The sequence below is a fragment of the Bombina bombina genome, chromosome 10 (genome assembly GCF_027579735.1).
Source record: "Bombina bombina isolate aBomBom1 chromosome 10, aBomBom1.pri, whole genome shotgun sequence".
NCBI lineage: Eukaryota > Metazoa > Chordata > Amphibia > Anura > Bombinatoridae > Bombina > Bombina bombina.
The window spans coordinates 201,701,514-201,773,602 of NC_069508.1; the positions used below are offsets into that span (position 1 = coordinate 201,701,514).

General features: G+C 37.3%; 2 protein-coding genes across 2 annotated transcripts in view; one reads left to right on the forward strand and one right to left on the reverse strand.

The window, feature by feature from the left end:
• Positions 1-4,304: 4,304 nt before the first annotated feature.
• Positions 4,305-32,070, reverse strand: LOC128641454 (E3 ubiquitin-protein ligase RNF170). Its single transcript, XM_053694095.1, has 6 exons — positions 31,349-32,070; positions 27,392-27,458; positions 20,226-20,331; positions 15,569-15,642; positions 14,842-14,940; positions 4,305-5,342 (listed from the first exon to the last, which is right to left on the reverse strand). Exons 1-6 carry the CDS (start codon positions 31,384-31,386, stop codon positions 5,037-5,039), a joined length of 690 nt encoding a protein of 229 aa, XP_053550070.1. The 5' UTR covers positions 31,387-32,070; the 3' UTR covers positions 4,305-5,036.
• Positions 32,071-62,819: 30,749 nt separating this feature from the next.
• Positions 62,820-72,089, forward strand: part of HOOK1 (hook microtubule tethering protein 1) — a 174,055-nt gene continuing 164,785 nt past the window's right edge. The window contains exon 1 of the mRNA XM_053693629.1: positions 62,820-62,964. Coding sequence (XP_053549604.1) covers positions 62,920-62,964 — 45 coding nt within the window. The 5' untranslated portion in view covers positions 62,820-62,919. The remainder of the gene's footprint in view (positions 62,965-72,089) is intronic.

The following is a 72,089-nucleotide window of genomic DNA, read 5'->3' on the forward strand; positions in this document are numbered from 1 at the left end:
AACTACTCCGGCTAAAATCATAGAAAAACTCAGGTAGATTCTTCTTCAAATTCTACCAGAGAAGGAATAACACACTCCGGTGCTATTATAAAATAACAAACTTTTGATTGAAGGTATGAAACTAAGTATAATCACCACAGTCCTCTCACACATCCTATCTATTCGTTGGGTGCAAGAGAATGACTGGTAATGGCAGTTAGGGGAGGAGCTATATAGCAGCTCTGCTGGGTGAATCCTCTTGCACTTCCTGTTGGGGAGGAGTTAATATCCCATAAGTAATGGATGATCCGTGGACTGGATACACTTAACAAGAGAAAGGCTTTTTTTTTATTAAAAAAAAATTCTTACATATTCTGCTGTGTAGGATCCCCCCTTAGCCCCCAACCACCCTGTTCCCCCCAAACAGCTCTCTAACCCTCCCCCTCAACCTTTTTGTCCGCATCATGGGTACTGGCAGCTGTCTACCAGTACCCAGTTTGCATAGAAATGTTATTTTATTTTTTTATTATTTATTTGTCGTGTAGCCTCCCCCCTCAATAACCACCCCAACCCAGATCCCTTCGTTTGAAAATGCCCCCCCTCCTCTCTTTTCCTGTTTCATAGTGTAGAGCTCCCGCACGCTCCCGCCCCGCGCGCTCACGCCTCCGCCACCGTGCGCGTGCCCACACCCGTGCGAGCGTGATCCTGGCCCCGCTGACGTCATTGATCCCAGTGATGGCCACCCACCCGCCTCCCTGCAGCAGCTCCCACCCACCAACGTTCGCACTATTGCTGGCCGATGCAGAGAGGGCCACAGAGTGGCTCTCTCTGCATCGGTATTTGAAAAAAGGTATTGCAGTGATCTCTCAATATCGAGGCATCACAGCAATACCTTTAAAGTGGCTGGAAGCAATCAGGATCGCTTCCAGCCACTTTAAACCCCTAACGACGTACAGGGTACGTCGCTGGTCTTTAAAGACCAGTTTGTGTAGGACGTACCCTGTACGACGTGAGTCGTTAAGGGGTTAATGTAAAAGAGCTGTTTATCTTGGGGCAATGCCCTGCAAAAAGCCCTTTTAAGGGCTACTGGTAGTTTATTCTTAGAGTAGGGGGTGTTTTTATTTTTGGGGGGGCTTTTTTATTTTCGTAAACCTTGGTAATTTGTTTTTTTTTTTAACTTTAGTATTTTTTAGTTTAGTTAATTTGTGTTAATTTAGGGGGTGTTAGGTTAGGGGGCTTAGTAATTTAATTAGTTATTTGTGTTGTGGGTTTTGGCTGTTTAAGGGGTTAATAGGTTAATTAGGTTTATTGCAATGTGGGGTTTTTGAGATTTAGGGGTTAATAGGGTAAATAGGTTTATTGCGATGTGTGGGTTTTGTGGTTTAGGGGTTAATAGGTTAATGATGTTTATTGCGATGTGGGGGTTTTGCGGTTTAGGGGTTAATAGGGTAATTAGGTTTATTGCGATGTAGGGTTTTTGTTGTTTAGGGATTAATAGGGTAATTAGGTTTATTGTGATGTGGGTGGTTGACGATTAAGGGGTTAATTACTTTATTATTTTGCAATGTGTGGATTTGTGGTGTATGTGTTAATACTACGTGTGGGAGGTTCGTTTTTTTTTTTTTTTTTCCTTCATTTTTTTGTTTTTTTTGTAATGCTCCGTTTGCCTTCGCTGCATCCCGGTGTACCTGCATTCTGTTGGCTGCCTCGCGTTGCCAACATTCCATTGAGGATGCGTGCGCAACTGCCAACGGCGATGGACATTTCAAACGCAATTATAGTATAGATGAATAATAAAATTCCTATCTCAGCTCTTTATATATAATGAATGATAATATTCCTTTCTCTAAGCTGTTATTGTGAATAAATCAGTAAAACTAATAAAAATTAGTATCAAAACCGCTTAATTATTATCGGGTTCTATAGGCTTAAGCACATAGTTAAAATCATACATACATTTCTAGCCAGAAAATAACTAAAATAAAGTCAATCATTAAGAGCTATCAGTCCAGAATTATGCCCGGGACTTTTGCGTTCTCGAACTGTGAAGGTAAATCAACACTAAACAATGTGCCCAAAGGATTTTTCAGGCAGTTACCGCTAAAAGACGCTTTTTCAAACCTTTCTCAGCTACAGCTGCTGTGTCCTTAATGGCACCTCCTTGAGCTTGGATCTTATATTTCCCTTTGTCTGGTGTATCCTGGGCGTTTTAACAACCGTGCTGTTTCAGCGTGGCTTGCCCTGACCTCCTGACCTTTTTGGGGGTGTGGTCGGATAGATCTTGCCCAGCTCCTGTGCCCTCAGCGATCAAACTTTCAGCTCCTAACAGGAAGGTAGTTTTCTTCCATCAGTATTTTGCTGCTACCGTTTCGGCTGAACACACAGCCTTTTTCAAGCATTATCATTAATATTTCATGCGGATCATGTCCGCTCGCACTCTGATAAATCGGCGCCCAAACCGCAGAACATCTGCATACTAAAGAAACATCCTTAAAGGGACACAAAACTCATATGCTTAAATCATTTGAAAGTGATGCAGCATAACTGTAAAATCTGCCTAGAAAATATTACATGAACCTTTCTAAGTAAAAAAGGAAGATATTTTATTTCAAAATGTCTTTAGCTTAACAGAGTAAGTGCTGTGATCCAGAGCTAATCTTTTTCTGCTTGGTCAAAAACAACAACCAACCAATCAGCTTTAATAGTTCACACCTTCCCTTACTGTTATGCTGTGGGATTTCACTGAGATCTTGTGAGATTTTATGGTAAATGTCCTTATACTAAGGAGGGAAAACAAGTGACTGCCTACACATGCTAGATGCATGCTTCCTTGCAAGTCCTGGGACAGGCATCCTGATTGGATGCTTAAAGTTCCTTTACATAGGGATGTGGCTACTGAGTAAAGTTTAAGGTAAAATATCTTCCTTATTTACATTTAGATGCTTGTGATATTTTTTTGTCATTTTATTAAAGATGTGCTACTTCAAATTCAAGATTTAGGCATCATGAACCATTAACAGTAATAGCATCAGCACAATTTGTAGGGCTTTGCAGCTTCAGAGCAGCTTTGGAAAGACCCCTTGAAACACCCGATGAATGTCATGTTACTGGTCTCCATTGTTGTGACCAATCAGAATCTGCTGTAAGGTACAAAATGTGACTCTTGGTACCATTGCCCTACATACTTACAATGTTAGGGTAATTGCACAGGGCACTTCAAGTCTCCGGACCTTCTGGGGCACAGGGAATGGCATGATTTCCAGAGGGAAATTACACGGACAGCAGGCAGTAAAAATAAGTGTACATTGCAAAGTTTTGAGGGATTTTTTTCTGACTCTAATTTGATTCTATAAATTGTGGTGAAATAGACAATCATTGAACCAATCCTCCTATCTTAAGGAGCAAGGCCAAGATGATGTAGGTTGCATGACGCAGTGGAAAGGGTTAAATCATTAGTCAGTTTATCACTTCACATGACAATGTATCATTCACTTGACAGCTACCAGAAAATAAACTGAATGCACCAAAGTCCTGTTAAAGGAGATGGTACAGGTTTTTGCTTAGGTTTCTTAGGTGTGTTTTAGCTGGTCAGCAAGATGCATCTGTACAGTCTACAAAACTCATTTCTTTTATACAAGAAAATAAAAATAGGATTCATATAGACAAAAGTGCTGTGCATGTATCCTGACATCTAGGTTTACATATTAGTGTTTATTTATTGTACTGTCTTGTACTTTCTTATTTAGTTTACCTGTTGCCATTTATTTCATTGTACAACCTTCCATAGATGCTTATGCCAATGCTCTCTTCACTTATCCTACAATTCATACAGTCAAATACTTTCCTAAGGACCATTCTTCATTGTGTTAGGTGCGTGTGACTCTGTATTACTATTGTGTTAGCATTTCCCCTGAATTAGCCCATGAGGATATCTGGTCTCCCAAAATGTACATTTACTGGTGATTGTAGTTCAAGAACATGCCCTCCTCTCCTCTTAGTTTGGTAAAATATTTCCGGTTACTGTTTCCTGTGTGTAGTGTACCCATGGAATGGGCTGTGTTAAATACTGGCAGTTTATTATTATTATTATTAAAATTAATAATATTATTATTAATAATAAAAATAGGCCAAATTAGAGTTGTGATGTTTATGGCGAAAGCAGTTTTGTTGGTAGCTGCCATTTGAGCCCACATAACAACTCAAATAAAATTATGCTGTGCGGCTTAGAAAATAATTTAGAATTTTATAATTAGATTTAACCCAATAATAATAATAATGTGGAGGGCTTTAAGAAGCTTGATTTAAAGTGAGAAATTAAATAAATGTTAAATGTAGCAGGTTTTTATTTTAAAACTTACATCAAGAACAAAAACAACGTATAAATGCAGAGGTTGAAATAAATACATATTATTTACAGTTTTTACAAAACACACAGATACTATGTAACACTTTAAATTCAAGTACAGTGAGGTACTCAAAGCCGGAAGCACTATCTGGTTTATATCGTAGATCAGAACCTTAACGATATGAACTAGAAAAGTTATTTATATCCAATACCTCTTGTACAAATGACATTTTCAGTAAGAAAATAAATTGGTTTTGTACGTCCAATTCATTAGTTGTATCCGCCTTATTCTGTGTTGATCCATTATTTGCCCTCCATCGGAAGTCCAAATTTTAAGCTCAAATTTCAGCTTTTAAAATACATAGTATCCCTCCAGGATCGTCCCTTTCTGCCCAAAAATACGTTGAGAGCAAAATCCATAAAACAGCATATAAGTTTTGAGCCCTTTTTCTTTTTACTAGTCTCACAAATTAAAAGTCTGTCTTCAGTTGTTAAATCAACCAATACTAGTCTTGTAAACCAGTCACCTGACGGTTAAAGTGTCTTTATATAGATGCTGACTATGTTGCTCTAAGAGAAATGGTCAGAGATATGGCAGCTACATGGTCTCACAAAGAGTGCGGGAAATTACCTGGATGTGAAGCCAATAAATGTATCTAGATGTAAAATAAAAGATTATGTTGCTCTGAGACACAGGTAATCATGGAGGTTATCAAGATTCTGACAGGTTGCTTTGGATGGTTGAGTGGCCCATGTGTATTCCTTCAGATCTAAGTTGCTGGCAAATGTTTATCATGCAGATTAAAAGAAGGAACACAACAACCAGATCATCGATTGCACTGAGAATTCCACAAAGGGAGTCAGGAATCACATCAAAGGTGGACGACAAACACATTACTGCTCCAAATGAGCATAAGACCACTCTGAGACAAAAGATCCACACCAGACCTCCTATGGTAAAGATTCTTCTCAAAGCTAGGTGTAGTAGCGAGGGCAGGTCATAAAGGTAGTCTATGCACTATAAGGAAAGAAAAGGTTAAAATATAAAACGCTCTGTTATGAAGGGTGCAAAAAATATGGACAGATCAATTACAACAATGTTTTTAAACAATTTAGAGGGACACTTTTCTCCTCGCTATCATATCTCCATTGCCCCCCACCCCACACACAGTTTTTCATATAATTTACCATCTCATATAATGTTGCATTGTCTCAGAAAGAGTATTCTCAGAGGTTTTCCCCCCTGCACCTGTTTAGTTACAATGACAGGTGCTCTGCTTAGGCTTCCTATAAAAAAAACTTCACTATCATCACAAATTAGTTATCTCTGCAGAGAAAGGAGGTTGTGATTAACAAACAAAAAACAGAATTTATGTTTACCTGATAAATTACTTTCTCCAACGGTGTGTCCGGTCCACGGCGTCATCCTTACTTGTGGGATATTCTCTTCCCCAACAGGAAATGGCAAAGAGCCCAGCAAAGCTGGTCACATGATCCCTCCTAGGCTCCGCCTACCCCAGTCATTCGACCGACGTTAAGGAGGAATATTTGCATAGGAGAAACCATATGTTACCGTGGTGACTGTAGTTAAAGAAAATAAATTATCAGACCTGATTAAAAAAACCAGGGCGGGCCGTGGACCGGACACACCGTTGGAGAAAGTAATTTATCAGGTAAACATAAATTCTGTTTTCTCCAACATAGGTGTGTCCGGTCCACGGCGTCATCCTTACTTGTGGGAACCAATACCAAAGCTTTAGGACACGGATGAAGGGAGGGAGCAAATCAGGTCACCTAAATGGAAGGCACCACGGCTTGCAAAACCTTTCTCCCAAAAATAGCCTCAGAAGAAGCAAAAGTATCAAATTTGTAAAATTTAGAAAAAGTGTGCAGTGAAGACCAAGTCGCTGCCTTACATATCTGATCAACAGAAGCCTCGTTCTTGAAGGCCCATGTGGAAGCCACAGCCCTAGTGGAGTGAGCTGTGATTCTTTCAGGAGGCTGCCGTCCGGCAGTCTCATAAGCCAATCGGATAATGCTTTTAATCCAGAAGGAGAGAGAGGTAGAAGTTGCTTTTTTGACCTCTCCGTTTACCAGAATAAACAACAAACAAAGACGAAGTTTGTCTGAAATCCTTAGTAGCTGCTAAGTAAAATTTGAGAGCACGAACTACATCCAAGTTGTGCAACAAACGTTCCTTCTTTGAAACTGGATTAGGACACAAAGAAGGCACAACTATCTCCTGGTTAATGTTTTTGTTAGAAACAACTTTTGGAAGAAAACCAGGTTTAGTACGCAAAACCACCTTATCTGCATGGAACACCAGATAAGGAGAAGAACACTGCAGAGCAGATAATTCTGAAACTCTTCTAGCAGAAGAAATTGCAACCAAAAACAAAACTTTCCAAGATAATAACTTAATATCAACGGAATGTAAGGGTTCAAACGGAACCCCCTGAAGAACTGAAAGAACTAGGTTGAGACTCCAAGGAGGAGTCAAAATTTTGTAAACAGGCTTGATTCTAACCAGAGCCTGAACAAAGGCTAGAACATCTGGCACAGCTGCCAGCTTTTTGTGAAGTAACACAGACAAGGCAGAAATCTGTCCCATCAAGGAACTTGCAGATAATCCTTTTTCCAATCCTTCTCGAAGGAAGGATAGACTCTTAGGAATCTTAACCTTGTCCCAAGGGAATCCTGCAGATTCACACCAACAGATATACCAAATTATGTGGTAATTTTTCTGGTTACAGGCTTTCAGGCCTGAACAAGAGTATTAATAACAGAATCTGAGAACCCTCGCTTTGATAAGATCAAGCGTTCAATCTCCAAGCAGTCAGCTGGAGTGGGTCGAACGGACCTAGAACAAGAAGGTCTCGTCTCAAAGGTAGCTTCCATGGTGGAGCCGATGACATATTCACCAGATCTGCATACCAAGTCCTGCGTGGCCACGCAGGAGCTATCAAAATCACCGACGCCCTCTCCTGATTGATCCTGGCTACCAGCCTGGGGATGAGAGGAAACGGCGGGAACACATAAGCTAGTTTGAAGGTCCAAGGTGCTACTAGTGCATCCACTAGAGCCGCCTTGGGATCCCTGGATCTGTACCCGTAGTAAGGAACTCTGAAGTTCTGACGAGAGGCCATCAGATCCATGTCTGGAATGCCCCACGGTTGAGTGACTTGGGCAAAGATTTCCGGATGGAGTTCCCACTCCCCCGGATGCAATGTCTGACGACTCAGAAAATCCGCTTCCCAATTTTCCACTCCTGGGATGTGGATAGCAGACAGGTGGCAGGAGTGAGACTCCGCCCATAGAATGATTTTGGTCACTTCTTCCATCGCTAGGGAACTCCTTGTTCCCCCCTGATGGTTGATGTATGAACTTGGCCCTCGCTAGCTGAGGCCAAGCTTTGAGAGCATTGAATATCGCTCTCAGTTCCAGAATATTTATCGGTAGAAGAGATTCTACCCGAGACCAAAGACCCTGAGCTTTCAGGGATCCCCAGACCGCGCCCCAGCCCATCAGACTGGCGTCGGTCGTGACAATGACCCACTCTGGTCTGCGGAAGGTCATCCCTTGTGACAGGTTGTCCAGGGACAGCCACCAACGGAATGAGTCTCTGGTCCTCTGATTTACTTGTATCTTCGGAGACAAGTCTGAATAGTCCCCATTCCACTGACTGAGCATGAACAGTTGTAATGGTCTTATATGAATGCGCACAAAAGGAACTATGTCCATTGCCGCTACCATCAAACCTATCACTTCCATGCACTGCGCTATGGAAGGAAGAGGAACGGAATGAAGTATCCGACAAGAGTCTAGAAGTTTTGTTTTTCTGGCTTCTGTCAGAAAAATCCTCATTTCTAAGGAGTCTATTATAGTTCCCAAGAAGGGAACCCTCGTTGACGGAGATAGAGAACTCTTTTCCACGTTCACTTTCCATCCGTGAGATCTGAGAAAGGCCAGGACAATGTTCGTGTGAGCCTTTACTTGAGGAAGGGACGACGCTCGAATCAGAATGTCGTCCAAGTAAGGTACTACAGCAATGCCCCTTGGTCTTAGCACCGCCAGAAGGGACCCTAGTACCTATGAGAAAATCCTAGGAGCAGTGGCTAATCCGAAAGAAAACGCCACGAACTGGAAATGCTTGTCCAGGAATGCAAACCTTAGGAACCGATGATGTTCCTTGTGGATAGGAATATGTAGATACGCATCCTTGAAATCCACCTTGGTCATGAATTGACCTTCCTGGATGGAAGGAAGAAGTGTTCGAATGGTTTCCATCTTGAACGATGGAACCTTGAGAAACTTGTTCAAGATCTTGAGATCTAAGATTGGTCTGAACGTTCCCTCTTTTTTGGGAACTATGAACAGATTGGAGTAGAACCCCATCCCTTGTTCTCCTAATGGAACAGGATGAATCACTCCCATTTTTAGCAGGTCTTCTACCCAATGTAAGAATGCCTGTCTTCTTATGTGGTCTGAAGACAACTGAGACCTGTGGAACCTCCCCCTTGGAGGAAGCCCCTTGAACTCCAGAGAATAACCTTGGGAGACTATTTCTAGCGCCCAAGGATCCAGAACATCTCTTGCCCAAGCCTGAGCGAAGAGAGAGAGTCTGCCCCCCACCAGATCCGGTCCCGGATCGGGGGCCCGCATTTCATGCTGTCTTGGTAGCAGTGGCAGGTTTCCTGGCCTGCTTTCCTTTGTTCCAGCCTTGCATAGGTCTCCAGGCTGGATTGGTTTGAGAAGTATTACCTTCCTGCTTAGAGGACGTAGCCCTTGGGGCTGATCCGTTTCTGTGAAAGGGACGAAACTTAGGTTTATTTTTGGTCTTGAAAAGACCTATCCTGAGGAAGGGCGTGGCCCTTGCCCCCAGTGATATCAGAGATAATCTCTTTCAAGTCAGGGCCAAAGAGTGTTTTCCCCTTGAAAGGAATGTCAAGCAATTTGTTCTTGGAAGACGCATCCACTGCCCAAGATTTTAACCAAAGCGCTCTGCGCCACAATAGCAAACCCAGAATTTTTTCGCCGCTAACCTAGCCAATTGCAAGGTGGCGTCTAGGGTGAAAGAATTAGCCAATTTAAGAGCACGAATTCTGTCCATAATCTCCTCATAAGAAGAAGAATTACTAATAATCGCCTTTCCTAGCTCATCAAACTAGAAACACGCGGCTGCAGTGACAGGGACAATGCATGCAATTGGTTGTAGAAGGGAACCTTGCTGAACAAACATCTTTTTTAGCAGACCTTCTAATTTTTTATCCATAGGATCTTGGAAAGCACAACTATCTTCTATGGGTATAGTGGCGCGCTTGTGTAGAGTAGAAACCGCCCCCTCGACCTTGGGGACTGTCTGCCATCAGTCCATTCTGGGGTCGACTATAGGAAAACAATTTTTTAAATATGGGGGGAGGTACTAAAGGTATACCGGGCCTGTCCCATTCTTTACTAACAATGTACGCCACCCGCTTGGATATAGGAAAAGCTTCGGGGGGCCCCGGGGCCTCTAAGAACTTTTCCATTTTACATAGTGGTTCTGGAATGACCAGATAATCACAATCATCCAAATTGGATAACACCTCCTTAAGCAGAGCGCGGAGATGTTCCAACTTAAATTTAAAAGTAATCACATCAGGTTCAGCTTGTTGAGAAATGTTTCCTGAATCTGAAATTTCTCCCTCAGACAAAACCTCCCTGGCCCCCTCAGACTGGTGTAGGGGCCCTTCAGAAACCATATCATCAGCGTTCTCATGCTCTACAGAATTTTCTAAAACAGAGCAGTCGCACTTTCGCTGATAAGTGGGCATATTGGCTAAAATGTTTTAGATAGAATTATCCATTACAGCCGTTAAATGTTGCATAGTAAGGAGTATTGGCGCACTAGATGTACTAGGGGCCTCCTGTATGGGCAAGACTGGTGTAGACGAAGGAGGGGATGATGCAGTACCATGCTTACTCCCCTCACTTGAGGAATCATCTTGGGCATCATTTTTACTAAATTTTTTTATGACATAAAATACATATAGTTAAATGAGAAGGAACCTTGGTTTCCCCACAGTCAGAACACAATCTATCTGGTAGTTCAGACATGTTAAACAGGCATAAACTTGATAACAAAGCACAAAAAACGTTTTAAAATAAAACCGTTACTGTCACTTTAAATTTTAAACTAAACACACTTTATTACTGCAATTGCGAAAAAGTATGAAGGAATTGTTCAAAATTCACCAAAATTTCACCACAGTGTCTTAAAGCCTTAAAAGTATTGCACACCAAATTTGGAAGCTTTAACCCTTAAAATAACGGAACCGGAGCCGTTTTTATATTTAACCCCTTTACAGTCCCTGGAATCTGCTTTGCTGAGACCCAACCAAGCCCAAAGGGGAATACGATACCAAATGATGCCTTCAGAAAGACTTTTCTATGTATCAGAGCTCCACACACATGCAGCTGCATGCCATGCTGTCCTCAAAAACAAGTGCGCCATACCGGCGCGAAAATGAGGCTCTGACTATGATTAGGGAAAGCCCCTAAAGAATAAGGTGTCTAAAACAGTGCCTGCCGATATAATCATATCAAAATACCCAGAATAAATGATTCCTCAAGGCTAAATATGTGTTAATAATGAATCGATTTAGCCCAGAAAAAGTCTACAGTCTTAATAAGCCCTTGTGAAGCCCTTATTTACTATCTTAATAAACATGGCTTACCGGATCCCATAGGGAAAATGACAGCTTCCAGCATTACATCGTCTTGTTAGAATGTGTCATACCTCAAGCAGTAAGAGACTGCACACTGTTCCCCCAACTGAAGTTAATTGCTCTCAACAGTCCTGTGTGGAACAGCCATGGATTTTAGTTACGGTGCTAAAATCATTTTCCTCATATAAACAGAAATCTTCATCTCTTTTCTGTTTCTGAGTAAATAGTACATACCAGCACTATTTTAAAATAACAAACTCTTGATTGAATAATAAAAACTACAGTTAAACACTAAAAAACTCTAAGCCATCTCCGTGGAGATGTTGCCTGTACAACGGCAAAGAGAATGACTGGGGTAGGCGGAGCCTAGGAGGGATCATGTGACCAGCTTTGCTGGGCTCTTTGCCATTTCCTGTTGGGGAAGAGAATATCCCACAAGTAAGGATGACGCCGTGGACCGGACACACCTATGTTGGAGAAAAATATGCTGTTTTTTCTTAACTAGCCTCCTGTCTGACATATATAGCTAATGCTAAAGGGTTAAAAAGGAACAGTAAGATAAAATGTACTTGATTTAAATAGAGTATGCCAAATATCTTAAAGGACCAGTAAACACAACAGATTTGCATAATCAACAAATGCAAGATAACAAGACAATACAATAGCATTTAGTCTGAATTTCAAATGAGTAGTATATTCTTTTCTAACACATTTCAAAGTTATGTATATTTCCACTCCCCCTGTACCATGTGATAACAATCAGCCAATCACAAATGCATGTACGTATAGTCTGAGTTCTTGCACATGCTCAGTAGGAGCTGGTGACTCAAAAAAAAGTGTAAATATAAAAGACTGTGCACATTTTTTTTAATGGAAGTAAATTGGAAAGTTGTTTAAAATGACATGCAGTATCTGAATCATGAAAATGTAATAAAACCTGAGTGTCCCTTTAAATAAGCCTTGTGATCTAAGTAATGCAAGTTAACATTAATCAATGCTTTTCCCAAAACCTATTTAATGGACACACCACCCAACTGATTTTACTGACCACCCAGCTAAAATTGAAACCAATATTAAAGGGGCAGTCTACTTCAGAATTTGCATTGTTTAAAAAGATAGTCCCTTTATTACCTATTTACCAGTTTTGCATAACCAACACAGTTATATTAATATACTTTTTACCTTTGTGATTACCTTGTATCTAAGCCTCTGCAGACTGCCCCCTTATTTCAGTGTTTTTGACAGACTTGTATTTTAGCCAATCAGTGTCTCATAATTAACCACCACAGGAGTGAGCACAATGTTAACTATATGGAACACATGAACTAATGCTGTCTAGCTGTGAAAAACTGTCAAAATGCATTGAGATAAGAGGCAGCCTTCAAGGGCTTAGAAAGTAGCATATGAGCCTACCTAGGATTAGCGTTCAAAAAAGAATACCAAGAAAACAAAGCAAATTAGATTATAAAAGTAAATTGGAAAGTTGTTTAAAATTGTATGCCCTATGTCCCTTTAAAGGGACATTAAACACTAAACAAATGTTAGATAGAATTATGCAGTCAAATAAAAGATAAGTCTGAGAATAACATGTAGATGTATTTTATAAAGTTTCATTAAAGGGACAGTCAAGTATAAATTAAACTTTCATTATTCAGATAGGACTTTTAATTTTATTCAACTTTCCAATTTACTTTTATTATCAAATTTGCTTTTTTTCTCTTGGTATTCTTAGTTTAAACTAAACCTAGGTAGGCTCATATGCTGATTTCTAAGCCTTTGAGGGCCGCCTCTTATCACAGGCTTTTTAAATCTTTTTTCAACACAAAGAGACAGAAAGTACACGTGGGCCATATAGATAACACTGTGTTCAGGCACAGGGGGTTATTTAAGATCTAGCACAATACAATGCTAAATTTAAGACAATAGATAATAAACAGTCACAGTCATGTGATCAGGGGGCTGGAAGAAGGTTCCTAGATACAAGGTAATCACAGAGGTAAAAAGTGTATTAATATAACTGTGTTGGTTATGCAAAACTGGGGAATGGGTAATAAAGGGATTATCTATCTTTTAAAACAATAACAATTCTATGGTAGACTGTCCCTTTAAGACAATAGATAATAAACAGTCACAGTCATGTGATCAGGGGGCTGGAAGAAGGTTCCTAGATACAAGGTAATCACAGAGGTAAAAAGTACATTAATATAACTGTGTTGGTTGTGCAAAACTGGGGAATGAGTAATAAAGGGATTATCTATCTTTTAAAACAATAACAATTCTATGGTAGACTGTCCCTTTAACTGTTCAAATATTGACATAATATTGACAAAATAAGTGTAAATTTTTAATCTCTATAAAACAATGGGAGCTGCCATGTTGTAACTTAGGTTACCGTCTCTGCTGTGGCCAATTAGAGACATAGGTCACTAGAGTGTGCAGCCAATGGCTGTGAGGAATATAACAGTGTTCTGCACTTCCATTTCTAACAGGAACTGAAAAGAACACAATTTCACAATGGAATTACAGGAAAAGGGGAGAAAATAAATAATGAAAGTATATTGCAGAGGTTTTTTTTTTTATATATGATTTATCATTTTATATAACCACCTCAAAGTGTTTAATGTCCCTTTAAGCTAACATTATATAATATTAACTTTCTCAATGTTTGTTGCACAACATATATAATTAAATCAATCTCACAAGAGCTGCTGGTGCAATGCAGAATACGGAGAGCGTTTTGCTCTCCGCATTCAACGATGTCTTGCGGACCTGATCCGCACTGTCGGATCAGGTCCGTAAGACATTTGTTAAATTGGCCTCTAAATATAATACCCTAGGTAACAATTATTATTATAATAGTGCTAGCAGGATTAAATAACTGTTGAATGTTGCAGGTTTGAGTACTAACATAATTGACTGTAATTGATTCATTTGTAATTTCACAACCGCAATTCAATAAACCAGAAATAATCTAGTTTGAATCTGACATCATTGGACTATTCGATGCCACATTCACTAACATTATGTTGACAAGAAGGTAATCAGGTTTCTTTCCTTATCTGTAGTCGTTAGATGTCTATATTTTATAATGCTTTTTTTCTTTTTACTTTTCTTTTAGCTTTTATGAATTGTGCCCGGGACTGAACGAAGGCGGCATTAATATTAATGAATAATTTGCTTTTATTTACTGTATTTAAATATTAACATCAAGTAAATACAGCGTTTATAGTATAGTATGGGTTATAGAACTAGTTAGGCCTATTTTTAATAGTAACTCTCAAGCAACCAGAGACTACACTTATCCGGAATCTACCAATCTCCATGGGTACCGGTTAACTGGGAGTTTACTGTATACTGAAAATGTTACCATCTAATCTTCTGCTACAAGGGAATATTTGCATTTTTTTGTTTCTTACTGCTAATAAAGAATGGTATCATTTAATTGAGTTTACTGCCAATGCTACTAAAGTTCACAAACCAATTATGGTAAAAAATAAATCAATAAAAAGTAAATAAACTTTTATTCCAAAGGCAAAACTAATATAAAGTTAAAGCATTTTCTACCTTAGAATCAAAATGCAATTTAGGGGTATGCTATTTCTAGTCGACAGGGCATCTTATGTCCCCATATAAGTCTAGCCATCTGTCACATATGAAATCACACAGGGTACAGGTCACATAAGACTGTACGATAAACACTGCACTATTCAGTTTACAGGTGGTGTAAAATTATTTTCCTCCATAACAACAACGCTTCTTTTTACATAATAAATATTGTCACAAAATGTGCACAGAAGCAGATTTACTTACAGGTCGTGGCTTTCCAGAGAAGCATTTATTGTAGTGATTGATGTCTCTGCTTATCTCATCCTGTTGATGTTCGCAGAAATCATTGTAGAGGAGAATGACCTAAAAAAGGCAAAATGTATCATTTTATTAATAATATGTTTGTACTGAAAGCATAAATTTGCCATAGCAGACCTTTCTAGTGACAAATTGACGTGAAACAGTAATGATAAACGGTGCTACTTGGACAAAGTATAATTAAAGTAAGGTTTTTATGATGTACTTTTTATCCCTTAAATGTGAGCGTAAAACTATGTTCCTTGAAAAGTGATAAAAGGCCTAATTGTCTGTATATAAATGTGACTATGAGGCTTATTCTAAGTAATGGAATTGGTTCATTGAAAGGTAATTTAAACAGAATTCACAATTCTGGCTTCCTTTAAAGTTGGGTTTGGATTCTCCTACTTGCAAGCTTGTTTGCTAAATTATTTTATAGGTTGTGAATTAAACTCTGATGCTTTAAAGAAATAACCCAGCTTTACTCCTCGAGTTGTCAAGTAACCCAGAGTAAACCAGAACCTCAGAAAAATAGGAATAAGTTTTGGCCAACATAAAAAATATTTTTATTTTTTAAACATCACTTTCTTTCCTGAACTTTCCCTGCTTAGCAATTATAGTGCAATGTTATGAATTTTCACAGAAAGACAGCAAGAATATCCATTTAGTTCCCATCCTGTCCACTAGTAGTTACCTTTTGCCTGCATAGTGGGCAACTAACAGGTCCTAGCCAAGGATCGTGTTTCCAGTACGCCATAAGACAGGGGCCTAAAAGAAACAGACACGTTAAAAATGAAGCAAAAAAGGAACATTGTAAAGTTAGTTTAAATACCGGATTTCTCAAGTCAGGATACCGGTATCTACCAGTTGTTTATTAGACATTTTCAAACCCATTAGGATTCCCTTAGCATACAAGTGTATATTAAAACTACATTTATACAAAACAAAGCATTGTTATAGCAAAACATTCGTTTTCTACATTTTCTATTCAACGTAACTTCTTTTAAAGGGACATGAAACCCAAAATGTTTCTTTCATGACTCATAAATCTATATTAAACATTTTTTAAACAACTTTCCAATTTACTTCTGTTATCAATTTTGCTTCATTCTCTTGGTATCTTTTATTAAAGAAGCAGCCATGCACTCCTAGCTGAACACATTTGTAAGTCAATAAAATTGGGCATACAAGTTCAACCACCAATTAGCAGCTATCTCCAAGCTCATGAGCCTATCTAGATATGCTTTTACAAAAAGAATCAAGCACATTAGATAATAGAAGTACATTTTTAAAGTTGTTTAAAATTGTGTACTCTATCTGAAGGATTTCATGTCCCTTTGACGTATATTAAATAATAAAATACTTTCTAGGCTTTCAGGCACTAAAGAAGTTCTATAATGTTACTTTATTAGCACTGTAACCTATCTCTTTAGGGCATAGCTTTTACAATTTCAAAACTTTATTTCCACAGTGTAAAATAAGTGATCTGCTCAAAACAATCTAAAATGGGATATAACTCATTAGTATGTATCAAGTACTCATACAATATAACTTAGTAATCCTCATGTGATTTGAAAACTGAATTCAAGTCAGAGTTGGTTGTTGCCATAGTGATGAATAAACGGTAAGAATGTCCCAACAGTCTTTATGTTTTATAAAACTAATGAAGCAACCGGTTCTCAGAGGGGCTTTATCAGAGAATTACAGATAATAATAAAATAATACTTTTATATCAATTAGTGATGCTGATGGTATTATATATAAAGAGTGTATCAACTGCACTAAAACTAAAATAAATCATTATTCACGTGTCCATCACCCTCCATGCACAGATCAATGTTCTGGTTTATTGTAACAGAAAATCCTTGGAGGCATTTCCTGAGGGTAGGTGTGCGCTTGCCTCAGAAGAGAGCATTTCCTGAGGGTAGGTGTGCGCTTGCCTCAGAAGAGAGCATTTCCTGAGGGTAGGTGTGCGCTTGCCTCAGAAGAGAGCATTTCCTGAGGGTAGGTGTGCGCTTGCCTCAGAAGAGAGCATTTCCTGAGGGTAGGTGTGCGCTTGCCTCAGAAGAGAGCATTTCTTGAGGGTAGGTGTGCGCTTGCCTCAGAAGAGAGCATTTCCTGAGGGTAGGTGTACGCTTGCCTCAGAAGAGAGCATTTCCTGAGGGTAGGTGTGCGCTTGCCTCAGAAGAGAGCATTTCCTGAGGGTAGGTGTGCGCTTGCCTCAGAAGAGAGCATTTCCTGAGGGTAGGTGTGCGCTTGCCTCAGAAGAGAGCATTTCCTGAGGGTAGGTGTGCGCTTGCCTCAGAAGAGAGCATTTCCTGAGGGTAGGTGTGCGCTTGCCTCAGAAGAGAGCATTTCCTGAGGGTAGGTGTGCGCTTGCCTCAGAAGAGAGCATTTCCTGAGGGTAGGTGTGCGCTTGCCTCAGAAGAGAGCATTTCCTGAGGGTAGGTGTGCGCTTGCCTCAGAAGAGAGCATTTCCTGAGGGTAGGTGTGCGCTTGCCTCAGAAGAGAGCATTTCCTTTGGCAGTTTTCTTTTCTTTTTATTGTAGTATTTTACTTTAGCAGTTTTGCTACATGGTACTTTTACATAATGCTAGGTGCATGTTACTAACTATATGGAGACACAATTAGTGCTACCGCAGATATTTTTTTAGCTTTTAATTTTGGGTCATTCCTCTTTAATAAAGGGACCCTCAAGTCAAAATTAAACTTTCATGATTCAGATAGAGCAGCAATTTTATACAACTTTCCAATTTACTTCCATTAACAAAATGTGCAGTCTTTTTATATTTACACTTTTTGAGTCACCGGCTCCTACTGAGCATGTGCAAGAATTCACAGACTATACATATAGGCATTTGTGATTGACTGATGGCTGTCACATGATACAGGGGGAATGGAGGAAATAGACATAACTTTTAAAATTATCAGAAAAAAAATCTACTACTCATTTGAAGTTCTAAGTGCTACAGGAGGGCACTGTGACCAGCATCTAAATGACCTATAATGACACTCTAGGATTAGAGGACTGCAACTGTTTCTGTCACTTTCTCATCACATACTGATTTATCAATTTAAAAACAACACAACCTTGTGCATTTTAACAGAAAATATATGTATTATATATAGGTAATATTCCTGTTTGTTTTAATATCAGCTTAAAGCAACTACTAATGCAATTAAATCTTTAGGCGTCTTGTCTATGTGTTTAACCCCTTTGTGTAAGTTAAAATTATAGTTAGCAAGGAAAAAGTTTAGTAATTAAATGTTCTGATGATTTACAGTTTTCTTATTTTCTCATCAAAATGTCCATTTCACCCATACTGATTGAAACGGTTTATTTAAATATATTTTTTTTAAATTTCTGTCATTTACGTAGTAATGTTGTCTATATTAAAGGAGCAGTAAATACATTAGATTTGCATAATAAACAAATGCAAGATAACAAGACAATGCAATAGCACTTAGTCTGAACTTCAAATGGGTAGATTTGTTTCTGACAGATTTCAGCTATGTCTATTTCCACTCTCCCTGTATCATGTGACAGCAATCAGCCAATCACAAATGCACATATGTATATTATGTGAATTCTTGCACATGCTCAGAAGCCGGGGACTCAGAATGTAAATTTAAAAAGACTGTGCACATTTTGTTAATGGAAGTAAATTAGAAAGTAGTTTAAAATTGCTGCTCTATCTGGATCATGAAATATTTATTTTGACCTGAGTGTCCCTTTAATAGGAAACATTTACTGGCCCACTGTCTGAATACTAAAACTAGTCAGGTATTTGTTTTGACTGGTTTAAATAGCAAGGTGTATTTTGTGACATAGGTGTGTGCTGCATGCCATTAAATGAATAACGCATAGGGGTGTGTAGGCTGGGTTACTGCTCTGATTGGCTGGTTCTGAATCTTGCACAATACAGGTCAGAAATGAGGAATTAGTTCTGAAAGATTTTTTTTGTCAGTGACTCAATAAAGCCTATACGCTGAGCTGTAATTATACAACAGGGTGCAGGGGAACAGAATGCAATACGTTTTAAGTGTATATGAGAGTAATTGGTCAAATAAATATTTGGGTAAATCAATATTTTGAAAAAATAATTATTTCATTTAACAGCTTTGCATGGAATACAAATTTATCACAAAAAGGTTTATTAATTCTATTAAAAATGTTGTACCTCTTGGGGAAAAAGGGAGAAATAATCAGAAATGTTATTTAATCTATTTTCATCAAGTATTTTGTTTATATGTAATGAAATTAAAAATTGTGCAATATATTTTTAATATCATTATGACATTTCCTTTTCTAGTCTATAATTCATCATCTTCTTGAACATAGGGTCAAAATGAAAACTGATCTTTAACCCACCGTTAACTTTTTTAATTGTATTTTATTTTTATTGAAACCAGTGTCTAACAGAAACATCACAGTTGACAAAGTAAATTATCTGGTTACATTTTTAGAAATAACTAAACAAAACCTTCTATGACCATGTGTAATCTGTCCAGTGCGTCATTCTTCACACAGTCCATTGTGCGTGAACACATTCTATACAACCCTATACAACCCATACTACTTACTTGCGCCTCAATTAAATTCTCAACTTTTACTTTACAAAGTGATTGAAAGTAGCAATATACATGACGTTTCACAGTAACCGTTTAGAACATTGCATATCAAATGTCTTTGCAATATATTTCTCCCAGGTAACCTTCATTTGTATGTAAACAGCAATTCATCTAACCTTTATGTAATACTCCTCCAGTTGAATAGAATGATTATATTCTTGCAACCATTGAGCTATTCTTGGATTAGAACTTCTCTTACAATTACTTGCCATAAGTATTTTTAGGCTATAACTCCCTATATCAAATAACTTTTTTTTACATTGTGGAGAATTTATTTGGTACTTTATTAAACAGCCAAAGACAACGGCCCAGGGGAATGGGGATCCCAAGCAATGTATCTGCCTCATTTGAGACTTCTAACCAAATCTGCCTTATGTTTGGACACTGTCACCAGATATGTGTTCTACTGGTCCAACACTTGCAATGTTTTTCATCTATTTGACTTCAGTTTGGAGTTTGAAATCTAAGGTATTTAAATTAAAAAAATGCATCTCCCCATTCCAAAAGGGGTCTGGTGAGGGCATAAATTTTGACAAAAACTTACAATCAGGGACTATAGTCCGCTCTCATTTACCTCACGTAGACAAGGTTTCTACTTTTGTTCAAGTCAAATTCAAAATAATACTAAGTTATTCTGTGTTATCAGACTCCTACAACAACACCAGGAGATGACCTCTCCTTTAATTAAACATAATCTGATATAATTTTATTTCACTCACCACAGAATAAATGGCCACAGTTCGTTTCGACTGGTAAGATGGCTGTCTGAAGGCAAACTGGACAGTTCAAATCACTATGAAAACGAGGCTGACGACATTTGATGTCCTGAAATCAGAGGAATAACAATTATAAATAAAATGAGAATAATTAGCTTTTAAATCATTATTGAGCAAGTTTCTAAATAAAACATTATTCTTCCACTAGAAAACTGGCTGAACAGTCACAATTACCGGTAACCATACAATATTAACTATTTGAGTTTACATTCTTCAAAACATTTAATTATGGGAAGAATAAAATTATTTTCTAGAGTGGTCCAGAAAAACAAAGTAGTTCAATTAATGTACAAAATTATGTGGCTTAAGTAAAGCAGAGTCGTGTACATAATCTACATCCAACAAATCATCTTTATGAATTAATGTACAATTATGTGGCTTAAGTAAAGCAGAGTCGTGTACATAATCTACATCCAACAATCATCATCTTATGAATTAATGTACAATTATGTGGTTTAAGTAAAGCAGAGTCGTGTACATAATCTACATCCAACAAATCATCTTATGAATTAATGTACAATTATGTGGTTTAAATAAAGCAGAGTCGTGTACATAATCTACATCCAACAAATCATCTTTATGAATTAATGTACAATTATGTGGTTTAAATAAAGCAGAGTCGTGTACATAATCTACATCCAACAAATCATCTTTATGAATTAATGTACAATTATGTGGGTTAAGTAAAGCAGAGTCGTGTACATAATCTACATCCAACAAATCATCTTATGAATTAATGTACAATTATGTGGTTTAAGTAAAGCAGAGTCGTGTACATAATCTACATCCAACAAATCATCTTATGAATTAATGTACAATTATGTGGTTTAAATAAAGCAGAGTCGTGTACATAATCTACATCCAACAAATCATCTTTATGAATTAATGTACAATTATGTGGTTTAAATAAAGCAGAGTCGTGTACATAATCTACATCCAACAAATCATCTTTATTAATTAATGTACAATTATGTGGCTTAAGTAAAGCAGAGTCGTGTACATAATCTACATCCAACAAATCATCTTATGAATTAATGTACAATTATGTGGTTTAAGTAAAGCAGAGTCGTGTACATAATCTACATCCAACAAATCATCTTATGAATTAATGTACAATTATGTGGTTTAAATAAAGCAGAGTCGTGTACATAATCTACATCCAACAAATCATCTTATGAATTAATGTACAATTATGTGGTTTAAATAAAGCAGAGTCGTGTACATAATCTACATCCAACAAATCATCTTTATGAATTAATGTACAATTATGTGGCTTAAATAAAGCAGAGTCGTGTACATAATCTACATCCAACAAATCATCTTTATGAATTAATGTACAATTATGTGGCTTAAATAAAGCAGAGTCGTGTACATAATCTACATCCAACAAATCATCTTATGAATTAATGTACAATTATGTGGCTTAAATAAAGCAGAGTCGTGTACATAATCTACATACAACAAATCATCTTTATGAATTAATGTACAATTATGTGGTTTAAATAAAGCAGAGTCGTGTACATAATCTACATACAACAAATCATCTTATGAATTAATGTACAATTATGTGGCTTAAATAAAGCAGAGTCGTGTACATAATCTACATACAACAAATCATCTTTATGAATTAATGTACAATTATGTGGCTTATGTAAAGCAGAGTTGTGTACATAATCTACATCCAACAAATCATCTTATGAATTAATGTACAATTATGTGGTTTAAATAAAGCAGAGTCGTGTACATAATCTACATCCAACAAATCATCTTATGAATTAATGCGACACAAAGACAACAATTTACAAAACATCTGTAAACTCATCAACCCATATTTTCAGTCACGTAATAAGTGGAACTGAATTCAATGAGCATAAAAGACTGGAACAGTGTGCTTCGGATATACATACATTCCCTGCAGGACGTTTAGTCTATTAAAGAGACAATAGAAATGTTTTTTTTAAATATGGATTTACAGAAACATATCTATTTTATATAAGTACTTTTCCTATTTGTTTGTAACAGTTTAAAGGGGCATTGCAAATGATTTGCATACATAATACATCATTTGCTAAGCATTTAAAAAATAACATTTTGTTAGCAGTGTTTGTAAATCTACACCCGTGAAACCCTCTAGAATAGTTTTACTGTGGTCAGTCAGGAAACATTATAAATGAGCACCTGCAACAATCTAAACAATCCATGTGTAGCAAGTAGCAGGGTCAAGAAAATGCAGTAAACTTAAAGGGACACTCAAGTCAAAGGGGCATATTTATGATTGTGCAAGCGGACATGATTCGATATAGTGGATCATGTCCGCTGCACATCGATAAATGTCGCCAGCATACGCTCTCAGCATTTATCATTGCCATAGCCATAGCCAATTGGCTGCTAGCAGGGGGTGTCAATCAATTGATGTCCGCAGCCTCAGAGCAGGCGGACAAGTTATGGAGCAGCGGTCTTTAGAGCCTGAAGGTTCGCCAGAAACATGGGGCATCAAGCTCCATACGGAGCTTGATAAATATGCCCCAAAATAAACTTTTATGATTCAGATAGAGCAACAGCTTTAAGGCACTTTCCAATTTAATTCCATTGTCACATTTTGCACAGTCTTTTTATAGTCACACTTTCTGGGGAAAAAGATCCTACTGAGCATGTGCACAAGCTCACAGCGTATATGTATACTAGTCTGTGATTGGCTGATGTCTGTCACATGATACAGGGGGCCAGAAAATGGGAGAATTTTTTTTTCCTGTAAAAAAATCTACTGCTTATTTGAAGCAGTAGATGTTAAATTATTGTCTTTTTATTACGCACGTGTTAACTATGCAATTCTACTGCATTCAATGGTCCTTTAAAAGGGACTTGAACCCCATTTTGTTTTCATGATTTGGATAGAGCGTGTCGTTTTAAACAACTTTCCAGTTTACTTCTATTATCAAACTTGCTTCTTTCTCTTGGTATCTTTTGTTGATGAAGCAGCAATGCACTACTGGGAGCTAGCTGACATTGGGTGAGCCAATGACAAGAGGTATATATGTGTAGTCACCAATCAGGAGCTAGCTCCTAGTAGTGCATTGCTGCTCCTGAGCCTAACTGATGCATTTTAACAAAGGATACCAAGAGAACCAAGCAAATAAAATAAGTGAATTGGAATGTTATTTTAAACTACAAGTTCTATCTGAACCATAAAGATTTAATTTTGAATTTACTGTCCATTTACATCTACAGTATGAAGATATAGATGAAACAAGTACAGCCATGAGGATTACAATAAAAATGACCTTTAATAATTCATGTGGGTACAACCAGACATCTGCAGTATGAAGATATAGATAATACAAGGTATTATCATGTGGGTACAGCCAGGCATCTGCAGTATGAAGATATAGATAATACAAGGTATTATCATGTGGGTACAACCAGGTATCTGCAGTATGAAGATATAGATAATACAAGGTATTATCATGTGGGTACAACCAGGTATCTGCAGTATGAAGATATAGATAATACAAGGTATTATCATGTGGGTACAACCAGACATCTGCAGTATGAAGATATAGATAATACAAGGTATTATCATGTGGGTACAACCAGACATCTGCAGTATGAAGATATAGATAATACAAGGAATTATCATGTGGGTACAACCAGACATCTGCAGTATGAAGATATAGATAATACAAGGTATTATCATGTGGGTACAACCAGGTATCTGCAGTATGAAGATATAGATAATACAAGGTATTATCATGTGGGTACAACCAGACATCTGCAGTATGAAGATATAGATAATACAAGGTATTATCATGTGGGTACAACCAGGTATCTGCAGTATGAAGATATAGATAATACAACTAATTATCATGTGGGTACAACCAGGTGTCTGCAGTATGAAGATATAGATAATACAACTAATTATCATGTGGGTACAACCAGACATCTGCAGTATGAAGATATAGATAATACAAGGTATTATCATGTGGGTACAACCAGGTATCTGCAGTATGAAGATATAGATAATACAAGGTATTATCATGTGGGTACAGCTAGACATCTGCAGAATGAAGATATAGATAATACAAGGTATTATCATGTGGGTACAACCAGACATCTGCAGTATGAAGATATAGATAATACAAGGTATTATCATGTGGGTACAACCAGACATCTGCAGTATGAAGATATAGATAATACAAGGTATTATCATGTGGGTACAACCAGACATCTGCAGTATGAAGATATAGATAATACAAGGTATTATCATGTGGGTACAACCAGGTATCTGCAGTATGAAGATATAGATAATACAAGGTATTATCATGTGGGTACAGCTAGACATCTGCAGTATGAAGATATAGATAATACAAGGAATTATCATGTGGGTACAACCAGACATCTGCAGTATGAAGATATAGATAATACAAGGTATTATCATGTGGGTACAACCAGACATCTGCAGTATGAAGATATAGATAATACAAGGAATTATCATGTGGGTACAGCTAGACATCTGCAGTATGAAGATATAGATAATACAAGGTATTATCATGTGGGTACAATCAGACATCTGCAGTATGAAGATATAGATAATACAAGGTATTATCATGTGGGTACAACCAGACATCTGCAGTATGAAGATATAGATAATACAAGGTATTATCATGTGGGTACAACCAGACATCTGCAGTATGAAGATATAGATAATACAAGGTATTATCATGTGGGTACAACCAGACATCTGCAGAATGAAGATATAGATAATACAAGGTATTATCATGTGGGTACAGCTAGACATCTGCAGTATGAAGATATAGATAATACAAGGTATTATCATGTGGGTACAACCAGACATCTGCAGTATGAAGATATAGATAATACAAGGTATTATCATGTGGGTACAACCAGACATCTGCAGTATGAAGATATAGATAATACAAGGTATTATCATGTGGGTACAACCAGGTATCTGCAGTATGAAGATATAGATAATACAACTAATTATCATGTGGGTACAACCAGACATCTGCAGTATGAAGATATAGATAATACAAGGTATTATCATGTGGGTACAACCAGGTGTCTGCAGTATGAAGATATAGATAATACAAGGAATTATCATGTGGGTACAACCAGACATCTGCAGAATGAAGATATAGATAATACAAGGTATTATCATGTGGGTACAACCAGACATCTGCAGTATGAAGATATAGATAATACAAGGTATTATCATGTGGGTAGAATCAGACATCTGCAGTATGAAGATATAGATAATACAAGGTATTATCATGTGGGTACAATCAGACATCTGCAGTATGAAGATATAGATAATACAAGGTATTATCATGTGGGTACAGCTAGACATCTGCAGTATGAAGATATAGATAATACAAGGTATTATCATGTGGGTACAGCTAGACATCTGCAGTATGAAGATATAGATAATACAAGGTATTATCATGTGGGTACAACCAGACATCGGCAGTATGAAGATATAGATAATACAAGGAATTATCATGTGGGTACAACCAGACATCTGCAGTATGAAGATATAGATAATACAAGGTATTATCATGTGGGTACAGCTAGACATCTGCAGTATGAAGATATAGATAATACAAGGTATTATCATGTGGGTACAACCAGGTATCTGCAGTATGAAGATATAGATAATACAAGGTATTATCATGTGGGTACAACCAGGTATCTGCAGTATGAAGATATAGATAATACAAGGTATTATCATGTGGGTACAGCTAGACATCTGCAGTATGAAGATATAGATAATACAAGGTATTATCATGTGGGTACAACCAGACATCTGCAGTATGAAGATATAGATAATACAAGGTATTATCATGTGGGTACAACGAGACATCTGCAGTATGAAGATATAGATAATACAAGGTATTATCATGTGGGTACAACCAGACATCTGCAGTATGAAGATATAGATAATACAAGGTATTATCATGTGGGTACAACCAGACATCTGCAGTATGAAGATATAGATAATACAAGGTATTATCATGTGGGTACAACCAGACATCTGCAGTATGAAGATATAGATAATACAAGGTATTATCATGTGGGTACAATCAGACATCTGCAGTATGAAGATATAGATAATACAAGGTATTATCATGTGGGTACAACCAGACATCTGCAGTATGAAGATATAGATAATACAAGGTATTATCATGTGGGTACAACCAGGTATCTGCAGTATGAAGATATAGATAATACAAGGTATTATCATGTGGGTACAACCAGACATCTGCAGTATGAAGATATAGATAATACAAGGAATTATCATGTGGGTACAACCAGGTATCTGCAGTATGAAGATATAGATAATACAAGGTATTATCATGTGGGTACAACCAGGTATCTGCAGTATGAAGATATAGATAATACAAGGTATTATCATGTGGGTACAACCAGACATCTGCAGTATGAAGATATAGATAATACAAGGTATTATCATGTGGGTACAGCTAGACATCTGCAGTATGAAGATATAGATAATACAAGGAATTATCATGTGGGTACAGCTAGATATCTGCAGTATGAAGATATAGATAATACAAGGAATTATCATGTGGTTACAACCAGACATCTGCAGTATGAAGATATAGATAATACAAGGTATTATCATGTGGGTACAACCAGACATCTGCAGTATGAAGATATAGATAATACAAGGTATTATCATGTGGGTACAACCAGGTATCTGCAGTATGAAGATATAGATAATACAGGGAATTATCATGTGGGTACAACCAGACATCTATAGTATGAAGATATAGATAATACAAGGTATTATCATGTGGGTACAACCAGACATCTGCAGAATGAACACAAGACACACTAGAGGAGTAAAACACATTGCAGAGGTAGATTTTAGACACAAACGGATGTGCATTGTATCATTACATTTTACAGCAGATTTAATTGACCCTTTAATATTAAAACATTCATCATGGAAATGATAACAAACAGTTCTTTAATCCTTTAGCTGCAGAGGTTAACGCTTTGTAGACATTTGACATCTAAAGTGTTAAACACTGATTACACAGCACATTTAAAAAGCTTAGCAGTGCACTTACTTTTTTACTGCTTGTGGTTTTCTTTCCATTGTCTATTTGCTGAGGAATCGGGCTAAGTTTGTTCATACTAGACAAACAAAAAGGTTCATATTAATTTCTAGTTAATAAGGACAAAAAAAATCATAATCTTAACATTATCCTTCTAACGTTAGAGCGCTGAATTAGTAAATGGCTTTTCAAATGAAGAGTCCTGGTGAATACATTATTAAAACTAGTTATACTTAACCAAAACATTTTTTATTTATAAATGTAAGTCATAACTAAACTTTTTAAGCATTTTTCACAAAAAAATAAATGCCAAACAAGGGGTCACAATCTAAAGTTAGAGGGTAGCAGATTCAGGAGAAATTTGAGGAAGCAATTTCTTACAGAAAGGGTGGTGGATTCATGGAATAAACTTTCATTTGAGGTGGTAAACACAAAGACTGTAAAGGAATTTAAAAATGCCTGGGACATGCATAAGGCTATCCGAAGGAAAAAGTAACATAAATTTTGGGTAGACTTGATGGGCCTTTTTGGTTCTTAAATACCGTCAAATTCTATGTTTCTATGTTTCTAAGTTCACTGGATTCCACAAAATAAATATTAATTACAAAATGTTTACACCGTCCCCGGGGGAGAGATATCAGGCAGAGCTATAAGAATTTCTGCACTGCAGGGCAAAGGTCGGCAAATACAGGAATGTATGTCAAGATAAAAAAAAGAACTCACTGACCTACAAAAAAGAGTTTACAAACACAAATGTCCTTGTTCAGACCAAGTGAGTACTACAGCATTAGTGTGTTTAACCCAGTCATTGCTGCAAAAGAGAGCCTTCTCCAGCTTCTAAGGGTTAACTTTTAAATGCTATATATCCTGTTATTATTAAAGGGACATCTTGTATTATATATCTATATCAGTATTGTCAGCACCCTTCCTTTTTTTCTCTATAGCCCCGAAGACGCAGCTTACTACTGTCCTTCTTCTATGCACTTTTTCATTCTTACAGCCAATCCAAAGCTGGAGTGTGCATAATTAATGGAAGAATGCAATTAGAGGACAAAAGGCGCTATGCCTTCAACACTTTCAAAAAAGGAGGCTTTTTCAAACGCAACCACTTTTTTATTGACAAAAATACTGATTATTAATAGCACCGGGGCCTTAAATAGGCTGTGTAAATAAAGATCTGGTTTACGGTTTTAAGTAAACTCTAGTCTGGGTTGAAACTATACAGAAAAGTTACTAGAACTGTAATGAATTGTAAAGGTAGCAAACTATTTTGTCTTGTCTCATTTATGGTTCAAAAAAGCTCCAAACTTTATTTTAAAGCCACTCAATACCTTTAGCAATGTCCAGTGATGTAAATGTTACAAATTACCAATGATCATCCAGCAGAGAATCGTCTGCCAGTGTTTATGTCACATGACAGAATCACTATCACTTGTAAGGCTCTAACCTCTATTGCATGTACAGTATTTCTGTATTCTGAGAATATGACCAGACAATATTAGGATATTAGGTTTTACTACTTTTGTTAATATGTTTAGCATTTTTCTGCAATACCTGCTACTGAGAGGCATTAAAGGGACATGAAACACACTGTTTTATTAAAGGGACATTGAACCCAATTTTTTATTTCATGATTCAGATAGAGCAGGCAATTTTAAGCAACTTCTAATTTACTCCTATTATCAAATTTTCTTCATGCCGGCCCCTTTTTGGTGAACAACCTGGGTTGTCCTTGCTGATTGGTGGATAAATTCATCCAACAATAAAAAAGTGCTGTCCAGAGTCCTGAACCAAACAAAAAGCTTAGATACCTTCTTTTTCAAATTAACATGGCAAGAGAACGATGAAAATTTGCTAATAGGAGTAAATGAGAAAGTTGCTTAACATTGCATGCTCTATCTGAATCACAAAAGAAAAAAATTGGGTTCAGTGTCCCTTTAAGACAGAGCATACAATTTTAAAGAAAGTTTCAAATTGACTTCTATTATAAAATGTGCTCAATTCACAAGGCATTGTATTGGCAGGAAAAAGTGCTGCCATCTAGTGGTCTTGCAAATGGACAACATTCTAGCAAAACTGCTGCCATATAGTGCTCCCGAGCTTACTTCTCTGCTTTTCAAAATAGATACAAAGAGAAAGAAGAAAATGTGATAAAGTAAATTAGAAAGTTGTTTAAAATGCAATGCTCTATCTGATCCTTGGGGGTTCATGTCCCCTTAAGATGATTTTATTTTAAAGAGCTGCTGACAATAGTGATACTGTGTGCTTGTGTGATGTTACTGGAATCCATACATTTTATTATTACATTTGCTGAGTCAATCTCCTTTACAGGGACACTGAACCCAATTTTGAGAGAGCAGCAATTTTAAGCAACTTTCTCATTTACTCCTATTATCAATTTTTCTTCGTTCTCTTGGTATCTTTATTTGAAAAAGCAGGAATGTAATCTTAGGAACCAGCCCAGCTTTGGTTCAGCACCTGGGTAGTGCTTGCTGATTGGTGGTTAAATGTAGTATACCAATAAGCAAGTGCTATCCAGGGTGCTGAACCTAAAATGAGCCAGCTCCTAGCCTTTACATTCCTGCTTTTTAAATAAAGATAGCAAGAGAACGAAGAAAACCCCAAATTGTAACACAAATGACTAGTTTATATCACTTGCTAAGCTGTGAGTGACAGGCTGTACTGGTTATGAAGTTTAATACAACCAAATAGCTTATTATGCTGTCAGTGTCATAGTCTGCACTATTGAAAGTTCTCACATACCGGACATCACATTCCTATCTGTCTTACGCAACGATAAGCCAACATATACGTGTAGGGTGCTAGTCATTTTATCTGGCAGATCAGGGTTAGTTTTTTTATTTCTCAATATGTTCTTATTGTATAGTCTCAATATATTGCATTTCTGAATGTCTAATATATTGTCATATACAGGGCCAGACTGGGAAAATCAGACCAGCCCTGGAAATTTTTGAAGACCTGCCCCAGAAGTTCCCCCCGGCCCCGTTTTCACCACCCCTATCTTGCCTTGGGTATTTCTGCTGCCACCGGCCCCCACACCCTTGTCAGGAGAGCAGTCTTGAAGAAATGCACTATGCATGCACACACGGCTCGCTCTGAGACCTCCCTGACCAAGGCTGTGGCCCTACGGCAACAGCAGCCCACCAACCCGTCGAGATAAGACCCGGTATCCAGTGGGCCAATCCAGCACTGATAGTATCTCCAAAATACTAGAAGTTTTGTCCTTGTCTGTATATTGCTATAAACAAGACACATGCTCTTATTTCTGGGATATCTGTGACAATAGATGTTATATATGCAGACAATGATGTTTCTAGAGGGTGCTGCACCCCAAATCTTAAAGGTGCCAGATACCCTGAAATTGTAAGGCAGTTTCTTTATACTTGTCCCAGTTTCCATGCTGATCAAGGAGAGAGGTAAGCGAGTAGAAAATATTAAAGATATAAAACTAAAACAAAAGGTATTAGAAGATGAGCCACCTTCTGCACCCTTGATATTTAGTTTTATGGTAAACATTTTTGCATCCTTGAGTTTTATCATCTAGAACTGTATGTTGCAGGGTACGAGCATTAGACTTAGCTCTATATAGCTTGCATTATACTAGTGAGGCATTGTTAAAAGTGTACATAATACTGTAGATTGCAAGCTCTTCAGAGCATAACCCTCCTACTCCTCTTGTATTTATTAAGTAGCATTAAAAGCGTGGTCTTTGGAGCACATTGACACCAACTAAAATGTATCTTTGGTCGATAAAAATAAATATATTGCAAATATACTTAACAGGATTTTCCTATTTATAACCATTTTTTTGTTAGTTACAAATATTTCACAGGTACAATTATAATATAGAATCACTTTTCTTTCTATAATCTACAGTGGCAAACGTCATAATAAGCCTATAAATTATTAATAATAATACAGCTGTGTTTAGCTCAGGACATCTCTTACCTGGATCCTGAAGTAGGACAGAACGTGTGGCTGAGCATGTTGTATTCTGTATACTTCACTTTAGACTACTGCCTGCACGTCCCACAACCAGCTGACTTAAGCTACTGCAACGTAGCGACACTGCACACACCTATCAGACAGGCTCTCTGATGCTGTTAAACATTAACTTGAGATACTGGTGTCAAGGTTTTCATAATAAAACAAAAAAGGTAAAAAAAAGTATAACATTAAAGATCTAAAGCTGAAAAAAAAGAAGTCAGTCAATAGTTGTCACAAGCATAAATATGCAAATGATTTAGTAAGGCAAGTTTTTGAAACATTAATTTTCCGTGTACAAAACATTAACTTGATCAGGTTGGTGTCACAAGTATTTTTATCACATGACATGTGGGAAGAGCTATAGTTGCTTGGCACATGTGGCAGATTGTACAACACGGTTGGGCAATTGGGAATATTTCTGGTAAAAAGGCTTATGTGATAAATTACAGAAATAAAATGTCCCCATTTGTATTCTCTTATGAAGGAAATTAACCAGATTTCAAATATATTACCTACACAATAACCTTTTGCAAATGCAGGGACAGGAAATGAATATGATAATAAAGATAGAGAGCTGTCAAGTCACAATCGGCTAGATTACGAGTTTTGTGGTACAGCTATACCGCTAAAAAATTGGCCATTGCGTGTGGAATGGCCAGGAACGCATACTACGAGTCGCGGCAGTAAAGCTATACCGCAAGCATTTTAGCCTGTAACGCAACGTCCATTTTGCACTCAAAAAAATTACGTTTGAATGCGAGATTTTCCATAGCACCGCATTACAGGTTGTACGTTCAGGCTAAAATGCTTGCGTTACAGCCTATACCGACACGATCCATACCGCGATCTGAGAGCAGTAGTTAAGGATTTTGTGTAATAAAAATGTTTCACAAAACTCATAACTAAACTGTTACAAAGTGCACTAACACCCATAAACTGCCTATTAACCCCTAAACCGCCATCCCCAGAATCGTGAATACTATATAAAACACATTAACCCCTAATCTGCCGCCCACATTGCGACTATTAAATAAACCTATTAACCCCTAATCCGCTGCTCCCCTACATCGCCGACACCTACATAAACCTATTAACCCCTAAACCGCCGGCCCCCCACATCGCAAAACACTAAATTAAACTATTAACCCCTAAACCTAACACCCCCTAACTTTAAATTAAAATTACAATATAACTATCTTAAAATAAATAAAAACTTACCTGTGAAATAAAAAAAAATAAGTTTAAACTATAATTTAACCTAACATTACTATTCTAATAAAATAAAAAAGACTACCAATTAAAAAATCTAAATTACAAATTTAAGAAAAACCAAACACTACTAAAAAATGTAAAAAATCTAAAATTACAAAAAATAATCTGGAGCCTGGAGCATGGTATCAATAACCGATTCAGAAAACCAACGCTTAGCCAGCACTAAGCATTCAATCTCCAAGCAGTCAGCTTCAGAGAAACAAGATTTGGATGGCGGAAAGGACCCTGAGTTAGAAGGTCTTTCCTCAGAGGTAACCTGAGATGACATCTTCACAAGGTCTGCATACCAGATCCTGCGAGGCCAAGCAAGAGCTATTAGAATTACAGATGCTCTCTCCTGTTTGATACGAGCAATGACTCGTGGAAGGAGTGTGAACGGAGGAAACAGGTATGCTAGACCGAATTCCCAAGGGACCCGCCAGAGTATCTATCAGAGCAGCCTGCGGATCTCTTGATCTTGAACCGTACCTTGGAAGCGTGGCGTTCTGATGAGATGCCATCAGATCTAACTCCAGCACCCCCCACTTGAGGGTTAGCATGAAGAACACCTCCGGATGGAGAGCCCACTCACGAGGATGAAATATCTGTCTGCTCAGAAATTCCGACTCCCAGTTGTCCACTCCTGCAATGTGGATAGCAGATAGAAAAGAATTGTGAGCTTCCGCCCACTGAATAATCCTTGCCACCTCCTTCATGGCTAAGGAACTCCGAGTTCCCCCCTGGTGGTTGATGTAAGCCACTGATGTGATGTTGTCCAATTGGAACCTGATAAATGGGCTAAGGAAAATTGAGGCCAAGCCATCAGCGCATTGTAGATCGCTCTCAACTCCAAGATGTTCATGGGGAGAACAGACTCCTCCCAAGTCCATAGGCCCTGAGCCTTTTACGAGTTCCATACTGCTCCCCAGCCTAGAAGGCTGGCATCCGTGGTCACAATCACCCAGGAAGGTCTCTGGAAACATGTGCCCTGAGACAGATGATCCTGAGAAATCCACCACAAGAGAGAATTTCTTGTCAACAGGTCCCGATCTATTCTCTGAGACAGATCTGAATGATCTCTGTTCCATTGTCTGAGCATGCATAATTGCAGAGCTCTCAAATGGAATCGAGCAAAGGGAATTATGTCCATGGAAGGGAAAATCAGACCAATTACCTCCATACACTGAGACACTGATGGCCGAACAGTAGACTGTAGAGAGAGGCAAGAGGAGAGAAGCTTGGATTTTCTGACCTCCATCAGAAAAATCCTCATAGATAGGGAATCTATGATGGTCCCTAAGAAACAGACCCTTGTAGCTGGAACAACGGAACTCTTCTCCAGATTCAGTTTCCATCTGTGGGAACGTAGAAAAGACAACAAGATCTCTGTATGAGAGTTTGCTTATTGAAAAGATGGCGCCTGAACCAATATGTCTTCCAGATAATTCCCTGAGACCTTACACGTGCCAAAAGAGCCCCCAGAACCTTTGAGAAAATTCTGGGAGAAGTGGCAAGGCCAAACAAAAGAGCAATAAACTGAAAGTGCATGACTAGAAAAGCAAATCTCAGGAACTGGAGATGATCCCTGTGGATAGGAACATGAAGATACGCATTCTTCAGGTCTATGGTCGTCATGAACTGAACTTCTTGGACCAAGGGAAGAATGGAACAAATGGTTTCCATTTTGAAGGACGGAACTATAAGAAACTTGTTGCAACACTTTAGGTCTAAACTGGTGCAGAAAGTTTCCTCTTTTTTGGGAACCACAAACAGGTTTGAATAAAATCCCAGACCTTGTTCTCTTACTGGAACTGGAACAATCACTCCCAGGGAGGAAAGGTCCTGAACACACTGTAAGAATGCCTCTCTTTTTACCTGATCCTCAGATAACCTTGAGAGGAGAATTCTGCCCTTGGGAGGATGACATTTGAATTCTATTTTGTAACTCTGAGATACTATTTCCACAGCTGAAGGACCTGGGACATCTCGTATCCATGCTTGATAAAAAAGGGAAAGTCTGCCCCCCACCTGATCCAATCCTGGACCGGGGGCAGATCCTTCATGCAGATTTAGTCAGCTGAGGGTTTCTTTGATTGCCTCCCGTTGTTCCAAGACTGATTGGGTCTCCAAGAAGACTTGGACTGCTCCTGCTTAGAGGAGGGAAAAGAAGGCTTTGGACCTTTGAAGTTACGAAAAGAACACCAATAGGATTAGAGCTACTGAAATCCTATTGGCTAATTATTTAGGTGTTGGCAATGTCGGGGAGCGGCGGATTAGGGGTTAATAACTTTATTTAGTGGCAGCTGTGAAATAGGGGTTAATAATTTGTATTGATGTTGGCGAACGGAAGATTAGGGGTTAATAACTTTTATTAGTGTCAGCGATGTCGGGGAGCGGCGGATTAGGGGTTAATAACTTTTATTAGTGTCGGCATTGTCGGGGAGCGGTGGATTAGGCGTTAATAGTTTTATTTAGTGTCAGCGATGTCGGGGAGCATCGGATTAGGGGTTAATAACTTTATTTAGTGTCAGTGATGTCGGGAGCGGAGGATTAGGGGTTAATAACTTTATTTAGTGGCAGCGATGTTGGGGAGCGTCGGATTAGGGGTTAATAACTTTATTTAGTGTCAGTGATGTCGGGAGTAGCGGAATAGGGGTGTTTAGACTAGGGGTTTATGTTAGGGTGTTAGGTTTAAATGTAACTTTCTTTTCCCCATAGACATCAATTGCGTTACGGCGATCTCCATCCCACACTTCAGGTGTTAGTTTTTTTTCTAACACTTTCTCCCCATTGATGTCTATGGGGGAAAGCATGCACAAGCAAGTCAAATCAGCCCTTGGCTTTTGTGCGGTATGTAGCTTAACGCACCATAACACACAGCACTTTTCAGTAACTCGTAATAGCAGCGCTTTGGAGAGTGAAATAACGCAATTTTTTGGCATTATTTTTGCACCCTGTTTAGCACAAAACTTGTAATCTAAGCATCTGTGAGCTAAATTTATCAAGCTCTTTCTCAATCTGCCTTGCAATTCTCCTATTCGTTTGCCACAGAGCGCCCTTATCAAACTGCACCTGTGCCCCCATATTTATTTTAAAAAAAGTTGTTTTTTCTTTCATGTAATTGGCAAGAGTCCATGAGCTAGTGACGTATGGGATATACAATCCTACCAGGAGGGGCAAAGTTTCCCAAACCTCAAAATGCCTATAAATACACCCTTCACCACACCCACAATTCAGTTTTACAAACTTTGCCTCCTATGGAGGTGGTGAAGTAAATTTGTGCTAGATTTCTACGTTGATATGCGCTTCTCAGCATGTTGAAGCCCTGTTCCTCTCAGAGTACAGTGAATGTCAGAGGGATGTGAAGGGAGTATCACCTATTGAATGCAATGGTTTTCCTCACGGAAGATCTATTTCATAAGTTTTCTGTTATCAGTAGTAGAGATTCATCTCCTACCTTGCTTTTCAGATCGACAATATACTCTCATATTCCATTACCTCTACTGATAACTGTTTCAGTACTGGTTTGGCTATCTGCTATATGGGGATCGGTGTCTTTGGGTAAGTATGTTTTTTATTACTTAAGACACCTCAGCTATGGTTTGGCACTTTATGCATTTATATAAAGTTCTAAATATATGTATTGTACTTATATTTGCCATGAGTCAAGTTTATGTATTTCCTTTTGCAGACTGTCAGTTTCATATTTGGGGAAAAACATATTTAGGAAATATTTTTCTTACCTGGGGTTTAGTCTTTTTTTCAAATTGACTGCTTTTTTCTTTCAAATTCGCAGGCAAAATTAGGCTCCCAAGGACGCAAAATGCCAAAGTTTATTGCGTCATTCTTGTCGCAAGAATTTTTTGGTGCGAAGGTACGTCCGATGACGCAAATTCATAATTTCCGGCGTCTTAGTTGACGCCAAGTTCCTTGCACAAGGTTACGTCGTTAGTGACGCGAGTGTGTCATTTCCGGATGTTGTTAGCGCCAAAAAATTTTCAGTTACGTTGTGCGTCATACATGGCGCCAAATAATTTCATTATTTAAAACCCTTTTTTCCTATATGCCTCTTGCTTTCTTCTATGTCAGAGGGCTATGCTGTTTGCATTTTTTTCCCATTTCTGAAACTGCCATATAAGGAAATTGATCATTTTGCTTTATATGTTGTTTTTTCTCCTACATTTTGCAAGATGTCTCAATCTGATCCTGTCTCAGAAATCTCTGTTGGATCCCTGCTGCCTGATAACAGTTCTACCAAAGCTAAGTGCATTTGTTGTAAACTTGTGGAGATTATATCGCCGGCTGTGGTTTTTAATAGTTGTCATGATAAACTTTTACATGCAGATAATGGCCTCTATTTATCAAGCTGTCCACCGCAAATACGCTGGAATTCCGCAGCGTATTTGTGGCGAGCCTGATTCGCCTTAGTTATCAAAGGCTAGAGACTGGCAAAGGTAGAATTTAGTGATGTAACATACGATCCGCTGGTTTCAGTCCGACACAGATCGATGCTTATGTCACTCCAGATTTTCAGAACGCAAGTTCGGCCCAATCTGACTACTTTTGGAAGTTATCAAGATCCTACCAGGTACGCTCGCCACTATTCCGGCGCAGCATACCTGGTTTTCAATCCGCCGACCTGGAGGCGGCAGATGCCATAGGAATCAATGGGAGTCTGACAGCAGCGAAAGCTCATGTTTGCTGCTGCCCGATATCCCATTGTTTCCAATGGGAAATGTCTACACCTAACACCCTAACATGTACCCCGAGTCTAAACACCCCTAATCTGCCGCCCCTACACTGCCACCACCTACTTTATACTTATTAACCCTTAAACCGCCACTCCCGGAGCCCACCGCCACTCTAATAAACTTATTACCCCCTAAACCGCTGCTCCCAGACCCCGCCGCAAGTAAATAAAGTTATTAACCCCTAAACCACTGCTGCCAGAACCCGCCGCCACCTACATTATATTTATTAACCCCTAATCTGCCCCCCTACACCCCCACCACTATATTAATTTTATTAACCCCTAAACCTAAGTCTAACCCTAACCCTAACACCCCCCTAACCTAAATATTATTTAAATTAATCTAAATAAATTTACTATTATTAACTAAATTATTCTTATTTAAAACTAAATACTTACCTATAAAATAAACCCTAAGATAGCTACAATATAATTAATAGTTACATTGTAGCTATTTTAGGATTTATTTTTATTTTACAAGCAACTTTGTATGTATTTTAACTAGGTACAATAGATATTAAATAGTTATTCACTATTTAATAACTACCTAGCTAAAATAAATACAAAAGTACCTGTAAAATAAATCCTAACCTAAGTTACAATTACACCTAACACTACAATTAAATAAATTGTATTTGTATAGAATTTTAAACTAATTACACCTAATCTAAGCCCCTTAATAAAATAAAAAAGCCCCCCAAAATAAAAAAAATCCCTAACCTATACTAAATTACAAATAGCCCTTAAAAGGGCCTTTTGTGGGGCATTGCCCCAAAGTAATCATCTCTTTTACCTCTAAAAAAAGAAATACAACCCCCCCAACATTAAAACCCACCACCCACACACCCAACCCTGCTCTAAAACCCACCCAAACCCCCCTTAAAAAAACCTAACACTACCCCCTTGAAGATCACCCTACCTTGAGACGTCTTCACCCAGCCGGGCACAAGTGGACCTCCAGAGGGGCAGAAGTCTTCATCCAATCCGGGCAGAAGAGGACCTCCAGACGGGCAGAAGACTTCATCCAGGCGGCATCTTCTATCTTCATCCATCCGGAGCGGGTCCATCTTCAATCCATCCAACGCGGAGCATCCTCTTCCATCGACATCCTAATGAAGAATGAAGGTTCCTTTAAATGACGTCATCCAAGATGGCGTCCCTTGAATTCCGATTGGCTGATAGGATTCTATCAGCCAATCGGAATTAAGGTAGAAAAAATCCTATTGGCTGATGCAATCAGCCAATAGGATTGAGCTCGCATTCTATTGGCTGATTGGAACAGCCAATAGAATGCAAGCTCAATCCGATTGGCTGATTGGATCAGCCAATAGGATTGAACTTCAATCCTATTGGCTGATTGCATCAGCCAATAGGAATTTTCCTACCTTAATGGCCGCAGATGGCCACTAGATGGCTGCAGTTATATAATAATGTTATACTTTAGCAAGAGCACTAGATGGCAACAGTTTTATAATAATGTTATACATTAGCAAGAGCACTAAATGGCAGCAGTTTTTATTACAATGCTATACATTAGCAAGCGCACTAGATGGCAGCAGTTTTATAACAATGTTACACATTAGCAAGAGCACTAGACAGCAGCATTTTTATAACAATGTTATACATTAGCAGGAGCACTAGATGGCAGCAGTTTTGTAACAATTTTATACATTAGCAAGAGCACTAGATAGCAGCAGTTTTATAACAATGTTATACATTAGCAAGAGCACTAGATATCAGCAGTTTTATAACAATGTTATACATTAGCAAGAGCACTAGATGGCAGCAGTTTTATAACAGTGTTATACATTAGCAAAAGAACTAGATGGAAGCATTTTTATAACAATGTTATACATTAGCTAGAGCACTAGATGGCAGCCAAATTATAACAATGTTATACATTAGCAAGAGCACTAGATGGCAGCAGTTTTATAATAATGTTATACATTAGCAGGAGCACTAGATGGCAGCAGTTTTATAACAATGTTATACATTAGCAAGAGCACTAGATGGCAGCAGTTTTTATAATAATGTTACATATTAGCAAGAGCACAAGATTGCAGCAGTTTTATAACAGTGTTATACATTAGCAAGAGCACTAGATGGCAGCAGTTTTATAACAGTGTTCTACATTAGCAAGAGCACTAGATGGCAGCAGTTTTACAACAATGATATACATTAGCTAGAGCACTAGATGGCAGCAGTTTTATAAAAATTTTATACATTAGCAAGAGCACTAGATGGCAGCGGTTTTATAATAATTTTATACATTAGCAGGAGCACTAGATGGCAGCAGTTTTATAACAATGTTATACATTAGCAAGAGCACTAGATGGCAGCAGTTTTATAATAATGTTATACATTAGCAAGAGCACTAGATGGCAGCAGTTTTATAACAATGTTATACATTAGCAAGAGCACTAGATGGCAGCAGTTTTATAACAGTGTTATACGTTAGCAAGAGCACTAGATGGCAACAGTTTTATAATAATGTTATACATTAGCAATAGCACTAGATGGCAGCAGTTTTATAACAATGTTATACATTAGCAAGAGCACTATATGGCACCAGTTTTATAACAATGTTATACATTAGCAGGAGCACTAGATGGCAGCAGTTTTGTAACTATTTTATACATTAGCAAGAGCACTAGATAGCAGAAGTTTTATAACAATGTTATACATTAGCAAGAGCACTAGATGGCAGCAGTTTTATAACAAATATACATTAGCAAGAGCACTAGATGGCAGCAGTTTTATAACAATGTTATACATTAGCTAGAGCACTAGATGGCAGCAGTTTTATAAGAATGTTATACATTAGCAAGAGCACTAGATGGCAGCAGTTTTATAATAATGTTATAAATTAGCAGGAGCACTAGATGGCAGCAGTTTTGTAACAATGTTATACATTAGCAAGAGCACTAGATGACAGCAGTTTTATAACAATGTTATGCATTAGCAAGAGCACTAGATGGCAGCAGTTTTATAACAATGTTATACATTAGCAAGAGCACTAGATGACAGCAGTTTTATAACAATGTTATACATTAGCAAGAGCACTAGATGACAGCAGTTTTATAACAATGTTATACATTAGCAAGAGCACTAGATGGCAGCAGATATAATAATATTATATATTAGCAAGAGCACAAGATGGCAACAGTTTTATAATAATGTTATACATTAGCAAGAGCACTAGATGGCAGCAGTTTTATAACAATGTTATGCATTAGCAGTAGCACTAGATGGCAGCAGTTTTATAACAATGCTATACATTAGCAAGCGCACTAGTTGGCAGCAGTTTTATAACAATGTTATACATTAGCAAGAGCACTAGACAGCAGCAGTTTTATAACAATGTTATAAATTAGCAGGAGCACTAGATGGCAGCAGTTTTGTAACAATGTTATACATTAGCAAGAGCACTAGATAGCAGCAGTTTTATAACAATATTATACATTAGCAAGAGCACTAGATGGCAGCAGTTTTATAACAATTTTATACATTAGCAAGAGCACTAGATGGCAGCAGTTTTATAACAGTGTTATACGTTAGCAAGAGCACTAGATGGCAGCAGTTTTATAACAATGTTATACATTAGCTAGAGCACTAGATGGCAGCAGTTTTATAACAATGTTATACATTAGCAAGAGCACTAGATGGCAGCAGTTTTATAACAGTGTTATACGTTAGCAAGAGCACTAGATGGCAGAAGTTTTATAACAATGTTATACATTAGCTAGAGCACTAGATGGCAGCAGTTTTATAACAGTGTTATACGTTAGCAAGAGCACTAGATGGCAGCAGTTTTATAACAATGTTATACATTAGCTAGATCACTAGATGGCAGCAGTTTTATAACAATGTTATACATTAGCAAGAGCACTAGTTGGCAGCAGTTTTATAACAATGTTATACATTAGCAAGAGCACTAGATGGAAGCAGTATTATAACACTGTTATACATTCGCAAGAGCACTAGATGGCAGCAGTTTTATAAAAATGTTATACATTAGCAAGAGCACTAGATGGCAGCAGTTTTATAACAATGTTATACATTAGCAAGAGCACTAGATGGCAGCAGTTTTATAATAATGTTATACATTAGCAAGAGCACTAGATGGCAGCAGTTTTATAACAATGTTATACATTAGCAGTAGCACTAGATGGCAGCAGTTTTATAACAATGTTATACATTAGCAAGAGCACTAGATGGCAGCAGTTTTATAACAATGTTATACATTAGCTAGAGCACTAGATGGCAGAAGTTTTATAACAATGTTATACATTAGCAAGAGCACTAGTTGGCAGCAGTTTTTATAATAATGTTATACATTAGCAAGAGCACTAGATGGCAGCAGTTTTATAACAATGTTATACATTAGCAGTAGCACTAGATGGCAGCAGTTTTATAACAATGTTATACATTAGCAAGAGCACTAGATGGCAGCAGTTATATAATGTTATACATTTGCAAGCACACTAGATGGCAGCAGTTTTATAGTAATGTTATACATTAGGAAGATCACTAGATGGCAGCAGTTTTATAATAATGTTATACATCAGCTAGAGCACTATATGGCAGCAGTTTTATAACAATGTTATACATTAGCAAGAGCACTATATGGCAGCAGTTTTATAGCAATGTTATACATGAGCAAGAGCACTAGATGGCATCAGTTTTATAACAATGTTATACATTAGCAAGAGCACTAGATGGCATCAGTTTTATAATAATGCTATACATTAGCTAGAGCACTAGATGGCAGCAGTTTTATAATAATGTTATACATTAGCAAGAACACTAGATGGCAGCAGTTTTATAGTAATGTTATACAGTAGCAAGAGCACGAGATGGCAGCGGTTTTATAACAATGTTATGCATTAGCAAGAGCACTAGATGGCAGCAGTTTTATAACATTATACATTAGCAAGAGCTCTAGATGGCAGCACTATTTCCTGTCATGTGGTGCTTCAGACATGTGCACGTTACCTACCTAGATATCTCTTCAATGAATAATAACATGAGAGTGAAGCCAATTTGATAACAATAGTAAATTGGAAACTTTTTTGAAATTGTATTCTCTATCTGAATCACAAAAGAAAAATGTTGGGATTTATGTCCTTTTAAGAATGAAATATGTTGCACATGTATACATACACCTACACATATCTACACACATATTTATGCACAAAAACAAATTTGACTCCTTCCCAGTCCCACCCCTTATATGGTTATATACCAGATTCATGTAATTCTGGCACATAACATTATTTTCATTATTAAAGGGACAGTCTACTTTAATATTGTTTAAAAAGATAGAAAATACCTGTATTACCCATTCCCCAATTTTGCATAATCATCACTGTTACATTAATATACTTTTTACCTCTGTGATTATCTTGTATCTAAGCATCTTCTGACAGCCCCCTGATCACATTACTTTTTATTTATTTATTATATATTGACTTGCATTTTAGTAAATTAGTGCTGTGTAAGGCACATCTCCACAGGAGAGAGCACAATGTTATCTATTTGGTTTACATGAGCTAGCAGTCTCCTGTTGTGAAAAGCTAATAAAAAAAACATGTGATGAGAGGCTGTCTATAGTGGCTTAGAAACAGGCAGAAATTTAGAGGTTTAAATGTTATAAAGTACAGTATCCCACAAAAGTGAGTACACCCCTCACATTTTTGTAAATATTTTATTATATCTTTTCATGTGACAACAATGAAGAAACTACACTTTGCTACAATGTAAAGTAGTGAGTGTACAGCCTGTATAACAGTGTAAATTTGCTGTCCCCTCAAAATAATTCAACTCACAGCCATTAATGTCTAAACCGTTGGTAACAAAAGTGAGTACACCCATAAGTGGAAATGTCCAAAATAGGCCCAATTAGCCATTTTCCCTCCCCGGTGTCATGTGACTCCTTAGTGTTACAAGGTCTCAGGTGTGAATGGGGAGCAGGTGTGTTAAATTTGGTGTTATTGCTTTCACAATCTGTCATACTGGTCACTGCAATTTTAACATGGCACCTTATGGCAAAGAACTCTCTGAGGATCTGAAAAAAAGAATTGTTGCTCTACATAAAGATGGCCTAGGCTATAAGAAGATTGCCAAGACCCTGAAACTGAGTTGCAGCACGGTGGGCAAGACCATACATCGGTTTCACAGGACAGGTTCCACTCAGAACAAACCTCACCATGGTCGACCAAAGAAGTTGAGTGCACGTGCTCAGCGTCATATTCAGAGGTTGACTTTGGGAAATAGACGTATGAGTGCTGCCAGCATTGCTACAGAGGTTGAAGGGGTGGAGGGTGTGACAGATACCCTGGCTACCCCGACTGGGTAGCTCCACCAAATGGGTCCTGCTTCCTCCCTGCTGACTGCAGCTATATAGCTGGCAAGTGACCACAGCCTGTAGCCACCCCTGATGCCCGACAGCACCAGTATTCAGGGTCCCACCCTGTGGCAGACTCCAACTACCCATACTATGTAGCTCTGCCAGAGGGTCCTTCCTCTGCCTGGAACAGGCTGCTATGTACCCCAGGAAAGTGATTTTAGCAGGAGCCCACCCAAATAACTAGACATACTATAATTCAGGTGAAAGAGGAACTGATTTTATTGGAAAACACACTCTCCTTTTACACACATAGCTCATCTTGATAACGCACTGGACAATCCCACAATTTTCCCGCTATTCCCGCCCCTCTAGACAGACTGACACCTCCATAGCAGCCACAGTCTCACAGAATCCCAGTATTCAGGGGTGGCAGTTTCGGGGTGATCCCGATGGAGCGGTGGCATGATTTGTTACTGGGGACCGGAGATACAGTCCTTTGAAGTTATGGGGGTAGGGGTGTCCAAAACCCCCAGTTCTCAAAGGAGCTCCCCCACGGTAATTCCCCCAGCTCTTGTCCTCCTTAGGGGCTACCAATCCCTAAAAAAGTGGAGCTCTGGGGCAAAGGGCCGCTGGAGCAACCAGGGGTAAAGTTAGCGGGTGTCCTGCTGTTCTGTGGCCGACCAGGAGTTCCAGGAGCCCAGACAGCCCGACAGGGGTTAGGCAGGTGTCCGTTGTGAGGGGGCCGAATGAGAGTTTCAGGAGCCCGGCCAGCCTAGGAGGGTTTTTCCGGGTCATAGATCAGCTTTTCCGTGACCAAGTGTACACAGCAAAACAACACATAGCATGCATCTGGGAGATCCATGAAATGGCCAAATCTAATGTAACAGGGAGTGAGCCATGTAGTAGGGGGTTGGGGGGTAGCCTTGGTTGTCTGGTATCCGTGACAGAGGGGTCAGCTTGTCAGTGCTCAGACCATATGCCGCACACTGCATCAAATTGTTCTGCATGGTTGTCATCCCAGAAGGAAGCCTCTTCTAAAGATGATGCACAAGAAAGCCCGCAAACAGTTTGCTGAAGACAATCAGACTAAGGACATGGATTACTGGAACCATGTCCTGTGGTTCGATGAGACCAAGAAAAACTTATTTGGTTCAGATGGTGTCAAGTGTATGTGGCGGCAACCAGGTGAGGAGTACAAAGACAAGTGTGTCTTGCCTACAGTCAAGCATGGTGGTGGGAGTGTTATGGAATGGGCCTGCATGAGTGCTGCCGGCACTGGGGAGCTACCGTTCATTGAGGGAACCATGAATTCCAACAAGTACTGTGACATACTGAAGCAGAGCATGATCCCCTCCCTTCTGAGACTGGGTTGTAGGGCAGTATTCCAACATGATAACGACCCCAAACACACCTCCAAGATGACCACTGCCTTGCTAAAGAAGCTGAGGGTAAAGGTTATGGACTGGTCAAGCATGTCTCCAGACCTAAACCCTATTGAGCATCTGTGGGGCATCCTCATACGGAAGGTGGGGGAGCACAAAGTTTCTAACATCCACCAGCTCTGTGATGTCGTCATGGAGGAGTGGAAGAGGACTCCATTGGCAACCTGTGAAGCTCTGGTGAACTCCATGCCTAAGTGGGTTAAGGCAGTGCTGGAAAATAATGGTGGCCACACAAAATATTGACACTTTGGGCCCAATTTGGACATTTCCACTTAGGGGTGTACTCACTTTTGCTGCCAACGGTTTAGACATTAATGGCTGTGTGTTGAGTTATTTTACGGGGACATCAAATTTCCAACACACTAGATTAATAACCTATTTCCAAAGAACAGGATATTAAAAGGACCCACAGCGCTGTAAAAGAACAGCTTAATTTAGCAAATTTGTTGCAATATATAACCAATGTTAAATCCCAAAAAAAGGGAAGAGGGTTATCTTAAACCAGTATGTCCCAAAGAGAATAAGTTGTCAGCTCAACTTGTATAAAAACTAATTTATTACAATATATCAGTAGCGCAAAAAGAGTTAATAACAAATTCTAAAAAATACGCTGATCAGGCGTATTTAAAACAGCAAATATAATTACAAAAAGTGCAGTATCTACATTAAAAATAAAGAAAGAAAAAAATAAAACATATAAAAACAAAGGGCTGAGTGATGAATGGATAAAGGCGGTCCAGAAGGAACAGACAGGATATCCAAACGATTTCTTCTAATGTCAGAAGGGAGCTGGAACGAGAATGGAGTCCAAATCAAAAACAAGCAGAGAGCCACATTAAAGGTGTTCAATTTTACTTACACCGGAGTGGTTCTCTGCAGCGGTACTCGGATCCCTCTGAGCAGCGATATAGCCATCCGTGCCCTCGTTGGATTCTCTGGGGAGCCGGTCTCAGAACAGTCCTTACAGTTCAAAGGTAGAACGTTACCAAACAACGAAAGCCGGTCAGCATCTGCTGTTTGGATGACAGTCAGTGGGCGGAGCAACGCGTTTCAGCACGTTCAGGGCCTTTGTCAAGCTCCAGATACAAGAAAAGAGCAGCCTTTTATATTCACAGACCTGAATACTATAGGTCAAAGTAAAGTTAGTGGGAGTTGCTTACAGATATTTTGTTACGGTAGTATCGACAGTATTTCTTTCTAACTAAACAATGTATCAACTCTGTGTACCTATTAAACAAAATTTTCACCGTATTATTAATGTTAAAAGGGGATATATTACAAAAAAGAGGCTTCTTATAAAAAATACCAATTTAATATCACGACTTAATAAAATTAATAAATATATTTATACAACTTGATATGCTGAATCATAGATAATAAAAAAGGGGATTACTTCTTGTCTATGGGACCAATGGTTATCCACCTAAGTAAAAAAGACATATATTGCAACAAATAATAAATTACACAATTCATAAAAATCACCAACCTAAAAAAATTTGGTTAGTGATCCACATTTTTTAGGTTGGTGATTTTTATGAATTGTGTAATTTATTATTTGTTGCATTATATGTCTTTTTTACTTAGGTGTATAACCATTGGTCCCATAGACAAGAAGTAATCCCCTTTTTTATTATCTATGATTCAGCATATCAAGTTGTATAAATATATTTATTAATTTTATTAAGTCATGATATTAAATTGGTATTTTTTATAAGAAGCCTCTTTTTTGTAATATATCCCCTTTTAACATTAATAATACAGTGAAAAATTAGTTTAATGGGTACACAGAGTTGATACATTGTTTAGTTAGAAAGAAATACTGTTGATACTACCGTAACAAAATATCTGTAAGCAACTCCCACTAACTTTACTTTGACCTATAGTATTCAGGTCTGTGAATATAAAAGGCTGCTCTTTTCTTGTATCTGGAGCTTGACAAAGGCCCTGAACGTGCTGAAATGCGTTGCTCCGCCCACTGACTGTCATCCAAACAGATGCTGACCGGCTTCCGTTGTTTGGTAACGTTCTACCTTTGAACTGTAAGGACTGTTCTGAGACCGGCTCCCCAGAGAATCCAACGAGGGCACGGACGGCTATATCGCTGCTCAGAGGGATCCGAGTACCGCTGCAGAGAACCACTCCGGTGTAAGTAAAATTGAACACCTTTAATGTGGCTCTCTGCTTGTTTTTGATTTGGACTCCATTCTCGTTCCAGCTCCCTTCTGACATTAGAAGAAATCGTTTGGATATCCTGTCTGTTCATTCTGGACCGCCTTTATCCATTCATCACTCAGCGTATTTTTTAGAATTTGTTATTAACTCTTTTTGCGCTACTGATATATTGTAATAAATTAGTTTTTATACAATTTGAGCTGACAACTTATTCTCTTTGGGACATACTGGTTTAAGATAACCCTCTTCCCTTTTTTTGGATTTAACATTGGTTATATATTGCAACAAATTTGCTAAATTAAGCTGTTCTTTTACAGCGCTGTGGGTCCTTTTAATATCCTGTTATTTGGAAATAGGTTATTAATCTAGTGTGTTGGCAATTTTTGGGAGATAGGGGAATCTCCTTTTTATCCCACTGGTTTTTTAGCTACTATATATTCCAGTGCTGAGTAACACTTTTCTTTGTCCATTGTTTTTTTTCCCCCATTTGTGTTTACTTAGCTGCAGTAATAATATCTGAGACAAATGTCTTTAAATATAGCGATGAAGTCTAAAAAAGGTATATATAATATTTTTTTCTACTGATATTATTGTAACCTCTGGTAATGTGGATGCTTTATGCAAATTAATGAAAGATTTAGAAGAGAAATTGGTTTTGGAAATGAAACACAGGACAGAGTACATATTTATTGAAAAATATTTGGAAAATAAAAGGGTCCCACGTGGACTTAGAATAAAGAAAGAATGTGCCTTTAAAATTGAGGATATTGAGTTTAAAAAGAGGTGGAATTATGTATTAGAACAGGCATCCTTTAATCTCTTGAGATTAATTAAAGAATATAGGGGTTAAATTCTAAAGAAATTAGAAATTGAAATAAAAGAATTAGAAATACAACTAAAAGAGTTTGAAAGTGACACTGAGTATATTAACAGAGAGAAAGAAATTAAGAAACTACTCGCCAATACTAAGGAAGATATTTTAAAAGTAAAAATTAGAAAATTTTAGAGAGATCGTGAGGACTACCTGTCCCACATTAATCAACCAAATTGGGACAATTACATATCTCACACATGGAGACATACAAAGAAAGTAGTGAACACCTGACTATAAAAGAGAGAGGAAATTATAATCATCAGGCCAGTAATGAATACAAAAATAATCAGAATAGTCACGGACAAAGAAATCCTTATTATAGGGACAACTATAGGGATCAACGGCCAATAAACCATTCACAGATTAGATTTCCTGAGAATTATAATCATACTGGGAACAAGCAGGGTCCTAGAATAGGGGCAAACCATAGAAATGTTGATTCATTTAATAGTGATACACATCATGTTATTAGGGAACAGAAACAAAATTTTAGTTAGAGATCAACACCCTAAAGATAGAATTTATCAACATAATCAAACTACTTATACCAACAATAGGTCTTCAAACTTTGGGAATAATACTTACAATTATGAAAGAGTAAACAATTATAGTGATACTCATCATCAAAGGTTTGTAAATAAATCTCATTATAGTCCACAAGCAGTAAATAGGCATAATTCCTATGATTCCACAAGAGACTGGAGGTCATCCAATAGGTTTGAACCGTTAAAAAACACTGTAATGAATGATCAGGATAATGTAACTGTCTCTGCATCTTTTTTAGGACAAGGCCAAAGTTCACTCCAAAGTCCTTTGCCACAAGGAGACTTAAGAAAAAGAAGGGCCTCAGACAGAGAGGAAAGAGAGGAGGGACTAGGAGATCCAAAAAAGTCAAGGTTTTAAATAAACTAGGTACTAATCTAGGCATCTTTAATATAAGTAAAAAACCCCTAAAGAAAGAACATGAGGATATATTGAGCAGAGGGTTATCCTTTGCACCAAGTTGTAGATTAAATAAATTCGGGACGTATATTGATGCACATAAATTCATCAGAAAGCTTACAGTAAAAAGTGGTTTTTAAAATCCGGAATAGAAAAATTGGCAGAAAATATCTTAAGCAATGATAATGAGTACACGCATACCCAGCTTAGGGATAAATCAACCTTTTATCCAAAGTACGAAAAGGGTCCAATGATAGAGACATTCGAAAAATTAGTCCTTAGGGATATTGAAAATCTCACTGATGATAAAATTAACAAAATTTCTAGCAATCTAAGTAAAAAACAATTACGTATCATTAAAGAACTTGAATTGGAAGACCTGGTAATAAAACCAGCTGATAAGGGTGGGGGGATTGTTATCTTGGACTCTATAGACTATCATAAAATATGTGATAATATTTTGAGTGATAACCTAACTTATAAGAAATTATTAAGTGATCCCACTAAAAGATATAATGATGAATTAGGTAAATTACTAGATGAGGCATTTGACAAGGGAATTATTAATGTCAAAGAAAGAAGTTATCTATTGCCACAGTTTCCTAAAATCCCTTTATTATACTGCCTACCAAAAGTTCATAAATCCCTAACCAATCCGCTGGGTAGGCCTATTGTATCGGGGGTAGGATCACTCACCGCCAATTTATCCGAGTATCTGGATATTTTTCTCCAAAAATATGTAAAATCCTTACCCTCTTATCTGAAAGATGCTACGGATGTATTAAGATTAGTAGATGACATTGCATGGCAAGACGAGTTTCTACTTGTTACATGCGATGTCACCTCTTTATATACGTGTATTGACCATCTAGATGGCATAATAGCCACTAAATACTTCCTAGATAGGGATGATACCTTGAAATCTGAACAAAAAGACTTTCTGTTAGCAGCAAGTAATTTTATCCTATCACATATTTTAGCTATAATAATCAATTTTACAATCAAGAAAGGGGTACAGCTATAGGCACCAGGTTTGCTCCAAGTTATGCCAATTTATTTATGGGACATTGGGAACAATCTTTTTTGGCAAATAATGCACTTGGAGCAAACCTGTTGTCATACACACGGTACATAGAAGATATTTTAATTATTTGGAGAGGTGATGAGACATTGTTAGATGAACTATTCACGGCTATGAATAATAATACTATTAATTTAAAATTTACCTATGAAAAAAGTAGAGCTAGTATCAATTTTCTCGATTTGGAATTATTCCCTGAAAATAATAAAATTCTGTCTAGAACACATTTTAAAAGTGTAGATGCAAACAGTTATATCCATCATACAAGCTGCCATCATCCAAGGTGGATTGATAACATCCCTAAGGGACAGTTCCTATGCATAAGAAAAAACTGTTCAAATTTAACTGACTTTGACATCCAATATGAAAAAATGAAACAGAAATTTCTTGATAGGGGATATGAGGATAATAAAATTGAGAAAATACGAGAAGAAGTAAGAAATGTAAGCAGGGTTGATTTAGTTAAAAGCGCTATAAACAAAAATAAAAATCAAATAGGGGCTAATAATGAAATCTTTATCCCTTTCATCACTCCATATAGTAATAATAAGAATTTATTGGAGAAGATACTAAATAAACATTGGGGGATTGTAAAGAATGATGAGCAATTGGGCTCTCTATTACCATCGAAACCAAATATTATTTATAAAAAGGCTCGCAACTTAAAAACTATTCTAGCACCCACTGAAATTAGATGTAAAAATATAAATTCAACACAAATTGATCTTATGGGTAGGAAATTAAATGGTTTCTTTCCCTGTTTAACCTGTAAATCTTGTAAAAACTCAAAGAAATATAAGGAATTTAAATCAAATATTACAGGCAGTTCTTTTAAAATCAGAGACACTATAAGGTGTTCGGACAAATTTGTAATCTATTTAATTCAATGCCGTTGTGGGAAACAATATATTGGGGAGTCTGAAAGACCCCTACGAGATCGGATCCGTGAACACATATGGTCCATTGAAAAACATAATTTAGATAGCAACAAAGATCTCCCTGTCGCTAGACACTTTGCTGCTTGCAATAATGGTAATTTGGCTCACTTCTCCTACATGGGTATAGAAAAGGTTAAACATAACTGGAGAGGTGGTAGTATACATTCAGAACTTTTATAAAAAGAAACTAAGTGGATTTTTGAGTTAAAAACACTGCAACCCAATGGCCTTAACTTAGATTTTGATATAGGTATTTTTCTTAAATAGTCACAATTTTATTATCAATTTCATCTATTTATTTCTAAGCGCCTATCTTTGTGAGCCCCAGCTAGACTACTGTACGGTTATTTGGTTAGGGATCCACATTTTTTAGGTTGGTGATTTTTATGAATTGTGTAATTTATTATTTGTTGCATTATATGTCTTTTTTACTTAGGTGGATAACCATTGGTCCCATAGACAAGAAGTAATCCCCTTTTTTATTATCTATGATTCAGCATATCAAGTTGTATAAATATATTTATTAATTTTATTAAGTCGTGATATTAAATTGGTATTTTTTATAAGAAGCCTCTTTTTTGTAATATATCCCCTTTTAACATTAATAATACGGTGAAAAATTTGTTTAATGGGTACACAGAGTTGATACATTGTTTAGTTAGAAAAATACTGTTGATACTACCGTAACAAAATATCTGTAAGCAACTCCCACTAACTTTACTTTGACCTATAGTATTCAGGTCTGTGAATATAAAAGGCTGCTCTTTTCTTGTATCTGGAGCTTGACAAAGGCCCTGAACGTGCTGAAATGCGTTGCTCCGCCCACTGACTGTCATCCAAACAGATGCTGACCGGCTTCCGTTGTTTGGTAACGTTCTGCCTTTGAACTGTAAGTACTGTTCTGAGACCGGCTCCCCAGAGAATCCAACGAGGGCACGGACGGCTATATCGCTGCTCAGAGGGATCCGAGTACCGCTGCAGAGAACCACTCCGGTGTAAGTAAAATTGAACACCTTTAATGTGGCTCTCTGCTTGTTTTTGATTTGGACTCCATTCTCGTTCCAGCTCCCTTCTGACATTAGAAGAAATCGTTTGGATATCCTGTCTGTTCATTCTGGACCGCCTTTATCCATTCATCACTCAGCCCTTTGTTTTTATATGTTTTATTTTTTTCTTTATTTATTTTTAATGTAGATACTGCACTTTTTGTAATAATATTTGCTGTTTTAAATACACATGATCAGCGTATTTTTTAGAATTTATTTGCTCTTTTTGCGCTACTGATATATTGTAATAAATTAGTTGTTTTTATACAATTTGAGCTGACAACTTATTCTCTTTGGGACATACTGGTTTAAGATAACCCTCTTCCCTTTTTTTGGGATTTAACATTGGTTATATATTGCAACAAATTTGCTAAATTAAGCTGTTCTTTTACAGCGCTGTGGGTCCTTTTAATATCCTGTTCTTTGGAAATAGGTTATTAATCTAGTGTGTTGGCAATTGTTGGGAGATAGGGGAATCTCCTTTATATCCCACTGGTTTTTTAGCTACTATATATTCCAGCGCTGAGTAACACTTTTCTTTGTCCATTGTGGACATCAAATTTACACTGTTATACAGGCTGTACACTCACTACTTTACATTGTAGCAAAGTGTCATTTCCTCAGTGTTGTCACATGAAAAGATATAATAAAATATTTACAAAAATGTGATGGGTGTACTCTCTTTTGAGGGATACTGTATATTAATATAACAATGTTGGTCATGCAAAGCTGGGGAATGGGTAGTAAAGGCGTTATCTATCTTTTTATAAATAACAATTTTGGTGTAGACTGTCCCTTTAATGGACACTGCATTATCAATTGCTTTTCGCTTGTAATCTAGCCTTTAATTTTAACGTTTGTCATTTAAATATGTAAACAGTTTAAAAAATCATAAATTCACTTTCTATATATAGAATTTATATATGTTTTAAAATCATCTCATTTGAAAAATGCAAAGATTTATCAAGATTTTAAAAAGTCAGTCTTTTTTTTCTTATGTTTGCTGCCTTTTAGGATACCTCAATTACAATATTTACATTATTACAATTTGTCTTTACATTTTAACTATGAAGAAAGAATGCAGGTTTAAAACTAAATTTACTAATGAAAATAAAATATATTTATATCTCAAATGTTCTTGGATCCTCTCATACTAATATAAATATATTGTAATAGGTTAAAAGAATATGTTAAATAAAACTATTCTCCATTAAAGGAATGGCATACTGTAAACCCCCCCCCCCCCCACACACACACACTTTAATATATTCCCAATTATCCATTTTAACAGCTAAAGTGTATTAAATAGTTTATAAATAACTTTATGTTCATTTCAATACTGTAGTAATGGCTATAGAAATGCTATGTAATCAAGAGGCATTATAGGAAATCAATCTCTCAGAGGGGGGTGGGAGAGAGACAACACCTTTTTAAAGGGTGTTCCTGCACCTGCTGTATACAAAATAAAATACAAAATAGAAAGTACAAAGTTAAAATGTAATAAAACGTAATCTGAAGTGTAAAGTATATAAAATACAAAGTGTAAATGTCATGCAGTGCTATATTGCACTGGGCTTGGCAAAATCTGCCTCTTTAGAATTTACCTAGGGATCTTGCAGTGCTGGAGGATCATTTTATATCATCCTATCTGAACTGAGAGGATTCTATCATTGGGCCCTATATAATAGCGTTTGTGCACAAAAAGATAACATAAGGAGTCCTTTGTGCATAGAGAGACAGATAAAAAGGTTTGCTCTCCCTGTAAACTCAGTCCATACAAATGAGCTGTGTTTTCATTTAGCAAAAGCAGCTATTTCATATACAAATATAAGCTAAAGCTGGTGATTTCCATACATGTTATATTCTGCAGCTGGTAAAAGAAGTAATTGGAAACATTCAAAAGGGACATGAAACCCAAAAATATTCTTTCATGATTCAGACAGAGAATACAATTTTAAAAAAAGACTCCAATTTACTTCTATTATTAAATTTGCCTCATTCTCTAGTTATTCTTTTTTTAAGAGATATCTAGATAGGTAGCGTGCACATGTCTGGACCACTACATGACAGGAAATAGTGCTGCCATCTAGTGCTCTTGCTAATGTATAACATTGTTATAAAACTGCTGCCATCTAGTGCTCTTGCTAATGTATAACATTGTTATAAAACTGCTGCCATCTAGTGCTCTTGCTAATGTATAACATTGTTATAAAACTGCTACCATCTAGTGCTCTTGCTAATGTATAACATTGTTATAAAACTACTGCCATCTAGTGCTCTTGCTAATGTATAACATTGTTGCTAAACTGCTGCCATCTAGTGCTCTTGCTAATGTATAACATTGTTGCTAAACTGCTGCCATCTAGTGCTCTTGCTAATGTATAACATTGTTATAAAACTGCTGCCATATAGTGCTCTTGCTAATGTATAACATTGTTATAAAACTGCTACCATCTAGTGCTCTTGCTAATGTATAACATTGTTATAAAACTGCTGCCATCTAGTGCTCTTGCTAATGTATAACATTGTTGCTAAACTGCTGCCATCTAGTGCTCTTGCTAATGTATAACATTGTTGCTAAACTGCTGCCATATAGTGCTGCAAACACGTGCACACTACTGACCTTCCCTTCCTGCTTTTCAACAAAGGCTAACAAGTAAACAAAGAAAAATTGAGAAAAGTAAATTGAAAAGTTGTTTAAATTCTATGTACTATCTGATTAATGAAATAAAAATTGGGGTTTTATGCCCCTTTAAGAGGAAATCTATTTTACACTGTACATCTAATCATTTAAACCATTATTCGGCTAACCCTTGACCTTGAGGGGAGATACAGCACTTTAGGCACTTACCTGCAGCTGGCTAATAGACCAAGAGTAAAGATAATTCTGTTTAAACATTTAGGAAACAAACTCTATGCCAATATACTTTTTTTTCTGGCATTAAGGATAAAACTTGGCAGCAAATCAGATTCACATAAAACAGTGATCACATTTAAAGGGACCTAAACCTCAAAATGTAGTTCTGAATAGACTGTTTAATTTATGCATGGTGAAAAAAATGCTGCAATACACTTTGTTTTATTTATTTTGCCAGTTTTTTCTGTAGTGTAAAAAAAAAAAAACAAATTGTAGTTTTCCACTGCCCCAGAGAAGCTGGAGCCCTCTCACTGTCACTCCAGATATACAGTCACTTACTGAATCCTACTGTGCATATCTATGCAACATTTCCAGAATTTGCCCTTCCCCAAGAAACTATAGAACTACTAATTTATTGTCTGCACCCTCAGCTTGTAGACTGCAGGGCCCTCCCCTCCAGTAAGTACTTGTTCTGTTAGTCTGTTACGAATTTGCATCTTACCATAAACCTTTGTTATTGTATACCCGTACTGTTGCACCCAGCGCTGCACAATAATAATAAAATAATTCCCTAGAATTACACACATTACTGTATTACACACATACATACATATTAGGTTTAGGGATGCACTGAAATTTCGGCCGAAAATGGCATTCTTGGATATTTAGTTTTTCGATTTTTTTGCCTGTTATTTTCAGTAAAATTATTGTGTAGCCTACTTTAAATGTGATGCTAGCCTAGAGCTGCTGTTTGAGTTCATTTCTTGACTTACTGTTTTGTATATAATAGTTTTCTAGTACTATACTTTATTTGGATAATTAGTAAAAAAATCTAATTCTGTTAGACAGACCTAAATAAAGAATAATACAGTATGAATACGGCACAGCCGAAACCGAAACCCGTAAGATCGGAAAGTATTTCTGTGTCCCTTCTGTACACTTGGTTTTTAAAGATTTATGAATTTTGAATAAAGCTGGTTTTATTACAACGGATGCTTCCAGGACTACTTCCTTTTTGCTACATTTAATACAGGGATTGTCAGGAGTTCCCCTCCCCACCTGGACACATCCATACCTTACCCCCGGAACCGGGTCTGTGTTCATTTGAGGTTTTAAATTTACTGCTAGTACTACATCGGATTGCTGCTTTGCCTCACGTGACGTCTGATTGGTTGGGCCTAATCACGTGCTAAGGGAAGACTCCGTTGATCAACCCACAACAGCTGAGAGGAGGAGCGCGGGGACGGGGTCTCCAGAGCAGAAGCAAGCCGTGTTTTCCATACAATAGCTCTTTGGTCAGCCATCTACTACCTCCTCTTTGGATGGGCTCTGAGGACAGAGCTGAAGCCGACACAACAACTTAACTTTGTTACCGGACGGTCTCCAAGGATTGAGCTGAGCTGGATCAGTAAGTGAATATGTATACATTAATTCTACAGCGGTATTACCATCACTTGACTGTTAGACCCTAAGCACACTGATTTGGGAGACGGATACTTGCCTTTGCTTCAGTATATTGATATTTAATATTGTTTTAGGTAGGGATGCACTTTTTGGTCTCAGATACATTTGACCGAAAATGGCATTATCATTTTTTGCCTGTTTTTTTTTTTCTTGGTAAAATTATTGTGTAGCATATTATTGTTTTAAGATATTTTTGTCCAATTTTAGTGTGTTATTTTCAATAAAAGTGTAGTTATTTTATTTTATTTGGCTTGCAGGTTTTCAATTCAAACTCATTCATTAAATAGTCTAATTATGCAAAAAATAAATAAAAAAAACTATTTTAAAATAATTTGAAAAAATACATTTTCGGTTTGATTTTCGGCCAAGTGCACACACACACACACACACACACACACACACATATATATATATATATATATATATATATATATATATACAGGGAGTGCAGAATTATTAGGCAAATGAGTATTTTGACCACATCATCCTCTTTATGCATGTTGTCTTACTCCAAGCTGTATAGGCTCGAAAGCCTACTACCAATTAAGCATATTAGGTGATGTGCATCTCTGTAATGAGAAGGGGTGTGGTCTAATGACATCAACACCCTATATCAGGTGTGCATAATTATTAGGCAACTTCCTTTCCTTTGGCAAAATGGGTCAAAAGAAGGACTTGACAGGCTCAGAAAAGTCAAAAATAGTGAGATATCTTGCAGAGGGATGCAGCACTCTTAAAATTGCAAAGCTTCTGAAGCGTGATCATCGAACAATCAAGCGTTTCATTCAAAATAGTCAACAGGGTCGCAGGAAGCGTGTGGAAAAACCAAGGTGCAAAATAACTGCCCATGAACTGAGAAAAGTCAAGCGTGCAGCTGCCAAGATGCCACTTGCCACCAGTTTGGCCATATTTCAGAGCTGCAACATCACTGGAGTGCCCAAAAGCACAAGGTGTGCAATACTCAGAGACATGGCCAAGGTAAGAAAGGCTGAAAGACGACCACCACTGAACAAGACACACAAGCTGAAACGTCAAGACTGGGCCAAGAAATATCTCAAGACTGATTTTTCTAAGGTTTTATGGACTGATGAAATGAGAGTGAGTCTTGATGGGCCAGATGGATGGGCCCGTGGCTGGATTGGTAAAGGGCAGAGAGCTCCAGTCCGACTCAGACGCCAGCAAGGTGGAGGTGGAGTACTGGTTTGGGCTGGTATCATCAAAGATGAGCTTGTGGGGCCTTTTCGGGTTGAGGATGGAGTCAAGCTCAACTCCCAGTCCTACTGCCAGTTTCTGGAAGACACCTTCTTCAAGCAGTGGTACAGGAAGAAGTCTGCATCCTTCAAGAAAAACATGATTTTCATGCAGGACAATGCTCCATCACACGCGTCCAAGTACTCTACAGCGTGGCTGGCAAGAAAGGGTATAAAAGAAGAAAATCTAATGACATGGCCTCCTTGTTCACCTGATCTGAACCACATTGAGAACCTGTGGTCCATCATCAAATGTGAGATTTACAAGGAGGGAAAACAGTACACCTCTCTGAACAGTGTCTGGGAGGCTGTGGTTGCTGCTGCACGCAATGTTGATGGTGAACAGATCAAAACACTGACAGAATCCATGGATGGCAGGCTTTTTAGTGTCCTTGCAAAGAAAGGTGGCTATATTGGTCACTGATTTGTTTTTGTTTTTGAATGTCAGAAATGTATATTTGTGAATGTTGAGATGTTATATTGGTTTCACTGGTAAAAATAAATAATTGAAATGGGTATATATTTGTTTTTTGTTAAGTTGCCTAATAATTATGCACAGTAATAGTCACCTGCACACACAGATATCCCCCTAAAATAGCTATAACTAAAAACAAACTAAAAACTACTTCCAAAACTATTCAGCTTTGATATTAATGAGATTTTGGGTTCATTGAGAACATGGTTGTTGTTCAATAATAAAATGAATCCTCAAAAATACAACTTGCCTAATAATTCTGCACTCCCTGTATACACACACACACACATATATATATATATATATATATATATATATATATATATATATATATATATATATATATATATATATATATATATTTACAGGTGGTCTTCGGTTTACGCTGGTTCAATTCACTGGTATTTGGGTTTACAACGCCCTGCTCCAACATAAATACATATTTTTATGAATGGTTATCTCCCTTTAACCCCTTCACGCTCTAAGGATGTTCCATTCTATCCTAACAGAGTTTGGCTATAACGCCAAAGGACGGCATGGAACATCCTACCTTATAAGGCGTCCTGCAGCCTCTCCATTTTGATGAACTTGAGATCAGGATGGGGGCGTGTCTAGCAACATAAGCAGTCCCCCATGATCCAATGCTGGCCTTGAAATCACGTGATTGCACCAATGATTGTGTGATTTCATTTTACTAATAGTGTTTACATCGGTACTTTATTCAGATGTTAAACACTTGTGCCGGGCATGAAGGGGTTAAATGACCACTAAAGTCAAAATTAAGCGTTTATGATTCAAAAAGAGAACACAGTTTTAAACTACTTTCCAATTCACATACATTATCTAAATATGCACAATCTTTTATATACACACTTTCTGAGGCACCAGCTTCTACTGAGCATGTTCAAGATACATAGAATATACGTATATGCATTTTGTGATTGGCTGATGGGTGTCACATGATGCAGTGGGAAGGAATTTGTCAGAAAAATATCTAGTACTCATGTGAAATTCAAACTAAGTGTTTTTGCATTGTCTATTTATTATGTATTTATGTTGTTCTACTGTGTTTAGTGGTTATTTAAGTGCTGCTTTTAAACTGTATTTTGAATGTAAGTTTTCATTTTCAATGCAGTTAAAACTTAATTTGACTGCCCTCTAATGAGCTATACAATGATGATATTTTAGTCTACTAAAAAATCTTATACAGGTGGCCCTCGTTTTACAACGGTTCAATTTACACCGTTTCAGAATAACAACCTTTTTTTCCAGTCATGTGACTGCTATTGAAAAGCATTGAGAAGCAGTGCATTGATTAAAATAGCCAGTAAGTGGAGCTGTCCGCTTGTGTTGCAGCAAAGCAAAGCAAGATGAAATTAATCAGTTTAACCAGACCTGAGCTATCGAGCAGATTTCAAAGGAACAAGATCATCCTGTCTATAACTCAGTCCAGATTGGAATGCATAGAAAGAACTGTTTGCAGAAAAATGCAAGTGAAGTCTGTGTTGTGTGATTATTTTATTAGGTTTATAATGCTGTTTAGCAAATGTTTTTGTTCATTTAACTTAAGGGACACTGTACCCAAAAATTTTCTTTTGTGATTCAGATTGAGCATGAAATTTTAAGCAACTTTCTAATTTACTCCTATTATCAAATTTTCTTCATTCTCTTGGTATCTTTATTTGAAATGCAAGAATGTAAGCTTAGATGCCGGCCCATTTTTTGTGAACATCCTGGGTTGTCCTTGCTGATTGGTGGATAAATTCATCCACCAATAAAAAAAGTGCTGTCCAGAGAACTGAAACAAAAAAAAAGCTTAGATGCCTTCTTTTTCAAATAATGATAGCAAGAGAACGAAGAAAAATTGATAATAGGAGTAAATTAGAAAGTTGCTTAAAATTGCATGCTCTTTCTGAATTACAAAAGAAAAAATTTGGGTACAGTGTCCCTTTAGTTTAATTATATATTCTGTGTTGTGTAATTATTTTATTAGGTTTATAATGCTGGTTAGCATTTAAAGTCTTCATTTCAAAGCTTTAAAAAATAATGTATTAGGTGTTACTTATGACAATTTTAAGAAGGGCCTGGAACCTATCTCCCTCACTTCCCATTGACTTACATTATAAACTGGGTTTCAATTTACAACGGTTTCGATTTACAACCATTCCTTCTGGAACCTAACCCCGGCGTAAACTGAGGGCTACCTGTATTTGTTTTTTTTATCAACTCTTATCTGAATCATGCCTGCCTTTTGTGTTAGTTACGTGATCTGGTTAGTTTAGTGAAGATAAAACACACTAAAAACCTGAATGATAAATCTACTGATTTAGTGCCAGAATTACTTTTCATCCAAGAAAAGCTAAATTTGGCTTTTTAAAAGGGTCAATGAATTCAGGACATTTTTAGCCAGAGATGTTGCAAGAACTGGCATCAAGTAAATTAAATTATACAGAGTTTATAATGTATTATAAAGTAATAGTTCCTCAGAAAGTAATAGTTCTGTTGGTATCTGCTGAAATGGTACATGGTCTAAGAAAATAAAATGTACCAGTAAAGGCTAATGACCTAAACCATGTATAGCTTAGAAATAAGTGAAAGACATGATATGACAGTAACTTACAAGTGTGTAAATGGGCTCAGTAAAGCTCAGGCTGTATTAACATAAAGAGCAATTCCAGAACAGGGGGTCATGATCTCAAGTTAAAGGGTAGCAGGTTCAGAAGTAATTTGGGGAATGGCTTATCACAGAATGGGTGGTTGATTCATTAAATAAACTTCTATAACAGACAGCAAAGACAAACACTGTGGGGGACTTAAAAAAATGCATGCGATAAGCATTAAGCTTTCCTATGAACTAAATATGTTTATACTTTTAGGATTTTTTTAACAGACTTGTTAGGCCTATGGTTCTCAACTGTAGTTAAAATCTATAATTCTATTTTTTTTTGTAAAACATTAAATAAAAATAACATTAACAAGTACAGCCTTTGATTGAATAACTTACATAGCATGCCACAGAGTATGCCATATTTGCATGTGTTAAAGTGATGGTAAACTCTCCCCTTTTTAATATCAGATCAGGAATGTTAGTGATAGGGGTCTCATCCCCCTTTAGGAAGAAGGTAATTGGTAGACTTTTACAGTGCCCTAGCACCCCAAAATAATTTCCACTCTTTGCCTTCATTGTAGCCTCAGAGGAACCAAAGGCAGCTGTTTGGTTCCATCATTTTATTTTAGACTATAGGCATACATCTAAAGCTGGGGCAGGGGGACCCCCCAATTATGATTATCCCTCTCAGTATAGTGATGTTCCCCCACCACTGCATGCATATGTATATAAAGTGTGTGCATTCATCACTGGTTTGTAGGAACTAATGTGTGTATATATATATATTATATATACAGTATCTTACATATGATTTTTCTTTTATTAGGACTTGGGCATTGGTAATTATTAGTGGCACAGCTACTTTTGGCTATGTGCTCCCGCCTCTGATTTTGACAATCCACGTCCCCCTCACATACAGAGTACCTTCTATAGACTTATATACATAAGGAAACCTGCCCAGAATAATGATACTAGTTTTACAAGGGACTTGCACACATTGGGTTAAATATGTACAACAAACCCCTCAGCCTCCCTCTTAATGTATACAGTTTGTAAGGCATCTAATAAGAATTGAACGCCTGTTTGTATATATATATAAATTGTGGGGGGCACAATAAGTGGGGTAACACAATGACATCCCCTTAAAAGCTTTAGCCCTCACTCTTACTGTATATTTGACACAACTGTGTAGCAATTTACCCCTTGGCTGCCAGTAAGAATCATTTGACATCTTTTGCTGGCATTAATATAAGTAAACAGAAGTGATGTGACCCCCTTGACTGCCCCTCACTTCATTCTGCTGCAATAACGCATTTAGGTATAGGGGGCCTTTTATATTTTACTAACACTCAAGGACTTCTTAAAAAAAGGACATAATTATCAGGGTCCGGTATTATTGTGAAGATTTGACTGAATGCTAAAATACTGCACTGTTCGGTTAAATGACTGACAGCTTACTGCGTCAGGTGCCTGAGGTATTGCTGAGGTAATAAGACCGACCTATAACTACCGGTAAGTCTAATACGTCACATAGAATAAAACGCAGCCAATGCGTTTTCATTAGACGGAGACGCACTTCACCATTTTAGTTCCCAGGGCAACGCTACCAAATGTGGCTTATTGAAAAGGCACCCAGCGCTACTACATTAATCAACCAATCAAATGCCAATTATTACAGTCTGGAGCATGTGATTGGTTCAGATGTCAGTTCTGAAACATCCAATTTGCTCGTTAGAGGTGACAATCACCGTCCCGCAGCATGTAAGGGGCGTGTACTACACCTGTCATCCGTTGTGGGAATGTCCTTTACTGCTCTAGTTAAGAGCGCATAGACTTGTGTATTCGCTAAGTAGGTTACGTCTGTTACGTAACGTAAAAGCAATTCGCTCAATGGGAGCATCCGTAAATGTCAGTAACTACCACTCCACCCCCTTCTTCTTCCTCCTCCCATTCTTTTCCCAGGTGAGGTCAACTGGATCAGAAGGAGGTGAGAAGGAAGAGTGACAAGTGTGGCAGGAAAGCAAGAAGGAAACATGGCCGGAAAGGAGAATGAGCTTTGCAAAAGCCTGATCATATGGGTGAGAGGGCGATCACCCTGAAGGGGAGGGTATTGGTGACGTCATTATTCTAGGGGCTGATGGGTGGGAGGGAGGACCATGCAGTGACACCTGTGGGGGGGCTCAGGAGGGGACACTCTGCTGTAATATACGTCAGAACTAATGTCACTGTCATGTATAACATGAGCTTTATTGGGAAATATTAATGATTTAAATCACGTATGACATTTGAATGTAAAGCAGAATGGTTTGGAATTATTCCCCCTTTTCCAGTCTTTAGAGACCCTGCTTTTTTCATTCAAATCATAAAAACCTATAAGCATTAAGTTGTTGACAAGGGACAGGGCCAACCTATGACACCAGTTCTCAGGGTGGCACTCATTACCAGTTTGCTGACTACCAACATACTGGTTGCAATTGTATTACTGTATACTTTGTTTATCAATCTGTCACATATCAGCAGATTATTGATATACATTGTGAATGTCACTGTTTCTGTAATGTCTCTATTTTTTTTAAAGGGTACTATGGGTACCACATCAGATAGGGACATCCTTGGTGTATGGTGAAGTATTTATCACAATCCTTATAGTGAATAGAGTTCAATGTCTCATTTTAGTACCCAGGTAATTCATAACCAGTGTCTGATTAACCATCAACAAGACTATTGTTACATATAAAAGATTTGTCTTGTAATGAAATACATTATTGGTTAATATTGTGATTTTATTCAATACAAACATAGATACAGTCTATTCCCTGACTTCTTTTAAATTGACTTTTTAGTCTAATAATACAATGTTCTAATTTATAATAGAATTTTATTATCATTAACATATGTGTTCATCTTATGTTTATACTGCTCCTGTAGAGAGAAATCCCTTTGTTGACCTCCCCAGTTAAACTTTTTAGATAGAACAGAATCTATCAATATTTTTATGCAAAACGTTCTGTTAAATTGTTTAGAAGTTATATTGTATGTGTTTTCCCAAATGAAATAGTCTACATAGGGTTGGTAAACTGTTTAATAGACTAGATCAGTTAGTGTGACTTTTGTCCAGTTGAGATTTCTGTAGCTGAAGATAGAAACATCCGAAAATTGTGTCATGTCAAAATAAGGTCAAATTATTTAATCATGTTTATAATTTATTGGCAATGAATATTTATATATATATATATTTCTATCCATCTATCTATCCATTTGTCTGTCTATCTATCTATCTATCTATCTATCTATCTAAATGCCATTCTACAATAAATTAAAGGAATTTGAAGGTTTAAGAAGATCAAATTGCGAGTCTATTAATAAGGTTATTTCATAGCAGTTATTTGCTTGTTATTGCAATAGTAATGCTTTTTGGTCCTTTGAATCTGTTTGTATAGACCTATGAGTGAATTCAACCTCAGGTGTAGGTGTTGAGATTTATAGGACTGCAGAACCGTAAAAACTGTGAGTGAATTCAACCTCAAGTGTAGGTGTTGTGAGACTAGCACCTGACTTTATGACAGGGTACCTAGAGAGTTGACATTTCACCTTGATGCTGCTTATTATATAGAAGTTTTCAACAATAAGACACATCAGGGGCGCGATCCGATATAGATCGTAGTTTGCGGCTCAAGCGAGGGAACCCCTGCCGCCCGTAGTTTCAGCTCGCAACTCGAGCTATGCCATATACGGCGCCGTCAGATGCTAAAGTGCAGTAAGTCGGATAAACAAGTGATGTCCAGAAATCTGCGTAAGTACAAATTTCTGGAGTCGCCAATGACTTACGGCACTTTAGAAACTGCCGGCGCCTACAAAACCTGACTAAGTTATGAAATCGCCCGTACTGTCTAACACGCCTCCTAAACATAGCCCGACACGTATACCCCTCTATCCGCTATCCTCCCTCACTCTCTTAATACTAAATGCATTAACCCCTAAACCGCCGCTCCCGGACCCCGCTGCCACCTAATAAAGTTATTAACCCCTAAAACGCCGCTCCCGGACCCAGCCGCCACCTACATTAACTACCCCCTAATGTGAGTTCCTACCCCGCCGCCACCTTCATTAACTACCCCCTAATGTGAGCCCCTATACCGGCGCCAGCTATATTACCTACCCCCTAATGTGAGCTCCTACCCCGCCGCCAGCTATATTAAAATTATTAACCCCTAATCTAATCCCCCTACCCCGCTGCCAGCTATATTAAATTAATTAACCCCTAATCTAATCCCCCTACACCGCCGCCGCCTATATTAAATTAATTAACCCCTAATCTAATCCCCCTACACCGCCGCCACCTATATTAAATTAATTAACCCCTAATCTAATCCCCCTACCCCGCCGCCAGCTATATTAAATTATTAACCCCTAATCTAATCCCCCTACCCCGCCGCCAGCTATATTAAATTAATTAACCCCTAAAATACTAAACTATCCCTACCACTAAACCTAAGTCTAACCCTACAAATAGCCCTGAAAAGGGCTTTTTGCGTGGCATTACCCCAAAGTAAACAGCTCTATTGCCAGCCCTTAAAAGGGCTTTTTGCGGGGCATTGTCACAAAGAAATCAGCTCTTTTGCCTATAATCTAAATCCCCCTACACCGCTGCCACCTATAATAAATGTATTACCCCTTAATCTAATCCCCCTACACCGCCGCCACCTATAATAAATGTATTAACCCCTAATCTAATCCCCCTACACCGCCGCCACCTATATTAAATAGATTAACCCCTAATCTAATCCCCCTACACCGCCGCCAGCTATATTAACTATATTAACCCTAATTATATTTGGGTTAATATAGTTAATATCGTTATTGTATTATATATATATTAACTATATTAACCCTAATTATATTAGGGTTAATATAGTTAATATAGTTATTATATTATATATATTAACCCTAATTATATTAGGGTTAATATAGTTAATATCGTTATTATATTATATATATATATATTAAGCATAATAACCCTATCTAACTCTAACATCCCTAACTAAATTCTTATTAAAATAAATCTAATTAATATTAATATTATTAATTAAAATATTCCTATTTAAATCTAAATACTTACCTATAAAATAAACCCTAAGATAGCTACATTGTAATTAATAATTACATTGTAGCTATTTTAGGGTTTATATTTATTTTACAGGTAACTTGGTATTTATTTTAACTAGGTACAATAGCTATTAAATAGTTAATAACTATTTAATAGCTACCTAGTTAAAATAATTACCAATTTACCTGTAAAATAAATCCTAACCTAAGTTAAAAATACACCTACACTATCAATAAATTAAATAAACTACAAATATCTAAACTAAAATACAATTAAATAAACTAAACTAAATTACCAAAAAAAAACCCACTAAATTACAAAAAATAAAAAAAGATTACAAGATTTTTAAGCTACCTATCAGCCAATCAGATTTTTCCTACCTTAATTCCGATTGGCTGATAGGATTCTATCAGCCAATCGGAATTCGACGGACGCCATCTTGGATGACGTCATTTAAAGGAACCTCATTCATCGGGAAGTCGTCGTGCCGGATGGATGTTCCGCGTCGGAGGAGCGAAGAAAGAAGATTGAAGATGCCGCTTGATTGAAGACATAGCCCGGATGGAAGACTTCTGCTCTGCCGCTTGATTGAAGACATCGCCCGGATGGAAGACTTCTTCTTTGCCGCTTGATTGAAGACATCGTCCGGATTGAAGACTTCTTCTCTGCCGCTTGATTGAAGACATCGCCCGGATCGGATGAAGAGTTTGGCCCGGCTGGGTGAAGACAAGGTAGGGAGATCTTCAGAGGGGTAGTGTTAGGTTTTTTTAAGGGGGGTTTGGATGGGTTTAGAATAGGGGTATGTGGGTGGTGGGTTGTAATGTTGGGGGGGGGGGTGGTATTGTGGGGGGGTTTTACAGGCAAAAGAGCTGATTTCTTTGGGGCATGCCCCGCAAAAAGCCCTTTTAAGGGCTGGTAAGGTAATAGAGCTGTTAACTTTTTTAAATTTAGAATAGGGTAGGGAAATTTTTTTATTTTGGGGGGCTTTATTATTTTATTAGGGGGCTTAGAATAGGTGTAATTAGCTTAAAAATCTTGTAATCTTTTTTTATTTTTTGTAATTTAGTGTTTGTTTTTTTTGTAATTTAGTTTATTTAATTGTATTTTAGTTTAGATATTTGTAGTTTATTTAATTTATTGATAGTGTAGGTGTATTTGTAACTTAGGTTAGGATTTATTTTACAGGTAAATTGGTAATTCTTTTAACTAGGTAGCTATTAAATAGTTATTAACTATTTAATATCTATTGTACCTAGTTAAAATAAATACCAAGTTACCTGTAAAATAAATATAAACCCTAAAATAGCTACAATGTAATTATTAATTACATTGTAGCTATCTTAGGGTTTATTTTATAGGTAAGTATTTAGATTTAAATAGGAATATTTTAATTAATAATATTAATATTAGATTTATTCTAATAAGAATTTAGTTAGGGATGTTAGAGTTAGATAGGGTTATTATACTTAATATATATATAATATAATAACTATATTAACTATATTAACCCTAATATAATTAGGGTTAATATAGTTAATATATATATATATAATATAATAACTATATTAACTATATTAACCCTAATATAATTAGGGTTAATATAGCTGGCGGCGGTGTAGGGGGATTAGATTAGGGGTTAATCTATTTAATATAGCTGGCGGCGGTGTAGGAGGATTAGATTAGGGGTTAATCTATTTAATATAGGTGGCGGCGGTGTAGGGGGATTAGATTAGGGGTTAATACATTTATTATAGGTGGCGGCGGTGTAGGGGGATTTAGATTAGATGCAAAAGAGCTGATTTCTTTGTGACTATGCCCCGCAAAAAGCCCTTTTAAGGGCTGGTAAAAGAGCTGATTTCTTTGGGGAAATGCCCCACAAAAAGCCCTTTTAAGGGCTGGCAATAGAGCTGTTACTTTGGGGCAATGTCACGCAAAAGGCCCTTTTAAGGGCTGGTAATAGAGTTGATTACTTTAGGGGGATTAGATTAGGGGTTAATGTATTTAATATAGCTGGCGGCGGTGTAGGGGGATTAAATTAGGGGTTAATACATTTAATATAGCTGGCGGCGGGGTAGGGGGATTAGATAAGGGGTTAATAATTTTAATGTAGCTGTCGGCGGGGTAGGAGCTCACATTAGGGGGTAGTTTAATGTAGCTGGCGGCGGTGTAAGGGGCTCACATTAGGGGGTAGTTTAATGTAGCTGGCGGCGGTGTAAGGGGCTCACATTAGGGGGTAGTTTAATATAGCTGGCGGCGGGGTAGGAGCTCACATTAGGGGGTATGTAATGTAGCTGGCGGCGGTGTAGGGGGATCACATTAGGGGGTTATACTTTTAATGTAGGTGGCGGCGTGGTCCGGGAGCGGCGGTTTAGGGGTTAAATACTTTATTAAGGATTGCGGCGGGGGATCGCGGTTGACAGGTAGATAGACATTGCGCATGCGTTAGGTGTTAGGTTTTATTTTGCAGGTAGTTTAGGGAGTTACGGGGCTCCAATACACAGCGTAAGGCTTACTACGGCTGCAATTTGTGACGAGGTGAAAATGGAGTAAGATTTCTCCATTTTCGCCACGTAAGTCCTTACGCTGTATATTGGATACCAAACTGCGCGGGTTTGGTATACCTGTCTATGACCCAAAAAACTACGGGCGAAGGCAGAAATATACAAGCGTAACTTCTAGGTTACGCCGTATATAGGATAACAAACCCGCGCAAATTTTGGCGTCGCCAGCTTCTGCGGGCGACGCTGTATATCGGATCGAGGCCCAGATACGGACATCCTTAGTGTATGGTGATTTGTCACAATCCTTATACTGAATACAGTTCAATGTCTCATTTTAATACCCAGATAATTTGTAACCAGTGTCTGATTAACCATCAACAAGACTATTGCTACATATAAAAGATTTGTCTTGCAGTGAAATACATTATTGGTAATTACTGTGATTTTTAATCAGTACAAACATAGATACAGTCTATTCCCTAACTTCTTATAAATTGACTTTTTAGTCTAATAATAAAATAAATGTTCTAATTCATTATAGCATTTTATTATCATTAAAGGGACACTGAACCCAAATTTTTTCTTTTGTGATTCAGATTGAGCATGCAATTTTAAGCAACTTTCTAATTTACTTCTATTATCAATTTTTCTTCGTTCTCTTGCTATTTTTATTTGAAAAAGAAGGCATCTAAGCTATTTTTTGGTTCAGACCCTAGACAGCACTTGTTTATTGGTCGGTTAAATTAATCCACCAATCAGCAAGAACAACCCAGGTTGTTCACTATAAATGGGCCGACATCTAAACTTACATTCTTGCTTTTCAAATAAAGATACCAAGAGAATGAAGAAAATTTGATAATACGAGTAAATTAGAAAGTTGCTTAAAATTGCATGCTCTATCTGAATCATGAAAGAAAAAAAATTGGGTTCAGTGTCCCTTTAACATATTTGTCCATCTTATTTTTATACTGCTCCTTTAGAGAGAAATCCCTTAGACCTCTCAGCCCATCAAACAATACTTTTTGGACATTTCACCAAGACCAATACAAATAGCTAGGTCAGGTGCTAATGTTCTCTACAGTGCTTGTTCATAAAGCTGGTAAGATGTACAGTTGTGCTCATAAGTTTACATACCCTGGCAGAATTTATGATTTCTTGGCCATGTTTCAGAGAATATGAATGATAACACAAAAACTTTTCTTTCACTCAGGGTTAGTGTTTGGCTGAAGCCATTTATTATCAATCAACTGTGTTTACTCTTTTTAAATCATAATGACAACAGAAACTACCCAAGTGACCCTGATCAAAAGTTTACATACCCTGGTGATTTTGGCCTGATAACATGCACACAAGTTGACACAAAGGGGTTTGAAAGGCTATTAAAGGTAACCATCCTCACCTGTGATCTGTTTGCTTGTAATTAGTGTGTGTGTATAAAAGGTCAATGAGTTTCTGGACTCCTGACAGACCCTTGCATCTTTCTTCCAGTGCTGCACCTATGTTTTTGGATTCTGAGTCATAGGGAAAGCAAAAGAATTGTCAAAGGATCTGCAGGAAAAGGTAGTTGAACTGTATAAAATAGGAAAGGAATATAAAAAGATATCCAAGGAATTGAGAATGCAAATCAGCAGTGTTCAAACTCTAATCAAGAAGTGGAAAATCAAGGGTTCTGTTAAAACCAAACAACGGTCAGGTAGACCAACTAAAATTTCAGCCACAACTGCCAGGAAAATTGTTCGGGATGCAAAGACAAACCCACAAATAACTTCAGATGAAATACGGGAGATTTGGTGTGGATGTTTCAAGATGCACAATAAGGAGGCACTTGAAGAAAGATGGGCTGCATGGTCGAGTCACCAGAAGGAAGCCATTACTACGCAAATGCCACAAAGTATCCCGCTTACAATACGCCAAACAGCACAGAGACAAGCCTCAAACCTTCTGGCACAAAGTAATTTTGAGTGATGAAACCAAAATTGAGCTTTTTGGCCACAACCATAAACGCTACATTTGGTGAGGAGTCAACAATGCCTATGATCAAAGGTACACCATTCCTACTGTGAAACACGGAGGTGGATCGCTGATGTTTTGGGGATGTGTGAGCTACAAAGGCACAGGAAATTTGGTCAGAATTGATGGCAAGATGAATGCAGTATGTTATCAAACAGAACACCTCATTTTCTACTTCTTGTTTAAAGTTTGAACACTGCTGATTGGCATTCTCAATTCCGTGGATATCTTTTTATAACCCTTTCCTGTTTTATACAGTTCAACTACCTTTTCCCGCAAATCCTTTGACAATTCTTTTGCTTTCCCTATGACTCAGAATCCAAAAACATCAGTGCAGCACTGGAAGAAAGATGCAAGGGTCTGTCAGGAGTCCAGAAATTCATTGACCTTTTATACACACACACTAATTACAAGCAAACAGATCACAGGTGAGGATGGTTACCTTTAAAGGGACATTATACACTCATTTTTTCTTTGCATACATTTTTTGTAGATGATCTATTTATATAGCCCATAAAGTTTTTTTTTTAGATAAATGTATAGTTTTGCTTATTTTTAAATAACATTGCTCTGATTTTAAGACTCCTAACCAAGCCCCAAAGTTTTATGTGAATACCTTCAGATACCTACTCCAGCTTGCTCATGTTTGTGTAAAGGGTCTTTTCATATGCAAAAGAAGGGGGAGGGGGGAGTGTTTTATTTGCCACTTGCAGTGGGCTTTCCAACTACCTTTTCAACAGAGCTAAACTGACAGCTTCTAAGTAAGTTTTTAAACAGTTTTATACTGGATTTTTATATCAGTATCTGTGCATCTTATTCTTTATAGTAGTGTCTATTACATGCAGTTATATGACAATTAGTGTATACTGCATATTTATATCAGTATCTGTACATATTCTGTATAGTAGTGTCTATTACATGCAGTTATATGACAATTAGTGTATACTGTATATTTATATCAGTATCTGTACATATTCTGTATAGTAGTGTCTGTTACATGCAGTTATATGACAATTAGTGTATACTGTATATGTATATCAGTATCTGTACATATTCTGTATAGTAGTGTCTATTACATGCAGTTATATGACAATTAGTGTATACTGTATATTTATATCAGTATCTGTACATATTCTGTATAGTAGTGTCTATTACATGCAGTTATATGACAATTAGTGTATACTGTATATTTATATCAGTATCTGTACATATTCTGTATAGTAGTGTCTATTACATGCAGTTATATGACAATTAGTGTATACTGTATATTTATATCAGTATCTGTACATATTCTGTATAGTAGTGTCTATTACATGCAGTTATAAGACAATTAGTGAATACTGTATATTTATATCAGTATCTGTACATATTCTGTATAGTAGTGTCTGTTACATGCAGTTATATGACAATTAGTATACACTGTATATTTATATCAGTATCTGTACATATTCTGTATAGTAGTGTATATTACATGCAGTTATATGACAATTAGTGTATACTGTATATTTATATCAGTATCTGTACATATTCTGTATAGTAGTGTCTATTACATGCAGTTATATGACAATTAGTGTATACTGTATAT

Bases quoted from the DNA above. Each gene is read 5' to 3' on its own strand.
- LOC128641454 (XM_053694095.1), bottom strand. From the start codon at position 31,386: ATGCTCAGCCACACGTTCTGTCCTACTTCAGGATCCAG. The intron at 27,459-31,348 runs GTAAGAGATGTC...TTGTTTGTCTAG, and splicing joins TGTCCTACTTCAGGATCCAG to TATGAACAAACTTAGCCCGA. The intron at 14,941-15,568 runs GTAACTACTAGT...TGCCTTTTTTAG, and splicing joins GCCCACTATGCAGGCAAAAG to GTCATTCTCCTCTACAATGA.